This window comes from Camellia sinensis, chromosome 9 (genome assembly GCF_055761805.1).
Source record: "Camellia sinensis isolate YWXY chromosome 9, ASM5576180v1, whole genome shotgun sequence".
In the NCBI taxonomy this organism is placed as follows: Eukaryota; Viridiplantae; Streptophyta; class Magnoliopsida; order Ericales; family Theaceae; genus Camellia; species Camellia sinensis.
In genome coordinates, this window is record NC_138969.1 from 172,088,545 (window position 1) to 172,160,633 (window position 72,089).

The 72,089-nt window shown below is 39.2% G+C and overlaps 1 pseudogene across 1 annotated transcript; it reads right to left on the reverse strand.

The window, feature by feature from the left end:
• Positions 1-451: 451 nt before the first annotated feature.
• Positions 452-33,513, reverse strand: LOC114288844 (alpha-farnesene synthase-like; annotated as a pseudogene). The gene is made up of 7 exons (XR_014340635.1): positions 33,285-33,513; positions 32,342-32,606; positions 31,415-31,792; positions 20,443-20,661; positions 19,571-19,715; positions 11,494-11,745; positions 452-1,050 (listed from the first exon to the last, which is right to left on the reverse strand). The product of XR_014340635.1 is annotated as an alpha-farnesene synthase-like (transcript).
• Positions 33,514-72,089: the final 38,576 nt, after the last annotated feature.

Sequence of the window (72,089 nt, forward strand, 5' to 3'; positions counted from 1 at the left end):
AAAAAAAAAATATTTTTTATTAAAAAAAATTCTTGAGAATTTTTTTTTTTTTTTTTTATAATATTTGGCGGTGGTAGTAGTGAACTGAAGGTGGAGGTGAAGGTGGTGGCATGGTGGTGGGGCAGCGATGGTAGCAGCAGTGACTGTAGTGATGGTGGTGTGATGGTGGAGGTGAGAATGGTGGTGGTAGTGTGGTGACATTAGTAAGACTTTAGTTCGAAAAACGTTTTCCACTTTAAAAATGAAAAATATTTTCTATCTATATAGACTTTTCTGTTGACCATGAAAAATATTTTTTATTGACTTTCGTTTTCCATTATACTAGATACCAGAAAATACAAAAAAAAAAAAAAAAAAAAATTCCATAAAATATTTGTCGCCCAAATAAACAGAGCACAATTTTTACATGTGCATTTTATGATATCAAATTTTCAATTTGCACATAATTAAATTGCAGAAATCGAACACAATGTTTTATTTATTATGGAAACATATAAACATCTAGCATTAATTTTAAAATAAGCAGACACCCTCAAACTATACTATATTCAAAATTACTCAATAATTACTTTAAAATGCTCAAATTATTAGGTGGGACCTGTGGAGGGTCCGATTGGCTGAACTGAACTTCTATAGTCCATACCCAAACCGAAAAGAAGTTGATATTGCTAACTAAACAAGCACTGTTAAACTTCTTCGAATGTTGAGTTGGTACTCTAAAACTACTGAGCAATTACTTTGAAATTCACCGTTTCAATTGAGCTTGAGAGGTTCGATAAGCTTAGAGAGGACTTGGGCTCGTGTCTCACGGTCTTGATTGCCAAAACCATCTCCATGTTGGTAAATAAAATGAGCCACTCTAGCTGTGTTGATAGTGTATTTGACAAAAGGTTGCAAAGAAGGAGATTGGGTGATGAATTCATGGTTAATTTTGTCCCATGTATCCTTTATTGTGGTTCTAATGTGCTCCCTTGCTATCTCCTCTGAGACATTGGCTTCTCTCATGAAACAAAGGATTGACGATGGAGCATCTCCTCTCTCTAGTTCTGCCTGCAGTTAAAATTGATGATGTTCAAAATCATGACACTAATATTCAAAATGTGGGACAAGTTTTGTGTGTGTGTGTGTGCGCGCGCGCGCGCGCTTGTTTAGTGTGAGAATATTGAGAAGTGCAAAATTTGTATGTTTTGGCAAGAAATTGAAAGTTAATTTGCCATGTTGATATATGGGCAGTACCTATTGAATTGTGTGTGTGTTTTTTTCTTCTTCATAATTTCGGAAACAAAACAATTAAAAGTTTAAAACACTACGCCAAAATTGGGCTTTAGCGGCGATTTTTTACCGCCGTTAAAGCCTTTAACGTTAACGGCGATATTAACGGCGGTTTTGTTACCGTCGTTTATGCGCGTGTCGGAAAAAGTACAACCGTCGTAAAAAGGTAAATTACCGTCGTTAAAAGTCGACCAAAAACGGCGGTAACATAGGACCAAAAACGGCGGTTTTTTACCGCCGTAAATAGGTTCAAATTTTTCAAAAAAATAATTCTATCTTCTTGCACTCCCCAAGTCTTGAACCTTCAACCTCTCATCCACCCACACTAACCACTCTACCATAGCCACTCTTCATTAAATATATTCCCTAAATAAATATTTAAACATTACTTTTACTTTATTGTAGATGGTTTCACCGGAGCACGCCAGAGTTTCGCCGGAGCACGCCGGAGTTTCGCCAGCAAAGACCGCCGTCATTAACGGCGGTAATGATTGGGCATTAGCGGCGGTTTTGTTACCGCCGTTAAAAGTGGGCATTAACGGCGGTTTTTTTAACGGCGATAACAAAACCGCCGTTAATGATACCTTCAACGACGGTTTTCGTTACCGCCGTTAATAGTACCTTTAACGACGGTTTTCGTTACCGCCGTTAAAAAAATCGTCGTTAATGCTCTGTTTTGGCGTAGTGAAAGTACCCACCAATTTCATGTGTTTTTTGGGTGCAAAAACAAATTTTTTTTTGTGTTTCCTAAAAACAATTTTTTAAATTTGAAAACAAATTTTCAAATCACACACCATTTCGTATCATTCTCATTTTTAAGTTAAAAAGGCTTTCGAAAACAACTTTTTAGCATTTACTGACAATGTATTGTGTTGACAAAAAATTCATAAAACATTTTCAAATGGCAAAAATATTTTGTTTTCTGATGAAAGTTGCTCGCTTGCCAATTTTATTACAATTTTTTCACAAAAATTTCATCTCAACCAAATGCATAGAAGACATTTTCACTTTCGATATTGCTTTTCAGTCTACTACAATATATAAGAGTTTGAGGGACCAATTTCTTAGTTTTAAAAGTGAAATTTTATTGCAGAAAATATTAAGAGACAAATTTCAGTTGGTGTATGAATCGTGACGAAAAGATCGTTCCAAAAATTTTAAAAATAAATAAATAAATAACAGACCTTTAACAACAAAATTTAGACAAAATTTTGGTTCCAAAAATATAGTAATTCATTGCTAATACTTACCCAAAAAAATAATTCATTACTAATTTCCCAATTTTGACCATAAAAATACAACAACTATACTTTTGACAATTAAGATATATTTTGTCCTTAAAAAAGTGATTTTGTCTCTAGAATTTTTTTTTTTTTGGGTGAATAAAAATAATCCCCTTCCACACAAGGGATTTGAACTCCTGACCATTTGCCACTGTTGTTGTGAAGTAATCTTGATTGTTTGTAAAAAATGGAGGCTGAAATTCAATGCGTTGATTGCTAGCTGTATACGTATTAAATGTTTTCATACTGATAGCTGTATTTGTAATGAATATGTTCACACTGCTAGTTTATCCATATATATAGCTATGTGTGTTGAATAATTTAGAGTGTGAGAGAAAGAAAGGAAGAGTGCTCTGTTTGTATACTTTTTTTCCTCAGAATTATTTTGAGTGAATTTAAATTTCAGATTGGTTGAGTTTTAAACCTCTCATTGTGAATCACCAACAGTGGTTTGCACCCCATTCCCACCAACAGTGGTATCAGAGCCGAAGGTAGCTTGAATTTGCAGACATTCTGCAAAAATTTTCAAGAACAGAGTGTGTTTTCAAAAATTGCCCAGAAATCAAAGTGGTCGAAATCCAGTTTTGATCACATCAACTTGAAGCTCCCGACGAGACGAGAACAACCGTGAAAACAGCGTCGAAAACGGATCTCGGACGACTCCACATGCGTCGCACGCGCCACTGACGCTATTCTCATGGGCTCCCGCGCGCCGCACGCGCTGCCAAAGGAAGAAGACGTGTGATCCCACGTGCAAGCACGCGCCACACACGTGCGCACCAGAGACCTAGCATTATCCCCTGACGTCATCTGAGTCACCGTTGACCAGAGCCGCTGACCGAGCCGTCGTTGATCGGAGCCGTTGACCGAGCTGAGCCTGAGTCGCGCTGCTAACCAAGCCGCGTTGATTGCGCCGTTGACCGAGCCGCTGACATCAGCACACTGAGGATTAATCTAGTGTGACGCGGCTAAGGTGCAGTCGTAGATCTGAACCGTTCAACTTGTTTTGGCTTGATCTGAGCCATTCGGAGTATGTTTCTGGTGATCCAATAGTGCTTTTCAACTATTTGGAGTATTCCGGACACATCTGTATGGTAAGAATTTGCAAATTCCATCCTGAAAATTTACAGCTTTTTAAAGACAACCAATGGCCAACACAAACAACTTCTTTTTGCCCCAGTTTTGAAAACTCAACAAGAAGAACTATGAAATTTGGAGTATTCAAATGCAAGTCCTACTAGCCTCACAAGATTTGTGGGAGTTAGTGGATGTGACGACCGGTTCCTTTCCTCATTTTCTTTTTCTTTTTCTGTTTCATTTCCTTTTATCCTCGTCGGATTTGAAATGTCCGGGAATGATTTTCTAGTTCGTGTTTTGTTTGTTGTTAAGTTTTGGTTGTTCCGGAAGGTGTGCGGGTGAACCCAGGGTGTCTGGGAGCGAAGTGGGAGTTGTGAGCTGCTGGGCCAGGGCTGCACGTGTGGGGCCCTAAGTTGCACGTGTGGAAGTGGGCCGCTCGAGCGGTGGGAGGGGCCGCTTGAGCGGAAAGGCTTGGCACCCAGAAATTTGGCTACTGTTTAGAGTGCACGAGCGGTCAAGGTGGGCTGCTCAAGAGGTGGAGAAGGCCGCACGAGCGGCAGTCGAGCAGTCTAGACCCCTGTTTTTAAATACCCTTTTTGGCCGAAGTGTATCTCATTTGGGGCTTATTTTTCTCACTCAAAAACCTAATTTCTCTCCCCTTTCTCTCTAGAAATCATCTCCAAAACATTAGAAACTCCTTGATTCTTGTAATCCCTTGGGTTTAGATCACCATCCTTATCCTTTAATCTTGAAGATCAAAGCTAGGGCTTCCTTGGTGTAGGAGAAAGTGAAGGAATCCTCCCTCTTGAAGCTAGGGTTTCATCTCTATTTCACCATCAACCTTTGAGGTAGGGTTTTCTTTGAGTTATATGTGCGTTTATGCAAGTTTTTGTTGATTTTTGTGAAACCCTCTATGTATTTCGAAAATGGAGTCTGGGGCTCATGAAATTGTTGATTTTGCTTAAAGAAAAACTCATCTTATCTCCTTTTAAAGAATATTTGAGAAGTGTGGGACCTTGTAGATTGAGATTGATATGTATGGAGAGAGTTCATCAAGAAGATGAAAAATGTTTAGATTTTGTGAAAACCTAGAAATTGGGGCTTTTTGTGACAACATGGAAATCCATGGAGTAAGCATCTTTTCTTATGTATAAATGGGTGTGTGAGTATGGAGTTTACATGTTGGTAAGAAAAATGATAATTTCCTTGATATATGAAAATGAGGAATTTACTTTTAAGATTGTTGCTAGTGGCATGGAAAAATAATTTATTGTGAGACGATAGCTATTGAACACCATTGACTTTGAGAATTGAAAACTTGGAGGTTGATATTGAAAGTCTTACATAATCATGGAATGACTAGAATGTTATGAAATATGTATAATGATGAGCTAATGCTACGTGTTAATTGACACCGGTGGAACATGTGATTAATTGTGTGATGGTATTGGAGGAAGGTAAAGGAAGAAATGCTATGGAATGTCATTGTTGCATCATATCTTCATATAAATTTTGTCATTTCTATACATCATGGCATGAGTTTTGGAAAACATGTACATTGAGAAAGGTTATATTGTAATGAGAATTAAGAGAATGTTAAAGGGGTAAATACGTGGTAAGTCCGGATAGGGGGTGTAGTTGTATTTGATAATATGGCCTGATTGTCCTTGGTGAAAGACCAGAAAACCGCGCGGATAGGTGTCGAGCCTTCCGGTTATCACCGGTAAAAATGACAGTTTGGTAGTACTTGTTAAGCCTACTTGCAGACACCAGCCTAGGGATTACCAGTGATGTATATACCGTCTCCTTATGATTTAAAATTGGAAGTGTGGGAATTAATAAGGTTGCATAAATGTTGACTGAAAGCATGGTGATTTTCAAGAAAAGCATAATATGAGTTTTCCTTCAAATGGCATGGCATAACATATGCATTTACATAAAATATTGTGAATATTGCATAAATGTACATACTTTGTTAAGGATTCTCTACTGGGCCATATGCTCACCCCTATGGGTTTTGGTGCAGGTAAAGATGTGGTGATCTCGCCGAACTGAGGGCGTGGATATTTTGAGAAGAGTACTTAAGTCTTCTATTTTGTGATATTCTTTTGAGCCAAGGGCTAATGTGTATGGGTTGCAGAAACCATTTTGTGTAACCAGGCTTATGCCTTGGAGGAAGTAAGCCCTTAAGGGCATTGTATTGTTTTTTTTTTTTTTGAGAATGGATGCTTTACATGCTATAGATTCATATGTTTTGTATCGATGAATGTATACCCGCATGTAAAACCTTCGTAAAGACTCATTATTAATGATGTAAAGATGGGCAGATTGTTGTTATTGTTGAGTGAATGTTAATTATTTGTGGGTAGTTCATGTCGAATTATTTTGGGGTGTTACAGTGGATCAAGGATATGACGAGCCAGCTACTCTCGAAGATGAAGGAAATTTAAATGATGCTCAAAAGACGGCGTTAAAAGATTCAAGGAAGAGAGATAAAAAGGCCTTGTATATACTCTATCAAGGCATTGACGAGTCAAGTCTTGAGAAGATTTCAGTAGTAACAACCTCTAAAGAGGCATGGAGTATTCTTCGCAATTCACACTGTGGAATTGAGAAGACGATCAGAGTTCGACTTAAGGTGTTACGTGGTGAATTCGAGATGTTGCACATGAATGAGAATGAGTCAATTTCTGAGTACTGCAACAAAACATTGACCATTGTTAATCAGATGAGAAGATATGGAGAGAAGATGTAATCTCTTGAAGTGATAGAGAAGATTCTCCGATCACCCAGTCCCAAGTTTGAGCACGTGGTTGTAGCAATAGAAGAGTCCAAGGATCTTAGTGCCATAACCACCGATGAGTTGATGGGCACACTTGAGATTCGTGAACAAAGGATCAACAAGAAGACTCCCTCAAGTTCTCTAGAGCAAGCTCTTCAATCAAAGCTATCTTTCAGAGATGACAAAAATGAGTAAGTGGGGACATCACAAAGAAGCCGAGGAAGAGGTCGTGGTTACAATAACCGAAGTTCTGGTTTCCGAGGAAGATGTGGAAGAGGTCCAGCCAGAGAAGAAAGAAGTCAACCACACTTTGCTCCAAGAGGAAGAGCAAGAGATAGAGGATGTGGTTACAACAACTGACCAGGATTTGACAAAATTAATGTTCAGTGTTACCAGTGCCATAAGTTCGGGCATTACAGCAATGAATGCCGAAGTAGAGCAACAATAGAAGCTGGAGAGCAAGCAAATTTTGCCGAGGAAGAAACAAACAAAGTTGGACGTATAGTCCTGTTTGTCCATCATGGAGACACTACAAAACCAAAATAATGTTTAGTATCTAGATTCGGAAGCCAGCAATCACATGTGTGGTAAAAGAGAGTTGTTCGTTAAGCTTGACGAGACTATACAAGCACAAGTCTCATTTGGTGATTCTTCAAGGACTCCGGTGAAAGAAAGAGGTAATATTCTGATCAAGCTCAAGAATGGAGATCATGATTACATCTCCAATGTTTATTATGTTCCTACCATGAAGAACAACATTTTGAGTATGGGACAACTCCTAGCTAAAGGATACGACATCAACATGAAAGATTGTCATCTTACCATCAAAGACAATCATGGTAACTTGATCGCTCGGATAAGAATGTCCAAGAATTTGATGTTTGCATTGAACATCCAACATGATGCTGCGAAGTGTTTAAGTGCCATCATCAAAGACAAAGATTGGCTATGGCATTTGAGGTTTGGACATCTCAACTTTGGAAGCTTGAAGTAGTTGTCAAGCAAGAATATAGTGAAAGGGCTCCCTCATATTGCTCATACTAATGAAGTTTGTGAAAGCTGCATTCTTGGCAAGCATCACAGAACTGGCTTTGCCAAAGAAGTGAAGTGGAGAGCAACAAAGCCGCTGGAGCAAGTGCACACTAATGTGTGTGGTCCATTGAAGCCAATGTCAACTGGACAAAATAGATATTTTCTCACTTTCATTGATGATTATAGCCGGAAGACATGGGTGTATTTTCATAAAACAAAGTCGGAGGTGTTCAGTATCTTCAAAGAATTCAAAGCTTTTGTAGAGAGGCAAAGCGGCTACTACATCAAGACGTTGTGATCAGATCAAGGTAGAGAATATACATCAGATGCTTTCGAGAATTTTTGCAAAGAGTATGGAATCAAGCATCAAAAAACACCATCCTATACGCCACAGCTGAATGGTGTTGCTGAAAAGAAGAATCACACGACCTTAGATATGGCAAGAAGCATGTTGAAAGGAAAGGGACTGCCCAAGCAATTTTGGGCTGAAGCCGTATCATGTGCTGTGTATCTACTAAATAGATGCCCAACCAGGAGCCTTCATTCTATGACTCCAGAAGAAGCTTGAAGTTCACATAAGCCAAGTGTCAACCATCTCAGAATATTTGGGTGTGTTACGTACACCAAGATTCCAGAAGCAAGAAGAACCAAGCTCGATGATAAGAGAGAAAAATGTATCCTTGTCGGATATGGAGATAGAACAATGGGATACAAGTTGTATGATCCCATTACCAGAAAGGTAATCATAAGTAGAGATGTGATATTTGAAGAAGAAGAAGCTTGGAATTGGAATCAAGATGAAGTTGTTAAAGGTACGGAACTCATTCTTGAAGATGAAACATCAAAAGCTCCGATTGAAATCACAAGAGAAGTTCAAGATGAGCCACAAACTCTTCTACATAGGATACTGGCACCTAAATCGCCAGTTTCTCACAAAAGTGCTGTATCATCATCATCATCAACATCATCAGATGGTAGTTTTTTTAAAGAACCAAGACCAATGAGAAATTTGCAGGAGATATATGAAGCTACAGAAGAAGCAAATCTGAATTTGTTCTGCCTACTTACAGATAGTGATCCACTTACTTTCTCAAAAGCCATCTAAGAAGATAAATAAAAGAAAGCAATGGATGAAGAAATTCATGCCATTGAGAAAAATGACACATGGAAGCTTACCAGTCTACCGAAGGGGCACAAACCTATTGGAGTGAAATGGGTATACAAGACAAAGAGGAATGCACAAGGCGAAGTGCAACGCTACAAGGCAATATTAGTGGCAAAAGGTTACAAACAGAGAGCTGGAATTGACTATGGAGAGGTGTTTGCTCCAGTTGCCCGGTTAAAGACTATTAGGCTAATGATTTCTTTTGCTGCCCAGCGCAAGTGGCAGATTTATCAACTTGATGTGAAATCTGCATTTCTTAACGGTTTTCTTGAAGAAGAAATCTATATTGAACAACCTTCAAGGTATGTTCAGAATGGGCACAAAGACAAAGTGTACAAATTGAAGAAAGCACTTTATGGATTGAAGCAAGCTCTGTGTGCATGGAATACTAGAATTGATTAGTATTTTCATGACAATGGTTTTGAAAAATGTCAATATGAGCACACAATATACTTGAAGAAGGAAGCTGATGGAAGCATGTTGCTTGCGTGTCTTTATGTTGATGATCTAATTTTCACCAGAAACAATCCAGTCATGTTCAAAGACTTTAAAATAAGCATGGTCCAAGAATTTGAAATGATAGATATTGGATTGATGGCTCATTTTCTCGGCATTGAAGTGGCACAAAGAAAAGATAGAATTTTTATTTCCCAAAGTGGTTATGCCAAGGAAATTCTCAAAAGATATGGAATGGAGAATTGCAATACAGTGAACACTCTTGTAGACAGTGGAGTGGAGCTTAGAAAAGGTACGAAGGCAGGTGATGTGGATCCAACTTATTTCAAGAGCCTAGTTGGAAGTCTTTGCTATCTTACTTGCACCAGGCCAGACATACTCTATGGAGTAGGATTGATTAGCAGATATATGGAAACACCGGATCAGTCACACCTTTATGCAGCAAAGAGGATTCTTCGCTACATCAAAGGTATAGTCGATCATGGTTTATTCTATAAACCAACTGATAACTTCAGTCTTGTTGGCTACTCAGATAGCGACTGGGGACGTGACTTGGATGAATGAAAAAATACTACGGGATTTACTTTCTTTATCGGAGACACAACCTTCACATGGTCGTCCAAGAAGCAAGCCATTGTGACATTATCAACTTGCGAAGCTGAGTGTGTTGCAGCCAACTCAGTCGTGTGCCATGCAATATGGTTATGGAACATGCTGAAGCATTTGGGATTTCCACAAGAAAAACCTACTAAGATCTATGTTGATAATCGCTAAGCAATTGCATTGGCAAAGAACCCAGTTTATCATAAAAGAAGTAAGTATATTGACACCCGCTATCATTTCATCCGAGAGCATGTGAAAAATAAAGAGGTGGAATTATTTCCTTGCAAATCTTAAGAATAGCTTGCAGATATTTTCACGAAGCCATTGAAAAATGATCTGTTCAATAGAATAAAGATAATGCTCGGGATGAAGCCACATGGAGAATCAAAATTAAGGGGGGATGTTGTGAAGTAATCTTGATTGTTTGTCAAAAATGGAGGCTAAAATTCAATGTGTTGGTTGCTAGCCGTATACGCATTAAATGTTTTCATACTAATAGCTGTATTTGCAATAAATATGTTCACACTGCTAGTTTATCTATATATATAGCTATGTATGTTGAAGAATTTAGAGTGTGGGAGAAAGAAAGGAAGAGTGCTTTGTTTGTATGTTTTTTTTTTCCTCAGAATTATTTTGAGTGAATTTAAATTTCAGATTGGTTGAGTTTTAAACCTCTCATTGTGAATCACCAACAGTGGTTTGTACTCCACTCCCACCAACAGTGTGCGCCTTATCCACTGCGCCAGAACCACCCTTAATTTTGTCTCTAGAAATGTGCTCCTGAGACCTTAATTTGTTCATGATCGACCCTGGCCTAAGGTTAGTGAGGCATGTGCCTTAGGTCCTAAAATTTTGGCCTAAAATAGGGATTCTCAAATTTAGTAAAATGTTATAGGTTCATTGTTTTTATTTTTATTTTAGGATCAATTTAAAGGGCCCAAAAAAAAATTTATTGGGTCCATATTTATAAATATGGTTTAACCCATATTTATTTATTATTGTGGTTTGGCCCATATTTATTAAAACGAAAATATATATCAAAAAAAAAAAAAGTGTTTGGGGCCCAAGAAGAACAATACATACAATACATTGCTTAGTGCTCTCTCTCTCTCTCTCCCCCCCACGCAGTGATGAAGAAGAAAACATATACCAAGCACGCATAAAGCAAGGCAGACGCAGAGAGCACTGAGCGAGTCGGCGACTCTCTCTCTCTCTCTCTCTCACACACACACTCGTTCGGCGACTCATTGTCTCTAACATACACACTCTCTCTTATAGTAGATCCTATATCTCATTATCAGATCTTATTAAATAAAATTGCCCTAATTTTTTTCTACATTCTTTCTTTATCAGTTAGTGGAATAATAAATTTGTCATAATTTTTTTTACCTTCTTTATCTATTAGATTTTAGTGGAATAAATAATTTTGTCCTAATTTGTTTACCCAGGTCTTTATCAGTTTTAATTGAATAGTTTTTTCTTAATTTTTTTGCCCTAATTTTGTTTCATTAAATTATTTTTTTATAATTTCTTTGCTATCAGATATGAGATAATCAGTGGATTGTAATTTGTGGATTGAAATGTGATTAGAGTCATGTTTCTTAGGAAGTTTAGTTCTGGAAATGAAAATAGAAAAAAGAAGATGAAAGTAGAACAAAAAAAATTATGTATAGAATTAGGAAGTATACTTATCATTTTATGCACAAATTTTTTTATTAAAAAAATTTATATTAGAGGGGCTCTATTTTCATAATTCGCCTTAAACCTTAACAATCTCAGGGCCGACCTTGAATTTGTTCTAGTATGATGGATAGAATAATTACCGCAGAAGTTCCAAGGTCGTTGCAAAGTCGAATGATCATTGATGTACAATGCACAAGATCATCACTCTTTGCCAAAAGATTTACAAGCTCTTCCCTTGTTGTCTCTTCCATTACAGAGAAAAATGCATGCTGAGAAACATTGGGTCCGGATGACGAAACCCACCCGTTTTCAAGATACTCATCTAGGGTTGGTGTGTAACCCTTGTTGTACCACCTTGCTTCCACAAGTAATGCTTTGCAAAAGTCTACCCACTGTCCAAAAAAAAAAAAAAAAAAAAAATGAAAAAGAAAAAGAAAAAAAGGGTTTTCATTAACAAACTCAAACTCTATTTGCTTCGATGAGAAATATTTTTCCAAAATATGATTTCCACATTTTTTTTTATTTAGTATTTGCGACCTTGAAAATGAGACGACAGTGCATGTTAAAGAAGTGGTGTTGATGGCGGCAATGGCAGAGATGTGGGGTGGTAGTGGTTGCTGCACGATGGTGGCAATGGTAAGTGTAGACACTTTTGAAAGTTTAAAGCCAAAATCTCAAATGAGACTAATTTATTTACTATTTATTATTTTTTTAACATTGTACAATTTTTTATGTGAAACACATTTTTTTTTTAATATATATCTATTCTTGTAATTAAGATGGTTTATACGTACTTTAATTATTATTGGTTTTATTTTGTTAGATTTTAAGATAATAACTTTTTTGAAACATTTACAAAAAAAAGAAAAAATTCAAAGTTTTAACCTTGTAACAAAATAAATCTTATACTTTCAATTTTATCAATTTAAATCCTAATATCTTGATTGTTTTCAATTTAAACCATTCACCTATTTTTTTTCAAATAAATAAATAAATAAAATGGGTATTTTAGTCATTAAACTTAATAAAAGGTATATTTTAGACATTTTATATATAGACAAATGAAAAAACTAGAAATCCCCTAGATGTTGATTTGTGATTATGTATCAATTTTAAGCAGAATATGACAATCCCAATCAAACGATCAAACAATCAAGACAAAGAAACACAACGATTTAACGTGGAAAAAACCACAATTAGACACCTCCAACTGTGATCAAAAAACCACGGGCAACAGCCACAAGAACAATCCACTAAGAAGATTTAAAGGAATTACACAGGTATACTCTCAATTACCTAGCGAATCCACAACGCCTAATTGAACCAACCTCTATGTGCCTCTTCCAACCCCATCTTCACCACGGAATTGTCTTTCTGATGAGCCACTCTGGATTCCACCACAGCTTCAGGCTCGAATTCTTCAGAATACACAACTGAAGAACAACACTCTCTTTTGTAGAACAAAACACAACCTTTGATGTACTCTCTTTAGAACATGAGTTGAATACTCAATAAAACATCAAAGAAAACTCACCAAGTATCCCCAGATATAAACCCTAGAAACCAAAAAGAAGATCTGGAGAAGTTATCCTAAAATCTGACCCAACACGCGAATTTATAGAATCTGTCCCGCGATCTCCGCTCGAGCTCAACACAGCCCGCTCGAGCGGACTGACCAAAAACTGCGTGCGAACAAACTGAGATGCGCTCGAGCGTAGGAGCATCCGCTCGAGCGTAAAATCACACCTTCCAGTATTTTTACAGGCGACTGCAGAGATGCTGAGAACTTCCAATCTCCGCTCGAGCGCCCTTTGTCCCGCTCGAGCGGGAAGGCTAAAACTGGAAAAACTGGAAAAAAATAACATGATCGAACAGGCAACTTTGAATGCATTTTTGCATTTTGCTTCGGGGGCGCTGCCCCTCGACCCCGTCGTGGCGCTGCCCCGGACCCGCCAAGGGGCGCTGCCCCTTGGACCCCCGCGAGCTGACCGGGCAGCTCGATCCCCGTCATAATCAGCGAAGTGGCAATCTTGAAAGTATTAGCATCACAAACTTCTCTGAAAAGCACAATTCGGGTTGGATTCGCATCTAAACACTCATAGCCTCACTGAAATAAAAATGCGAATAAAATTACAACTCAAAGGAGTTTTGTCAAACGGGATTGCCAAGAAATAAAACCTAACAATCTCCCCCTTTGGCAATGCCGTGACAAAACACACCTAACAAATAAAATCCTAAACACCCCAACCCATTACAGCCAACAAAAACCAACTTCTTTCTCAAGGTCTTGATCTGCAAAACAGTTATTAGTGCCACAATCTCCAAAACAACTATTAGTCCCACAAGAGTATAGAAAAAAATAGACATATGACACGATTACTTGAAACATGAGATGGAAAATATGAATAGATGAAAAACTAAGACTCATGAAAAACAACTCTCAAACAACAAAAGCAAGATCAGAGACCACACAAGCAATGATATGACGATGTAAATACCATGAACATACAAGAAGGGCAAAAAGTGCAAGTAACATGCAAAACATATAGCCAATCTCCCTTACCAAAACATATCAAAATGTTCATGCTAAACAACTCCCTTACCAACCCAAATCAAGATGAACCAAACTCCCCCTCACTAAAAGCAACCACAAACACTGAAAAACAGTGAACAAGAAGAGAATGATAAAAATAATATGGTGGAGCAAGCAAGGAATTTCAGACTAGTACCTTAAAACACATAAGATTATCCAAGAAGCACCATTACAAGAAAACACAATGTGCACAGTCTGTAGAAGATTCCTCATGCAAGAAAGTGATGCATTATGTCAAAAGCATAGATCCCATGATAAAAGTGTGTGTGTGACTCTTGGAGTTCGACAAACACTAGATTCAATCCTAGTAGTGATATGAAAGTTGGACCTCCGACAAGAGAATCTTAAGCACACCAAAGGAAAGTCAAACCACTAGGAATCAAGGGATATTTGGTGAGTAAAGACGGAGGCTCCCCCTCAATCAATGAATTTTTTTTTCTTTTTTTTTTTTTTCACACATTTTTTCTTTTCTTTCTAGTGCATATTTTTCCTTTTCCTTTGCCTTTTTCTTTTTCTTTTTCTTTTTTCTTTTTCTTTTGCACAATCATTGGCGGCTGACACGCTCAAGAGTATGGAAACCGAACCAGAGAAGCATGGATATAATAATGATGGCCTGGTTGGTGACTCTGAGGTAGCCTTTTCCTCATGGCTAGACTGCAAAGAATAGAGGGGAAAGCCATGGAGGTGCAAAAAAGATGGTAGGTGGTTAAGAGACTCAACATCACCCATGATATGCTAGTCTAGGTCAAATCCTCTAGAAACACAAAAGATCAATGACAGAAGTCCATAGAACAAAATAATCACTAGGGCGGAAGACTCCAGAATTTGCTAATCCAAGAATGTGTACAGAATGAGATATACTAATCAAAGAACACACACTTCAAAAATGAGTAATGACCACAGAAAGCACACACATATTAACATGTAATGGATTTTCTCATCAATTCCAATATGTACCAAGGACCACTCAAAAATTTCAAGCTTGCAAAATCATACTAAGAAAATCTTTTTGGGATTTTTTCTTTTTTTTTCAAGAATAAAGCAAGACAAAAAAAAATGAACAAGCACACATTTTTTTTTATTTTTTTTATTTTTTTCAATTTTTTTTCTTAACCAAAGCAAGACAAAAAACAAACAAGAACACATTAAAGGACCCGAAAAAAACACACAAAAACCTATAAACTAAAACGACCAAACAAATTAACACAAGTCAACTTTTCTCACCCAAATCTTTTTGGTCTTAACAAAATCAGGTCTAGCGGTCTTGGTAAGTGTCGTGATGTAGTGAACACCCGCATGAATCTTGGTATTCTGCCTAGACATGTAAGTCGAATTTCTACCCTTTTGAGGCACTCTCCCATGCAACTTATAACAATAAGGGCGAATATGACCATGCATACCACAATGATGACAAATAAAAGTAGGGTGTACCTTCTTTTCTTTTACCTTACCAACTCTAGGAAGTTTGAGAAGTCGATCCTTATGTTGAATTTTTTGTTCTGCCTTTCCTTGAGTTCTTGTATCATGAGATGTTAAGGCACTCTGTTTTTGCTTTTTGTTACCACCAAAGCCAATGCCACTCTTGTCACAACTCATTTGTTGAGACCCAATGATATCCTCCAAAGTCTTTGATCCTTTGTTCCAAAGACCAATGGTAGCCATGGCACACTTGAGCTCTTCCTCTTTCTTGATCATTAGTTCTTCCAAAGCAACTTGTGACATCTCGAGAGATTCAATCTTTTCTTCATACATGGCATGGGTTTGCAGCAACTCATTCCTCTCTGTCTCACAAGTCAACAGTTTTGCACAAAGAACTTGTCGATCATCAGCTACCTTAATGGCATTAATCCTGGCCTCGGAAATCTCCTCCTTAAGTTTGACATTCTCACTTTCACATGCTTTGAGTTTCTTTGTGAGTTTGTCATTCAATTTGAACAAGTTGAGAGACTCCTTATACAACTTTTCATATGCTTGCTCAAGCTCTTCATGATCACTCTCCGAGGATTCATCATCAGTGATATTCTCAACTGACATCTTCGGAGAATCTGTTTGTCCTTCAGCTTCAGAAGCCGCCATGAAAGCAAGAAATTGTTTATAACCCTCTTCGCCTTGACCTTCATTGTCACTTTCATCTTCATCAGATTCAGATTCATCATCCCAAGTGATGGCAAGGGCTTTCTTCTTCTTCAAACGAGTGGGGCATTCTTGAGCAAAGTGGCCAAATCCTTGGCATTCATAGCATTGGAGTCTTTCAGAGTTTCCTTGTATCTTTCCTTTCTCCTTCTTGGCTATAGGATTAATTTTGAGTTTATCTTTGCCTTTAGATTTATGAGAATGAGTAGATTCCAAAAGATCAGGATTCTTTTTCAAAAAAGATTTTTTAAATTGTTTAACAAAAGCAGCCATAATCTTGGAATCTATCTCGCAATCCTCATCAGAATTCTCTACCACTTTATGAGCACTACTATAAGCAATATCTTTTTGTTTCTTTTTGAAATTCCTATGTGCCTCATAAGTTTGGAGATTTCCAACCAACTGATCCAGCTTGAGGTTGTCAACATCTTGAGCCTCCTCAATAGCCGTAACTTTTGGTTGGAACCGATCGGGCAAGGATCTCAAAATTTTTCCCACAATTTTGGATTCTGGAATTTTTTCACCTAAATTGAAGCTGGAATTTACAATGTCACTCAACTTCGCATAAAATTCATCAAAGGTCTCACTATCTTTCATAGAAAGGTTTTCGAAACTAGATGTGAGCCTTTGAAGTTTTGAGCGTTTAACAGAAGGAGTGCCCTCATGAATAGTTTGTAAGATATCCCAAGCCTCTTTTGCGACTTCACAATTACAAATACGACAAAATTCTTCAGGTGTGACAGCGCAAAAGAGAGAATTGATAGCTTTACTATTCCAGCTAATATTTTGGTAATCAGTTGTGTCCCACTGATCAATTGGTTTGGGGATTGTAACTCCATCAACAGTAATTGTTGGTTCAGTCCACCCATTCATGACGGATTGCCAAACTTTTTCATCAATAGATTTTAAAAAAGATCTCATCCGGGCTTTCCAAAAAGAATAATTGGATCCGTCAAGTAGGGGTGGTCGAACCATAGAATTTCCTTCACGAATTGTATCCATGATCACAAATCAAACAAGATCTCGTTCTAAAAGAATATATTTTTTTTAAAAAAAAATAGAACGACCCGCTCTGATACCAATTGAAAAAACTAGAAATCCCCTAGATGTTGATTTGTGATTATGTATCAATTTTAAGCAGAATATGACAATCCCAATCAAACGATCAAACAATCAAGACAAAGAAACACAACGATTTAACGTGGAAAAAACCACAATTGGACACCTCCAACTGTGATAAAAAAACCACGGGCAACAGCCACAAGAACAATCCACTAAGAAGATTTAAAGGAATTACACAGGTATACTCTCAATTACCTAGCGAATCCACAACGCCTAATTGAACCAACCTCTATGTGCCTCTTCCAACCCCATCTTCACCACGGAATTGTCTTTCTGATGAGCCACTCTGGATTCCACCACAGCTTCAGGCTCGAATTCTTCAGAATACACAACTGAAGAACAACACTCTCTTTTGTAGAACAAAACACAACCTTTGATGTACTCTCTTTAGAACATGAGTTGAATACTCAATAAAACATCAAAGAAAACTCACCAAGTATCCCCAGATATAAACCCTAGAAACCAAAAAGAAGATCTGGAGAAGTTATCCTAAAATCTGACCCAACACGCGAATTTATAGAATCTGTCCCGCGATCTCCGCTCGAGCTCAACACAGCCCGCTCGAGCGGACTGACCAAAAACTGCGTGCGAACAAACTGAGATGCGCTCGAGCGTAGGAGCATCCGCTCGAGCGTAAAATCACACCTTCCAGTATTTTTACAGGCGACTGCAGAGATGTTGAGAACTTCCAATCTCCGCTCGAGCGCCCTTTGTCCCGCTCGAGCGGGAAGGCTAAAACTGGAAAAACTGGAAAAAAATAACATGATCGAACAGGAAACTTTGAATGCATTTTTGCATTTTGCTTCGGGGGCGCTGCCCCTCGACCCCGCCGTGGCGCTGCCCCGGACCCGCCAAGGGGCGCTGCCCCTTGGACCCCCGCGAGCTGACCTGATCGAACAGGAAACTTTGAATGCATTTTTGCATTTTGCTTCGGGGGCGCTGCCCCTCGACCCCGCCGTGGCGCTGCCCCGGACCCGCCAAGGGGCGCTGCCCCTTGGACCCCCGCGAGCTGACCGGGCAGCTCGATCCCCGTCATAATCAGCGAAGTGGCAATCTTGAAAGTATTAGCATCACAAACTTCTCTGAAAAGCACAATTCGGGTTGGATTCGCATCTAAACACTCATAGCCTCACTGAAATAAAAATGCGAATAAAATTACAACTCAAAGGAGTTTTGTCAAACGGGATTGCCAAGAAATAAAACCTAACAACAAAGATACTAAAATAACTAAAATACCTACATTTAGTTTAATAATTAAAATACTCTTTTTCCATTAGTTTTATTTAATGAAAATAGGTGAATGATTTAGATTGAAAACAAATCAAAAGATTGTAGTTTAAATTGATAAAATTAAAAACTCAGCATTTATTTTGTTATAAGCGTCAAATTATAGTTTTTTTTTTTTTAATTATTTTTTCCTGACTTTTTTCTTGCTCAACCTTGAGTAAAGAATGCGACATATTCATCATTAACTATTTAGGGACAATAGACAATGACAATATTTATTTTTCTAGAAGGGAGATTTGGTTGTGTCGAGCCTTAGGACGAGGAGAGTTCATTATTTTGCTAGTTATTGTGAAGATTCTTTCGTTTGGTTACGAAAAAATTATAAACAAGAGAGTTGATTCAAAATTTTTGCCCCAACTTTGTAGGGCCTTTCACAGGCCTTTGTTAAGAGGTGCATGGACCTTGTGGTTTCTTGCATTTGTAAAAATTCCGTTTATTATTATTATTGTTATTCCTTTTTATCATGACTTTATTTTTTATTTGTAATTGGTTTACAACAACATGTTCTAAATATGGGGCCTTGAAATGAAGAGCCATGAGGCTTAAAGCAAATGTTTGCTTTGAGCTTTAGCAGCTCATGGGTGGTGGGGTGGTGGAAACGTTTTTCTAAGTAACTCAAACTTTGTACATATTTTTCTATGGCATATATTTTTTTTCCAAAAAATATATTTCAAAAAGTAATATGACAGTGGTTGTGATAAATGTAATGGGGGTAAGAATAGGGGTAATAACAGTAGCAATGGTAGGAGAGATGGAGAGACGGTGAAGGTGGCTATAATAATTGTAGGGTGACAATACTCATAGTATACCTTAGCAAGATTTGCACCAGAATATATTTTTCACCTAACTAATAAGTTTATTTTTTTAATGGATACGAAAAATGTTTTTTTTTTTTTTTTTGTTATCTGAAGAAGCATATTTTCTATTAAATGACTTTTGTTTTCTGTCATATCAAATATCAGAAAATATTTTTAAAAGAAATTAAAACATTTTTGTCATTTTTAGAAAATATTTTCTGTTGAAACAAACTTAACATAAATCATGGTGAGTGAATGGAAATCAAAAGAAGAAATGAAAAGAACCACTTTGTGTAGATAAGGTAATACTGAGTTCTGCCAACCCTTTTCTTCCTGAATTTCATAAGCAACTTCATTAGTGGTGTTGTAGAGTGCTTGAAAGCAAATCTTCATGCACTCTGGAAGTTGTTGAATTTCCTTGTCATCCCACCTGATGTCATTATTTTTATTAGAATCTCTTAAACATCAATTAAAAGTAGCCTATGGTTCTTTTATGTGTAATTTTAAAATTTCAAAAAAAAAAAAAAAAAAAAGAAAGAAAAGAAAAGAAAAAAGAACACTATATGACATGTACATGGTGATTTTCTGGCTAAATTTTTAGATGGCTAAGATTATTTGTTCTCGGATCTTTGTGGCATCTTGTTCCAAAACATTCCCAGCTATTAAATTATGTTAGAATTTCAAAATGTAAAAATCTCAGGGCATAATCTAACTGTTGTGAATGTTCTAAGCTAGAATGATAGAGAAATTTAAGATTTTCTAGCTAAATACTTTTTTGAAGGCTAAAGATCATTTGTTTTAGATAGGGACGGAACCAGAATTTTATCACCTCAGAAGCCAAAAGATGAATAATATTTTTTATCATATAGACAAACACACATGTATGTACAATACGATATACAAATTATATATACACATAAAAAAAATTCAAATATCATAGAAACAGAGAGGCCATGACCTCCATAGTCTTTCCTAGTTTCATCCTTGGTTTGTAACCTTTTATTCCAAAACGTTCACGGTTAAAATATAGAAATCTTGAAACGTAAGTTACTGTGAGCGTTCTAAGACAAAATGATAAGAGTGGTCTAAGACAAACGTTTCCATATCTTTTTTGAGTATTTAGAATTACTCTTTGGTGAATATTTGTGAAGACGAACCTTTCAACTGAATTGGTGAAGCATTCTAGTTCTTCCAATGAGCCATAAACATCATAAATATCATCAATTATTATGATGAAATTTATGGCTTTTGTTAGCCATTTTCTAAAACTGTTATGTTGAGGCTCAAAAGCAACTCCCACTGCCCACAAATAACTTTCAACCAGTCGATTCCTTGCAAAGCTCAAGTTTTCTACTAGAGATAGATTCTTCCACCACCTAATGATTGTAGAGGTAGAAGTCAACTGTGGAAAGTCCTTTATAACCTGAAAGCATCCTTCCCAAAACCTTGGTGTTTAGGGGGGGATTTTAATGAAATTAAAGCTATTGGAGAAAGGAAAGGCTGTGTGAGAAGAGATAGGGGGATGCAGGAGTTCAATGAATTTTTAAATAATATTGAATTGGTTGATGTTCCTATGCTTGGTAGGAAATATACATGGAGTAATTCACAGTCAGGTGCATGCTGGAGTAGGATCGATAGGTTCCTATTAAATCCGGAATGGCTTGTGTGGTTTAAATTTAAGGTATGGGGCCTGCCTAGAATACTGTCTGACCACTGCCCAATTTTATTGAAGGAAGATGATAGGGATTGGGGTCCCAAACCATTCAAATTCTTAAATGCCTGGGTGCTACATCCCAGCTTTCTTAAAGAAGTTGAAAAGGTTTGGGTTGGTACACAAGTGGAAGGGTGGGCTGGATTCAGAATTATGGTGAAATTGAGAACACTTAAACAAGCTCTAAAGATTTGGAATGTGGAGGTATTCGGACACGTGGAGTCCAAGCTCAAAGAAGCTGAGGCTGAGCTACACTCGTGGGATCTAATAGCTGAAGAGAGAGATCTTGTAGAAGTTGAAGTTAGACAAAAAACTGAGATCAGAGATGAAGTGTGGAAGCTTAGAAAAAGGCTAGAGTGGCTATGGCTGCAGAAATCCAGACTGAATTGGTCCTTAAAAGGGGACAAAAACACCAGATATTTCCATATTATGGCATCGAGAAGGCATAGTAAGAACGTCCTTGATTCACTGAAGATTAATGGTACCCTATATGAGGATCCTGTGGAGTTAAAACAAGCAGTGGCAGCTCACTTTAAAACTTTGTTCGCGGAAGTTTGGAAGATTAGACCAAGGCTAGGGGGTGAGTTTAGAAGCATTGATCAAAACCAGATTCAATCTTGTTTGGTGAAGGAGTTCTCAAGAACAGAGGTTTGGGCAGCAATAAAGGAATGTGATGGAAATAAGGCCCCGGGGCCAGATGGTTTTAATCTCACTTGCTTCCAAAAGGGATGGAAATTTATGAAGGATGATATTATGAAATTCATGCAAGAGTTTCATGATAATGGTGTATTGGGTAATGGAATCAATTGTTCTTTTGTGACCCTCGTTCCCAAGATAGCGAGCCCAGAAGCAATTACAGACTTTAGACCTATCAGCCTAATCAGTTCAATCTATAAAGTGGTGGCTAAAGTTTTGGCCAACAGGATGAAAGTAGTGGTGCCAAAAATCATTGATAGAGTTCAATCAGCATTCTTAAGTGGTAGGAATATTATGGATGGTGTTCTTGTTGCAAATGAGATTGTGGATTGGTGGAAGAAGACTAACAGAAAGGGGCTAATCATTAAGTTGGATTTCGAAAAAGCCTATGACACTGTCAACTGGAATTTCCTTTTTCAAATGCTAGAGAATTTTGGTTTTGGACCTACCTGGACCAAATGGATAAAGGAATGCATTTCTTCTGCTAGAGTGTCAATTCTTGTTAATGGGTCACCATCAACAGAGTTTTGCCCTCAAAAAGGTTTAAGGCAAGGTGATCCTTTATCCCCTTTCTTGTTTAATGTTGTAGCTGAGGGTCTGAATATACTCATATCAAGAGCTAAAGATATGGGTTTGGTTAGAGGTATATCTGTAGGTGCCAATGGGTTGAATATATCTCATTTACAATTTGCTGATGATACAGTGCTGTTTTGTGAGGCTGAAGGGTCACAAATTTTGGCTATAAAAAGAATCCTTAGGTGTTTTGAAGTAATTTCAGGACTAAGGATCAATTTTTCCAAAAGTGTTGTGTGTGGGGTGGGTGTGGCAGAAGTGGAGGTTGATGAGTTTGCAAGGAAATTGAATTGTTTAAGCACGAAATTACCATTGAAGTATCTAGGATTACCACTGGGAGCCAGCCCTAGCAGGAGGTTGACTTGGAGGCCAGTTGTAGAGAATTTCAAGAAAAAGTTAACTGGGTGGAAGAGAAGAGTGTTATCTTTTGCTGGTAGAGTCACACTCATTAAGTCCGTGTTGTCTGCTTTACCTGTGTATTACATGTCTCTTTTTAAAATACCTGCGTGTGTTGCTAAAGAGTTGGATAGGATTCAAGCATCATTTTTGTGGGGTGACTCTGAGCGTAGTAGGAAGTTGCATTTAGTCAGGTGGAAAGAAGTGTGCATGAGTGTGAAACAAGGAGGGCTGGGGATCAAAAACATCAGCTTAGCCAACGATAGTTTGCTCTTAAAATGGTGGTGGAGATATGGGCAAGAGGATGAGGCACTATGGAAGATGGTTATTTGCGAAAAGTATGGTTCAGATGGGGGTAGATGGTTCCCTGATAAGGAAGCTCATGGTCCTATATCCCAGATTTGGAAAGACATCTTATCAGTGGCGCAGAGAAATGGCAGTATTATCCAATTTTACAAGGATAATGTGGAAATCTTAATAGGTAATGGGCAAAGAATTAGTTTCTGGAGAGACAATTGGTTGGGTTCAACAAATCTTTTAAGCCAATTCCCTAGATTATTCCAGTTGGTTAATGATAAAGAGATTTCCCTGAATGTTCAAGTAGCCAGAAGAGTTAGTCAATCTGGGTGGGCTTTCAACTTCAACAGACCACTTCGGGCTTGGGAAGAAGGAGAGCTGGTCAGGTTAACCACTGCTCTGGGGTCAGGCCCTCTTCTCAGAAGTGATGTAGCTGACAGTTTGGGTTGGAAGGCTGCTCAGCCAGGTACTTTTAAGGTTAATGCTGTTTATGCTTGGGGTATGCTCAATGATGGTCCTACTCACAGATCAGTCGATCTTATCTGGAATAATTTTTCCCCACCGAAAGCAAAATTTTTTTCTTGGCTAGCTTGGAGAGGAAGATTGAAAACCAAAGATTTGCTTCATAGGGTTGGAATTCTAGAGGGGGAAGAAGTCCTTAATTGTATATTCTGTCAGGAGGCCAGAGAATCTCTTGACCATGTTATGCTTCACTGTTCTTTTACTTGGAAAATTTGGTCTGCTATTATCGATTGGTGGGGTATACAATGGGTTATTCCCAAATCCATAGAGGGTCTCTTAATCTGGTGGCTGGGTTGGAAGTTTAGGAAAAAAGTAAATCTGGTGTGGAAGACCCTCCCAGCAGCAGTGTTGTGGTCTGTGTGGAGTTATAGAAATGAGTGTGTGTTTAAGGCAGTCCAACCCAATTTTCAGGCCCTGTGTGAATGTATCAAGGTGAGGTTAGCAATGTGGATGAGATCTCAATTCAGGGATGCTTCATTTTCTGTTAATGATGTCGTGTTTAATTTTTCACAAGTCAGGTGTTGTTTAGGATCTTAGTTGGTGAACTCTATTCTGCTAATAGACGCAGGTTAAGCTCTGCTGGTTGCAAGTGTTGGTGGCTGAAGGGGGTGCCCTGTTCTGTTTGAGCTCTTTCCTCTGATCCCACGCAGGTGTGCTGGTAGTCAGCCTTCTGAATTGGCCATTGTTGCAGCACAATTCTGGTTTGGATGCATAATTATGTGCTGCTAGTTGGCTATAAATTTCTGTTCTTCACTGAAGTTAGCTGGCTGCTAATGGAGCATTCAACAATCATCACCGGTTGCTGTCTGGGCAGTTTTGGACTTGGGTTACACTAGGAGAGTGCAACAGCCTTGGGCTACAAAAGTCTTGATTTGGGTTTGCTACTGGTGTGAATGGGTGGTCTGCTACAAATTGATGCAGTCTTGGGATACAAATTGGCAGATTTGGAATGCTGTGTGATTGGGAGGTTTTTATTTTTTTGTCTCTTTTTCTTTGTTTTGAATTGGTCTCTCGCCAATCTGTGGGTGTAGTGCTAGCAGATGATTGTGCTTCCTCCTTGGTGCCAACCTAGTTGGGATTGTGGAGTGTTTGCTATGATGCTTTTTGCACTTCCCTCCTTTATTGATGTATTTTGTTGCTTGTTTTGGCTCATTTCATCAATAAAGTCTTCCTTTTTTGCTGATCAAAAAAACAGAATAATAAGATGTTTCGTTATTATTAATTCAAAAATTCTACTAATACAGGAATAAAACACAAAAGAAATTACGAAGGAGAAACAAGGTGGCAATACATTTTTAAAATATGATAGTTTAAATAATATTATCTTAATATTGAAAATAATCTAAAAACATGACAATTTTTCTCATATTAATGATTTAGATTTTTTTTTTTTTTTGAAATTTAAATGTTTCAAAAGAGATTTTAAAGTTATAGAAAACACACAATTTTTTTTGATAGGCAATTTAATTTATTTATTTTTTTAATTAGTAGTAAAACATTAAAAAAAAAAACACTACATAATTGATGTACTAAATTATATGAACGTATTACAAAAAATTTCAAATGCATGCATTACTTACAGAATATTATTTATTAGCAATACATGTAATTGTTGTTTCTACATAAAGAAAATTTTCAAAATTAAAACTGAAAAAATTCTACCTAAGATCGACTATGTCACAAAAGAGTGTATCAACATGCCATGAATTAAAAAAAGATATGTTAGCAAAATTTACTGTGAAGATTTAATTATTAATTTTTGAAGAACAATTGAATCTTTTATTATTATATTTATGATCAGATACATTGTATATTTATACAGATACCGTGTAACAAACTTCTAACAAACTATAACAAACTCTAACTAACTTTGAGTTAACAAACTCTAATTACTAACTAACCTGGGTTCAACAAACTAACTGCTTAACTAACTATCTTGAGTTCTTGAGCTTGCTGCAGAGCCATCTGGTGCAGAGAGAGTCTTATGGGACTGCTGCAGAGAGACTGCTGCAGAGAGAGTCTTATCATCCCCCTGCAAGCGGATGGGAGGAGAAGTGACCAGCAGCTTGGACTGAAGGTACTGAAACCGAGCAACAGACAATGGTTTGGTGAAGATATCTGCAATTTGCTCAGCAGAGGGTATGTAGTAAAGAAGAAGCTTCTTGGAAGCAATTTTGTCACGAATAAAGTGACAATCAACTTCGATATGTTTGGACCTTGTGTGAAACACAGGATTGGAGGCTAAGGCAATGGCAGATAAGTTGTCACACCAAAGAATGGGAGTGGTTACAATAGGGAGAGAAAGATCATGAAGAAGCATTTGTAACCAACTAAGTTCAGCCGTAGCATGAGCAAGAGAACGATACTCTGCTTCGGTGCTGGATCGGAACACAGTAGGTTGCTTTTTAGCAGACCAAGAGATGATGTTAGAACCGAGGAAAACACAGTAGCCAGAGGTAGATTTGCGATCAACAGTGTCACCAGCCCAATTTGAATCAGAAAAGGCCTGAAGCTCAAACGAACTAGGATGAAAAGTCAAGCCATGAGAAAGGGAACTTTGAACAAACCGAAGAATGCGTTTAAGCAGAGTAAAGTGAGCATTAGTAGGTGCATGCATGTATTGACAAGCTTGATTGACAGCGAAAGACAGATCTGGACGAGTAAGAGTTAGATACTGTAAAGCACCTACCAAACTTCTGTATAACTGAGGCTGATGAAAAGGAAGATTAGGAGCAGGAGTATCAACAAGTTTCATTGACATAGGAGTAGGACAAGGTAGAAAACAGAGGGGGTTAAGCACAGATCGTTGGACCATGCTACAAAATAAAAGTAAAAAAAATAGGAGCCCCACGTCGGCTTTGTGGATTCTACAAGTTTTATCTCGGTTTCTTCAAGGTGATTGGTAGCTCGGTTTGAGCAGGGTTTTTTATTAGCCAGACCTTGGCAAGCGTCTCGGCATACTGGCTTTGGAAACAATTTTGTTAGACCGGTTCATCGTCTAGGGGCAGCTTTCTGAGGCATTATATTCTTCAAGCATAGCTGAATGCCACAGAGGGGAAGCAAGAGCTTGTTGATGAGAAGAAGGTTCAATATCTGAAAAGGAAAGAGTAGTACAAGCGACAAGACCCTTAGTTTTAGATCTGGTAAGCATGGGATGAGAATTAGTAGAAGAAGGTAAATAAGGTAAATGAATAAAAAGAGAATCAATTGGAATAGGGTGAGAAGATGCAATAGGGTGTGAGGAAGGCTCAGATAAAGGTGGAGCAGAAAGTTGGACAACAGAATAGGGCTGAGAAACTGGAGAAATAACAGCAGCAGTGCTGGGAGGAGAACAAACCAAAGGAGCTGGAGAGGATACATGCAGAGGGGCTGGTGAGGAACATGGTCGAGGAACTGAGGAAGGAACAGCAAGAGGTCTGTGAGAAGAACAGAAAGGAGGAGCTCCAGAGGAAGAAGGCAAAGGGGCTGCTGGTGAACAAGGCGGAAGAGTAGCAATAGCAGATCGGGAAGAAGGTGGAGCAGGAGTAGATGTAGGCCAAAAGAAAGAATGAAGATGAGATAAAGATTGAGTAGGAGCAGATGAATAGGTAGAAAAAGGAAAAACATTTTCATGAAATTCAACATGTCGAGTAATATAGACTTGACCCGTGGTCATGTCCATGCAACGATAGCCTTTATAGGATGAGTGATAGCCAAGAAAAACACATAAAGAGGATCGAGGCTGCAACTTAGAATGAGTGTAAGGTCTTAACCAAGGAAAGCATTGGCAGCCAAAGACCTTCAAAAAAGAATAATCAGGTAAGACATGATAAAGGAGCTCAAAAGGAGATTTGTTAGACAATTTTACACTGGGCATTCTATTAATGAGATGAATGGCAGTAGCAACTGCATCAAACCAGAATGTAGTGGGAACAGAAGAATGGGGAAGCAACGCAATAGTAGTCTCAACAATGTGTCTATGTTTACGTTCAGAGACACCATTTTGTGGGGGAGTATAAGGACACGATAGTTGATGGACTATTCCTTGAGCTTTTAAGAATTTAGTCATGGAAGAGTTCACAAATTCAGTGCCACCATCAGTCCTTAAGACTTGAAGTTTAGTAGAAAATTAAGTCTCAACATAGGCTTTAAATTCTAAAAATTTGGAGAAAACTTCACTTTTGTAACATAGAGGATAAAGCCAAGTAAAGCGACTACAATCATCAATGAAAAACACATAATACTTGTATTCAGATGAAGTAGAATGAAAAGGTCCCCATACATCACTATGAATGAGAGAAAATGGATTATCCACAGTAGAATTTGACAGTTTAAAGGGAAGTCTATGACTCTTAGCCATGCTACAATGTGTACAAGAACTAAGATCAGACTTTGTTTTATTAAAAGAAAAAGGCAAATGCTTCTTTAAAACAGTAAACTTCAATGAAGATGGATGGCCCAATCGTTTGTGCCAAGTATCTGCAGAAACACAGGCAGAGGTCTTTGTTAAGAAGGCAGTAGATGAGGCTGAAGAAGGATGCATAGCAGTAAGATGATGAGAAGAAGACAACAGAGATGGAAAGTGATATAGGCCATTAGCATTATATCCTTTGTGCAAAATGGCCTTGGTGGTCTTGTCCTGAACCACAAAGGAAGAAGCATCAAAAGTAATAGTGCAGTTATTATCTTTAGTGAGTTGATGAATAGAGAGAAGATTGGAAGAGATGGGAGCATGAAGAAGTTTATTTAGTTTGAAAGAAAAATAAGGAGTAGGAAGGAGTCCTTTACCTGTGTGATAAATAGGAATAAAAGTGCCATTTCTAACCATAATTTGATCAGAACCAGTATAGGCTTATGATATGTTGAGATTGGAGAGATCATTAGTAATATGATCAGAGGCAGCCGAATCAAGGTACCAGGGAGCAGTCTCAGATAGAGAAGGAGGAGGAACAGAAGTAACATAGGCTCTTGGTGAAGGATAAACAGAAGAGAGTTCAGAAACAGACTGTGATGAAGAAGTCGGAGCAGAAGCATGTGGAGGAACAGTCTGATGAAAGTTCATATCCAGTCTGTGCCAACAATCAATAGCCGTATGATTACCTTTGCCATAGATTTGACAAAGTTTAGCAGATGAATAGAATCGACCTCTACCTCGAGAATTATGTCGTCCAGTACCACGAAAAGAGCCTCGATAGCCTCCTCTCTGATTTCGAAAAGAAGATCGTCCTCCTCTTGAAGAAAAAGATCCACTGGTGGACACATAGGCAACTGTGTTTTCATGAGATTGTAATTTTTTCTGTTTGAAGTCTATATGAAGAGACTCAGAACACAAAAGAGAATATAAGTCCACCATGGAAATAGGCTCAATTCGAGCACGGACAGCAATTTTAAGAGCATCAAACTCATCCGGCAAGCCATTCAGAGTGATCAGTACCAAATCTTCATCATCCATAGGTGATGAAGCAAGAGCTAATTTATCAGCAAGTTCTTTGATTTGAAGCAAATATTCTTCAATTGATTTGGAGCCTTTGGTTAACTGAGTCAATTGATTCTTGATTTGATGGATGTGAGAACGAGACACCATGGTGAACCGGTTGCAAAGAGCAGTCCAGACCTTGAAACTGTGTTGCAGATGAAGAACAGAGAAAAAAATTGTAGGTGTAAGAGCAGCAGTTATACAACTGAGCAGATGAGCATCAGTCTTGTTCCAAATGACTCGATCTGGATTCAAAACTTCAACACCATTAGAGTTGGTGATCATCAATGAAGGACATGGAACTGATCCAATTGCAAAGTCTAACAGCTCTGTAGCTCGTAGAACATTCTGAAATTGACTTCGCCATATAAGAAAATTGGTAGAATCGAGTTTAACAGTGATAAAAGAATTCAGATCGGAAATCAAGAGATTAAGATTTGCAGGTAAAGAAGAAGAAGATGAAGAAGATGATGAAGCAGCCATATATGGATATATAGATTGAAACTATGCTCGTAGGAGCTGTATGGATGCTCTGATACCATGAAGAACAATTGAATCTTTTATTATTATATTTATGATCAGATACATTGTATATTTATACAGATACCATGTAACAAACTTCTAACAAACTATAACAAACTCTAACTAACTTTGAGTTAACAAACTCTAATTACTAACTAACTTGGGTTCAACAAACTAACTGCTTAACTAACTATCTTGAGTTCTTGAGCTTGCTGCAGAGCCATCTGGTGCAGAGAGAGTCTTATGGGACTGCTGCAGAGAGAGTCTTATCAATTTTGCATCTCCAAAAGCTTTAAAAAAAAAAATTAAAAAAAATGTCAATATTACATTTGATATTATCTCTTTAAGTCTCAAACTATTTTGAACCACCTTTGCTACCTCAAGCCTACCCACTCTCGCAAATGTAAAGTTTTTTGCACGTGTTTAATTGTTGTGGATATAGAACAAATATTAGAGCATCTTCAATGAATCGGATAAAATTGTGTTAAAATATGTGTTAAAAAGTAAAAAGTGAGATAAGTAAGGCCTATTTTTATGTTTTAAATAGTAATTTAGTGAATATATGGCTCTCTGTTTTGGTGTTTTCAATCTAGAAAAAAAAAAAAAATGGAAAAGTTAACGTACGTCTGGGAAATCCCTTCGGTACTATGTTACAAATTTTTGTGAGATATATTATGCAATTTTTGGGACAAATGTTACATAATTTCATAATAGAATTATAACAATTGATGGTTCAGAAATGAAGTTACGTATTTTGTGGTAACATTATGCATATTTGTATTTTTTTTTATCAGCAAAGAAAAATTTCATTTAACAGCATGAAATTAAAGATACAGGAAGATGGCATGCATTGAGAGAGGTTCGAAAAGTATAAAAATACCCCTACTATTGCTACTCGCATTCATTCAACCAACCTCTTAGCCTCTCGATTTTTAAAACAAAAAAAAAGTTAAGAAGGACTTAACTAGAAAAAAAAAATAAAAAAAAAATACAAGAAACCCTAATCAACCCACCAAAACTCCCAAAACAAACTAAGTTAACTAAACCAACACCCAAGTTGCCCGAACCACCCAAACTAAAGTCCAAACACCAACCCACTCTGCCAAGACCCACGCCTCTGCAGCTACAACTCCCAAAGCCCTCACCACCCACGCCTACGCTGCTGCCCACGCCACCCCTAAGCTGCTGCAACTCCCAACTCCCAAAGCCCACACCGCCAGAGCTGCTGCAACGCCTCACCAACCACACCTATGCTGCTAAACCGGCCGAGAAGACTCCATAGCCAACTCCGGGAAAAAACTCGATGCTGCTGCAACTCCGTAACTCACCCACAGATCAACTCCCACCAGGTCTTCTTTTTACTCACACCTCTTCTTCTTACTCACACCCACTGCAAATCCATGCACCGACCAACCGCCGAGACACCTCCAAACATTAGGAAAAAGTTCACCCCTCAAACTCTCACTCGAAGAGGAGCGCTCGAATGAATACCAGATAGATTTGGATCGACTACGACACCCATGTTTATGCATATTTGTATTAGTGTTACATATTTTTTCATCGGAATAATTTTTGAACCACAAAATGTGTACCATAAAAATATGTAATACTACCTAAAAAATATATAACTTCATTTATGAACCATAAATTATCGTACTTCTATGAAAAAATTACATAACATTGGTCATTAAAATAAGTAAAATATATCAAAAAAATATGTAACAAAGGTGCATATGATATATACCCTATAATAGATGCATGTCGAAGGACTTTCCATAAGTGTGTATTCAGTAACATGTGTGTATGTTAAACATAGAAAACAAAATGTGTAAAAATATCTGCCAACTCCCTCTCTCTCCTATCTCTATTTTCCTTCTCTCTCTGCTCTAACTTTATAAAATTTGTGGTTCTAAGCATTTTTGTCAGGAGACATCATCATATATATTTTTGTCATTACCTCGATATCTCCTTGAGATCATTTTGATGTGTGGCTTGAACCATGTTGAAGTTAAGCTTTGCTAACTTGAGTAAAACTGAGTTTGTGTTGTCTTTGTTCTCAAGCTCATGGATGTGCTTCTTCACAACACACCACTGTGCTCTCCATTGCAATGGAAGCTCCAAAGCTTGGGCCAATTGTTTGGCAACTTTGTCCTCTACATTTGAATTGATGATATTCTTAAGAATTCCAGCAGAGAATTCTTTAGCTTCAATCAGTATATTTTCACCCTCTAATGCTAGATGTGAGGCTTCAAGAAGCTCTAGCATTGCCTTAGTATCATCAGAGTTTGTGCTTTCATGAATGTACCCATCTTACTGGTGAAGCCTCTAAATATATCTGAATTAAAAGATATGCGCTTTAGGTCTAGGAGAGTAAAAAATTGGTTAGCACATAAAGTTACTTTGTTTTAGTGGAAATATTGTACAAAACATTTTCTTTGGTTTGCCGGTGACCTTAAAACTAATGTGTTAGTAATTGCATTATTGGAGGAGGTAGTAGGGGTAGTAGAGTGGCAGTGGTGGTGATGACAACGATGATGGTAGGGGGTGGTGGACATTGGTGGTGGTGGTAAAAAAAATGTTTTTCGTCCAAATAATAAATTGTTTTCCGTTAATTTTTGTTTTCCATTATAGTAATCTCCAAAAAATGTGAAAAATATTTTTCAAGAAATATTTCCTCCCAAAACAAACAAAACGTTAACATAATGAAGAACGTGGAAGCTTTCATAAAAAAATGTCTAAAACCATACTACATTCATCCTAGTAGAGAGTGAGACCTCTCAAAATGAATGCAGTACTATCAGTTTGGTAATTCGGTCACTTTTCTCAACAAAAAAAAAAACTTACTATTTTTGTATTATTTTTCCTTTGAAATTTAGTTGTGTACCTTGAGAAACATTGAAGCCATGCTGCCTAAGAATCCTAAAGAATAGAGCATTAGCATAGATACCCTCCTCCGTAATGGGATGGTTGTTCTTAAAAGCTACAATGGTGTCTAGAGCTTCTTTGATTTCCACTTCAAATAGGTTGGCAAGACCTAGTTTTTCTATGCTGTCTATGAACTCTAACTTAGCCACAAGGTCCACTGCCTCAATGAACATGCACATAACATCCTCTTTCAGCTTCTCAACTTGTCTTTTGCATTCTTCTTCCTGCACATTGACAAATAATAAGCATTCTCATTTTATTTATTTTTTTGTAAATAATAATATGTGAAAGGTAAACTTGTGGTCGTTGTAATTATCATCTTGTTAAGTACTTAGATAGAAATCAAGAGCAAAAGTAATTCATTCAAAATGAAATAGACAGTTTCAAATTAGAAAATAGCTACTCAATCACTTTGGGATGAGTAAATAGACTATTTTGTCCACCATTGATTTCATTCAAATTTTAAATAGACATTATCAATTATCAATTAGACTAAGTTGACATAATATAAAAACTTCAATACAATACAATTTCATTTATAAGAACCAAATTGCCACAAAATGCAAACTAGAGGGATTGAACATCATGGTTTTTTTAAAATAACAACTCATTTTTTTTTTTTCGTTGTACCTTAAAACAAATAAATAAATAAAAAGAAAAGCATAACAACTCATTTTAAAAAGAAAAATGACTTAAACCCCCAGTGGGGGTGCTGGGAGCCTTCCTTGATTGGCCAAAAAAATTGTATTTTTTTTTTTTTTGGATTTCAGCCAGTGGCAGGCTACCACGTGGCACTAGCGGGTTACTGGGGGTCGGAAGCACTACTGTTTTAAAAATGCTTGTACATTCTTAAAACTAAAAACTGCATTTAATATATATATATATATATATATAATTCTCACATTGTATTGAATTGTAAGAGACTGCAGAAGATCATATTTCCAAATGTTTGGCTTGTAATTGGCAGACCACCTTTGATGTGTCGTACTGTTAATCACTTCACTCTGAATCTGGGATTGTAGAACATATTTTTGATCTGCTACTATTCCTTTCCTACAATCCATTATAGCCTCTTTGTTTTGGCTGGTCAAAAGCAACTAAATAAATAAATAATTCTTTAAGATTGGTAAAAAAATGGCAAGAATAGATGGGGAAAGTTGTGGGGATCTATGTGATATTGTATAGCCTATTTATAGAGGCAAAGGTCATGAACAAACATGGTCTACCAAACATAGAAATGTAAAAAACACAGAAACTGAGGTTTCGTTTGGGAACAGGCTAATTTAATAATTTTTTGGTTATTTGGCTACACTACAAGAAAAACACATTCGGCGACCAAATTTCCCGACTAAAAAGAATTTGGTCGCTGAAAGTATAGCTTTCAGTGACTAAAAAAGAATTAGTAGCCAATTGTGAAGCTTTTTGGCGACTAAACAAATTTGTAGCCAAAAGTCCACAATTGGCGACTAAAAATAAGTTTGGTCGCCAATTATATGGGTTTTACCGACTAAAACATTTTTAGTAGCCAAAAGTATAGTTTTCGCTGACTAAAAAAAATTTAGTAGCCAAAAAGTCAACAATTGCCAACTAATTATAATTTTGGTCGCCAATTATGTGGGTTTTACCGACTAAAACATTTTTAGTAGCCAAAAGTACAATTTTTGCTGACTAAAAAACATTTAGTAGCCACAAAGTCTACAATTGGCAACTAATTCTCAGTTTGGTCGCCAATTATGTGGGTTTTACCGACTAAAATATTTTTTAGTAGCCAAAAGTAAGTTTTTTGGCGACTAAAAACAAATAAAGCCAAAGCGAAAAGTGGTCTTTTTTAGCGCGAAAGTCTCTTTGCCGACCAAAATTATTTTGGTCGCTAAAAGTTAAACTTTTATTTTTATTTTGCTACTAAATAATTTATTTTTACATAAATTATGTCAATAAAAATAATTATGTATATTACATACATATAAATAATATATGAGAGGGAAAAATATGATCTGGATTGGGCCATGGTAATACCAGGCAAATTGTGGGCCGAACACATTTGGGCCGTGGTATCCCAGGTCTACCCAGAAGTGATTTTTGCTCGGCAATGGCAAGGGCATGTGGAACCGAGCTACTTCACCTTGTCGGTACGGAGGCCAGTCAAGTGAGGGTTCCATGGTTTATGCGTTGCGCGGTTGGAAAGCACGCATCCATAGCTCGGCGTAAAGGCTCATGCCTGAAGCTCGGCAGGAAGGACTTTGGTTGACCGGTATGACTAATCTCAAGCTTGGCTTCGCCGGAACGCAGTAGAGCATGGCTGGAAAGGAGCTCGGTTGTGGGGGGGCACCTGGGCATGAATCGCAGCATGGCCGTTGGCAGCCGAGATGTTGAAGCCCGGCTGCCGAGCTCCCAGAAGAGTGGGCTGGCAGTCGGGTTAGGTGATGTTTAGCAAGATTTGTGCTGACAGATAGGGTAGCAGAACCACGTGTCGAGAGATCACTAAGAGTAGATTTGGGGCGCGGAAGGTATATAAGCAAGTCTGCGCCCCCCATGCTGGACACACAGACATTTGGTAAGAGAAATGCTTACAATTGACTCTCTCCTCGCTCTCTCTATCCTCAGGTGTGTGCTAACTTGATCGTCGGAGGGGTTTTCCGGCCACACACCGCCGGGTAGCTCACTGCTGTTGTGCACGCAGGTGATCGGATAGAAACGGAGCTTGGAAGAAATGAGTGCGGGCTTGCCCGAATATTTGCTCCCCGCATAATTGGCGCCGTCTGTGGGAACTTGACAAACAAAACCTTGTCTTCCATGCTCATCTGATTGCCGGCCATGGCGAACAACGACGAGATTCCGTTGCCTGCCATCGACGGAGTCACCCCGGAGTCAGGCAGACGGAGAGAAGGGCATCCCACAATTGTTCCTCTGATGGCGGACCTAGAGACTTCTCCAGGAGTACATTCAAGAAATGCGCGGGATAAGTGCGGAAGAAGTTATGGTCATTCACGGAGTCCAGACGGTCATCGGTGGCAGAGAGAATCACATGCCAGACGTCTGAAACACAAGTTAAGGGACCAGGACGCTGTTATCCGGCGAATGGCGGCGGAGATGGAGGAGCTGATGCAGCATGTTAAAGGGAAGGGTGTAGCTGGAGTGGGAGACCACAGTGAGCGCACCCAAACCCGCCGTTCAGGCAGTCAGAGTCAGCGACACACCGCGTCCATTTCCATCACCAGAAGTTACAAGGTTGGAGATTCCGACCTGCATGAAGAGAAGTCCAGCGCACAAGACAGCACCTATCGACCCTCATGTCCGGCGACGACGTCGAGGTATTCTTATTCTGCTCGTTCAGAGGATTTGCGGGCAGTCTTAAAGGAACGAGCTCGCTGGCGGGAGACTCAGAGGGTGCCGACGTTCCAGTGGCTATCCTATGGGATTCACGCCAGTGAAGTGGTCGGAATGCCTCCACCCCGCCTGGCTGCGCCTCTCCTTTTAGACACAGACTTGGCGAGGCATAGCGCCACTCCTTTCTCCCTGGAGATAGAAACAACACCGCTTCCGGCAGGGTTCCACCAGCCAAAGTTCACGCTCTATGACGGAAAAACCGATCCTTATATGCATGTGAGCCACTTCCGACAGGTCATGGCCGGACACAGGCGAAATGACGCCCTTATGTGCCTAATCTTCTCGTCAAGCTTGGGCGAGCTGGGCTTAAAATGATTCAAGAGGTTGCCGGAGGGAAGCATTGAAAGGTGGCATCAGTTAGCCGAAGCCTTTGTGACGCGCTTCAAAACCAACACCAAAACACCAAAGGAAGTTGATCACCTCTTGAGTGTCAAGATGGAACCCAGCGACACATTGAAGGCATACAACTCCAGATATTGGGAGACCTTCAATGAGATCTTGGATTGCCCGGTCAACCTTGCAATCACACAATACAAGCGTGGTCTCCCGGTCAAACATAGACTACGGGACTTGCTTACCATATACCAGCCGACGTCCATGGGCCAGCTAATGCAGCGCATCAATGAGCACATCCGAGTGGAGGATGATGCGTAAGCATCTACCGTGAAGGCAACTCCGGTAACAATAGACAAGCGGTCAGCTGGCAAAGTGCACGCGGTCGGGCAGGAGTCCGGCTGATCCAGCGACCGCGCTGAGGAATCGGACCGTGGCATTAATCGCAAAAACCGGGGTAGGGGACGTCGGAATGACCGGGATGACTACCCCCGGGATGACGTAGCCAATGCTAACAGAAGGTTGAAAGCAAGGACAGGCATCACCACGGTCTTTAAGATTCCAATCTATCGCATACTTAGTGAAATCCGTGACGAGGAGTATGTCCGGTTTCCTGCTAAGTTAGGCGACGGACAGAAGGGCTTCAATCCGCGGTACCGTTGCACGTTTCACCGGGAGTGAGGCCATTGGACAGAGGATTGTTTGCCTTTGAGGCAACACTTGGAAGAGCTAGTCGCAGCCAGACACTTGGACCTTTACATTGATGGCGGCGTGAAGGCCTATCAAGCTCCGGTTGACCCGTGGGGACCGGATGACCGAGATGCGCCTCCCCAAGGGGTTATTAATGTCATCCATGGCATAGTGGAACCGGCGCGTGTATGCGAGCTCCGAGGAATGATCAAGAAGGCAGAAGACATGAGGGAAGTTTTGTCGGTTCAGCCTGCGATCAAAAGGGGGAAGACCGAAGAGAAAGACGTGATCAGTTTCTCCTCAAGAGACCTAGAGCGCATTCAGACGCCGCACAACAATGCCCTAGTGGTAACACTCCGCGTCAAAGAATTTGATGTCAAACGGATCTTGATCGATCAGGGAAGCTCGGTCGAGATCATGTACTACGACGCTTTCAAACAGCTCCAGCTCCGAGATACAGATTTGGCCCCGGCAACTTCGCCATTGGTTGGTTTCAACTCACAACCAGAGTGGCCTTTGGGAAAAATTATCCTGCTGGTCAAAGCGGGATCCGTGGTCAAACAGGTGGAGTTCTGGGTGTTATACGTGCCATCCACTTACAATTTGATCCTTGGAAGAGGATGGCTTCACGCTATGCAAGCCGTAGTGTCAACCTACCACCAGGTGGTGAGATTCCCCTCGATTATGGGGACAATCGAGGAGGTTTGGGACGATCAAGTCATGTCGAAGCAATGCTTCGTGGCAGTCAACGGGAGCTGAGCTGCCAAAGGCTTCGTTCAAATGATTGAGGGACCGGAAGACCGGGGAGTCCTTGACGACGTGGGCACCAAGGCCGAGGACAAAGCTGTCGAGGAGTTAGTGGAAGTGCGTATTGATACAGAGCATCCGGACGAGTTCTTCTTGCTCGGCTCAAGCCTTACAACCCAAGAACAGACCGACATGGTTGAGTTTTTGATGGCCAACATCGAAGTTTTTGCATGGTCACCTTACGACATGCCCGGTCTCGATCCGAGTTTTATATGCCATCATCTCAATGTCTTCCCCGGCGCCAAGTCGGTCATTCAGCGAACAAGGAGATCGGCGCTGCATCATGCCGAGGTAGTTGCGGAGGAAGTGAAGAACCTGCTTGTGACGCGAGCAATTCAGGAAGTGCATTACCCTCGGTGGATTTCAAACACAGTCGTGGTGCGCAAGAAGAATGGGAAGTGGCGAGTTTGCGTTGACTACAAGACCGTCAACCGAGCTTGTCCGAAAGACAGCTTCCCTCTGCCTAGAATAGACCAGCTTGTGGACTTAACGGCTGGACATAACAGGCTCAGTTTCTTGGACGCCTACCGCGGCTACCATCAGATTGCCATACATGGGCCCGACCGAGAGATCACCTCGTTTACTACACCAAGGGGACTATTCTGCTACCGAGTCAAGCCTTTTGGTTTGAAGAACGCCGGGGCAACTTTTCAAAGGATGGTGACTAAGATGTTTGCTCCTCTGCTAGGCCGGACAATGGAGGCTTATATTGACGATATGGTGGTTAAGAGCCGGCATCAAGCAGACCATTTGTCCGATTTGGCCGAAATGTTCGCCATTCTCAAAAAGCACAATGGTTGAGTTTTTGATGGCCAACATCGAAGTTTTTGCATGGTCACCTTACGACATGCCCGGTCTCGATCCGAGTTTTATATGCCATCATCTCAATGTCTTCCCCGGCGCCAAGCCGGTCATTCAGCGAACAAGGAGATCGGCGCTGCATCACGCCGAGGTAGTTGCAGAGGAAGTGAAGAACCTGCTTAAGGCGTAAGCAATTCAGGAAGTGCATTACCCTCGGTAGATTTCAAACACAGTCGTGGTGCCCAAGAAGAATGGGAAGTGGCGAGTTTGCGTTGACTACAAGACCGTCAACCGAGCTTGTCCGAAAGACAGCTTCCCTCTGCCTAGAATAGACCAGCTTGTGGACTTAACGGCTGGACATAACAGGCTCAGTTTCTTGGACGCCTACCGCGGCTACGATCAGATTGTCATGCATGGGCCCGACCGAGAGATCACCTCATTTACTACAACAAGGGGACTATTCTGCTACCGAGTCATGCCTTTTGGTTTGAAGAACGCCGGGACAACTTTTCAAAGGATGGTGACCAAGATGTTCGCTCCTCTGCTAGGTCGGACAATGGAGGCTTATATTGACGATATGGTGGTTAAGAGCCGGCATCAAGCAGACCATTTGCCCGATTTGGCCGAAATGTTCGCCATTCTCAAAAAGCACAAGCTACGCCTAAATGCGTCTAAGTGTGCCTTCGGCGTGGGATCCGAAAATTTTTTGGGTTTCCTAGTCACGAACCGAGGTATCGAAGCAGACCCTACACAAATCCGAGCTGTGCAAGAGCTAAAATAGCCTAGCTTGGCTAAGGATGTGCAGCATCTGGCTGGAATGGCCGCCGCGCTTAACCGATTTATAAGCCGGTCATCAGATCGCTGCCACCCTTTTTTTCAAGCCTTGAAATCAAAGTTCTCATGGGATGAAGAGTGTGACCGGGCTTTGGCCGAACTCAACGAGTATTTGTCTTCAGCGCCGTTGTTGGTCACACCGAAACCCGGAGAAGAACTTTACCTTTATCTGGCTATATCGCAGCATGCAGTCAGTGCAGTGCTTGTCCGGTCGGAAGGAATCAAACATTTACCCATCTTCTACGTCAGCAAAACCTTGCTACCGGCAGAGTCGAGGTACTTGCCGCTGGAAAAACTTGCGTTAGCATTGATGATGGCTTCAAGGAAGTTGGCACACTATTTCCATGCCCATACCATCATCGTCTTGATCAAGTTCCCTCTCAAAGCTTTGTTCGAACGGGCAGACTTCTCCGGTTGGATTCTTAAGTGGGCGGTCGAATTGGGACAGTTTGATGTGAAGTTTCAGCCGTGCACAGCCATAAAAGCCCAGACTCTGGCCGATTTCGTTGCTGAATTCTCACCTGGAACTCATCCGGTATGCCCGGTCGATATTGTCGTGGCAGATGAAGAGATGAATGCAAGCTCGATCAAAATACCACAGCTTGGCGGCATTGGCGACGCAGAACTTGCGCGCCCCGCCGAAGCCCCTTCAGTTAATACGATACTATAGCCCGGTGATGCGATGACGGAGTTGGCTATCACTGACCAACCCGCTTTGTCTGATACCACATCACCGAGGAGAGAAGAAATGGAACCGCTCAGCACAGAGCCTGCGGCCGGCATAATACCGCAACCTGGCGATTCGCCTACGGACTTAGGTATTGTGGATCAACTTGCTGAGTCCGGCGCCGAATTACCAAGGGGGGCTGAAGTGGAACCGCTCACCACGGGACCGAAAGCCGAATAGCCGAGTAATTGTGATCCCATCAACCTTCAAGCTTCTCAGGACCCCTCAGAGTGTTGAAAGCTCTTTGTCGGCGAAATGTGGAAACTTTTTGTTGATGGCGCCTCGAACCGTTACGGTGCCGGGCTGGGTATAGTTCTGATTTCGCCATACAGACTGACTATAGAACATTCTATCACTCTTGGCTTCCCAGCATCCAACAATGAGGCCGAGTATGAGGCGCTATTGGCCGGTCTCAAAAGCGCGCTTCAGATGCAAGCATCCGAACTAATGGTTTACAGTGATTCCCAGCTTGTGGTTAACCAATTTTCTGGGGTTTACGAGGCAAAGGATGACAGAATGATGAAGTACCAAGCTCTAGTCAGAGACCACATCAAGCGATTTCAGGCGATCAGGGTCCAACAGATTGGCCGAGAAGAAAACGGTCGAGCAGATGAGTTGGCCGGCCTTGCTTCTATGGTCGACAGCACATCTCCCAACCCTTTTTTGATTGAATTCCTTCCGAGACCCAGCATTGAGGAAGCCGGGCAGACAGAAGTAATCTTCGCCGAGCTATGTCTTTCTTGGATGGACCCCATAATCCTCTTTCTCAGAGAACGGACCCTTCCAGCCGACAAGAAGGAAGCACATAAAGTGCGGGTAAAGTCTGAGCGGTTTTGGCTTTCTCCATCAGGCGCTTTATACAAGAAGTCTCTTCACCGGCCCCTACTTGAAGTGTGTGCACCCTAGCAGCGTGGAAGCCTTCCTTTGCGAAATTCACGAAGGCATCTGTGGCAGTCATATAGGGGGCAGGTCCTTGGCCTACCGAGCTATTTCGCAAGGCTACTGGTGGCCGTGCATGCAAGCCAACGCCCAGAAATATGTCCGCAAGTGTGAGAAATGCTAGAAGTTTGCCCACCACATCCACCAGCCGACCAGGGAACTTCTTCCCCTCACTAGCCCTTGGCCCTTTGCGATGTGGGGGCTAGATATAGTGGGGTCGCTCCCAACAGCACCAGGCAACCGGAAGTTCTTCGTCGCGGCCACATACTACTTCACCAAATGGGTTGAAGCGGAGCCTTTGGCAACAATCAAGGAGAAAGACGTGAAGCAGTTTGTCTGGCAGAATGTGGTCACGCGGTTTGGCGTCCCTAAAATTCTGATCTCTAATAACGACACCCAATTTGACGGCCGCCTATTTAGGGGGTTCTGTGAAGATTTGAAGATCGAATTCCACAACTCTACTCCGGCTTACCCGCAGTCCAACGGTCAAGCCGAGGCTTCGAACAAGACCATTCTTGATGGACTGAAGAAGAGGCTTGAGAAAGCCAAAGGAAAGTGGGCTGAGGAACTCCCCAGTGTCCTTTGGGCATACCGAATAACCCCGCGGCAATCTACCGGAGAAACTCCTTTTGCTTTGGCATATGGCATGGAGGCGGTCATCCCTTTGGAAGTTGGTATGCCCACCCTCAGAAGTGAAAGTTTTGAGCCCGAGTTGAACGCCGAAGCCATTGCCTTGGAATTGGACCTAGAGGAAGAACGCCGAAAAAAGGCTCTTATCCATGTGGCCGCCCACCAACAAGAGCTTTCAAGGAAATACAACAAAGTCGTGCACCCTAGACCGTTCAAAGTGGGTGATTGGGTCTTGCGGAAAGTCATGGGCAATACCCTGGTGCCAGGCGAAGGCAAACTAGGGGCAAATTGGGAAGGACCCTACAAGATAACCGGTCTGGCGGGCAAGGGGGCATATCACTTGGAGGACTTGGATGGTAGAGGAATACCCCGGCCATGGAATGCAGCCAACCTCAAGTTGTATTATTTCTAGCTTTTGCTCTCTTTTTTGTGCAAAGGAATTTTTTGCCTTATACTTTCATGTAATATTCATTTTTGTCAATATATAGAAGTGACTCATCTTTGCCTTAGCATTTTTTGTTGCTTGGAGTTTTGCATATTCTCAACTGAGATGTTTACGCCGGTTGAAGGAGTTGATGTTTTGTTCAACTTAGGTACTCTTAACCGAGATGTTTATTCCGGTTGAAAGAGTTGATGTTTTGTTCAACTTAGGTACTCTCAACCGAGATGTTTACTCCGGATTGAAGGAGTTGATGTTTTGTTCAACTTAGGTACTCTCAACCGAGATGTTTACTTCGGTTGAACGAGTTGATGTTTTGTTCAACTTAGGTACTCTCAACCGAGATGTTTACTCTGGTTGAAAGAGTTAATGTTTTGTTCAACTTAGGTACTCTCAACCGAGATGTTTACTCTGGTTGAAAGAGTTGATGTTTTGTTCAACTTAGGTACTCTCAACCGAGATGTTTACTCTGGTTGAAAGAGTTGATGTTTTGTTCAAATTAGTTCGCCTCAACCGATATGATTATTCTGGTTGAAAAGTTGATGTTTTGCTCAACTTAGGCATTCTCAACCGAGATGTTTATTCTGGTTGAAAGACTTGATGTTTTGCTCAACTCTGGGTGTATTATCGAGATGATTTATTCCGGTTATATGAGTTAATTAATGAAATTTGTCTTGCCGAGATATTTTGTCCGGTTGAAGTTACTCAGCTCTAGGACCGTGCAAACATTTGGTAAAACTAGATCTTTTTCATTAATGAAAAAAGAAGTACAAAAGGAGGGGCAGAGAGCCCGGTTACATGTGCAAAGCAAAAAACAAAGAAAAAAAGAAAACTACACAAGAGAGGAAAGATTAGTGAATTCGTCATCAGCTGCCTCCAGGTTGACCGTTGTTTGCTCTTGGACACCGGTCTCAGTTTCTCCGGGCTGCTCTTGGCTGCTTCCTTCCTCGACATTGGCCTCGGTTTCTTTAGCAAGCTCTTCCTCGGCCTCAGCTTGCAACGCGCTGAAGACGTCGTTGGCATAAGGCACGAGGTACACCGGCAGGAAGGCAGTCGACGGAGAGGTAAATACATCGGTCTCGGGACCTTGACCGAGCTGAGCACAGGCAGACTTCCAGCCCACTTTGAAATAAATGTCTTGAGTTGCGAAGACCTGCTTTTTGTAGCTGTCCTCGGCTTCCTTGAAGCCGGCGTTGTTGGCATTTTTGCACTCCTTCTCCCTTGACTTCTTGAGTGCATCCAGCTCGACCTGGAGCTCATCCCTCTTCTTCTTGGCTTCGTCAAGCTGGCTGAGCAACCTGTTGTTGTCAGCATTGGTGATTTGAAGTGAGGACTTTGCCCGGCCGAGCTCGGTTTGAAGACTTTGGACTTGGCCGGCAGTGTCATTCACCTTCTGCCGCAGTCGATGGATTCGCTCCATGACCAAGTGTTGCTTCTAGATGGCCTGGAAGAAGAAAGTCTGATCAGAGAAAAAACCGTGCAAACACTTCGTAAAAATTTCAGTGAAAGATTGAGACTTACCCTGGCCATGGACTTAACAGACGATTTCGCCAACCGGGTGTCAGGAACGTGGTCGTTGCCGACCACCTCGCTCGGTAGGAGAAGGGCTTTGAAAAGGTCAAAGGCGAGCAGGTGCTCTTTGTCGCCCTTGATGGAAGCAGTAGCCGGTATGTCCTTTCCCCGGTGCTTTAGCTGCGGTCGCCACGGTGGTGTTGGGTCGACAGTGACGGTGGGTTGCTCGGTGGTTAGCTCGGCAACCAGCTCGGCGGATGGGTCGGCGTGAGGCCTTTTGCCAGCCCGGCAAGCTTCTTGTCTGGGTTGCCCAGCACCTGGAGATGCCAAGGTGACCACGGGGCCGCTGGATTGTCCGACAGCTTGAGAGTGGGTGGTGATGCTCGGTATCTCGGCTGAGGTTGCTGTGAGGAGGTTCTTGATGCGGCTTCATTTTTCCATCTCTTGTTCTTCGGTCAGCCGGATTAGCGTGGAGCTAAGTATCTGTAGGTTGGAGTGTAGCCGAGCAACTCGTTACAATTCCGGTGGCTGTAAGGGAGCACGGTCCGGATGGCTTCTACGTTGGGATATTGGTAGTTGGATTGCAAGGCTTGAATTGCTGCAAAAGAAACAGGAAAAATGGTTAAGTACAGAATGTTGAAGGCAGGAAATTAACCGAGCAAATTAGCGCGGCTTACATGTGGAACCAAAGTTCTTGCTGATGAACCAGCCCGGTACGTCGGCTGTTTCATAATTGCCAGACACCCAGAAGAAGTCGTTATCATGTAAGTCCTTGTCCGGGGTGCCGGTCACTATTTTCTCTTTGCCCGGTCTTATTTTTAAATAATAGGCCAGGCCGTCGCCGGTGTGCCCAAGGGTGTATTGTCGTAGTATCTCGGCTAAACCTAAGTTTGTTCCTAGCCAGTTGTTTAGCTCATGCACGCCATTGATTATTCGCTAAGTATTGGTCGAAACTTGGGTGGGTGCTAGCCCGGTGCGGCGCAGAAATTTGGTCATCAAAGGGTTGACCGGGAAGTGGAGGCCTCCTTCAATTACTAACAGCATGGTGAAGGGGCATTGGTCAAGCCTACCCCAGGGGGTTGTTTCCATCTCGGCGAACTCCAAATGGACATCTGCCGGGATACCGTATTCTTCCATGAAGGCGGCCAAGGCAGCAGGTGTGTCCACAAGGAAGCAGAATTTCCCCATGTGTGACCGACTAATTTAGCTCGGCTGAGGTGGTTTGGCACAGGTTGGGAATTAATGGCTGCTCGGTCCTTGAGAGCCTTAGAATTGGTCTTTGGTCCCCTTGGACTCTGCAGGAAAACGGAGGGTAATTGTAAGTGGGAGTGCGGTCGCGCATAACGAGCTAGACTTGAGCTCGGTCATGGATTGTGCCAAACCACCTCTGTCGTAAAGGTTAGCCAAGGAACTCGGTCGCCCAAACGAACCAGAGATTAGCCCGGTCAAGCGGCCAAGTCCTTTTTGCTACCCCGGTTTCTCCTAAGATTGGGACAAACTAGAGATTTGCTCGGTCTGAGTGATTTTTTGGATCGGATAAAGATCTGGAGCCCGGTCCGCCCCAGATCTTCATTGTTCATCAGGGAAATTGAAGAACAGCGAAGAAACTAAGGGGCATTGAAAGTTTTTGGTGGGGGAGGCCCTAAAACCTACGGATTTTGTGCTATAAAGAAAAAAAAATACGAAATGAAAACAGTAATAACAAGGGCTGGGGGACTTACCAGTGAAAGGTAGAGGTTCCTTCTTCGAACGCGAGTTCAGGGATGGCGAGAGAGAAAGGGAAAGAGTTCAGAGACGCTTGAAATGGAGGAATGTCAGTGAGAATGAATCAAAGAGGGATGGGGCATGTTTATTGAGGAAGAAAAACCATCCAAATTCGAATTTCAGGGGACGGCTGGGTTGGCTGCTCGAGGACCAATGAGAGATTGACACGTGACCCCATTAATGGCAGTGTCAGAGTTGAAGAGTCAGGAAGGTCAGACGAAGTGTCGACCGAGCAAGACAAGGAACCGAGCGCGGAAATTAGCCCGGTTTGCCTCTTGCAAATTATCGACCAATGAAGAGTTTATCCCAGTCAGAACAGGTAATCCCAGTCACGCTGGCACGGACGGAATTAAGGGGCAATTGAGAGGGAAAAATATGGTCTGGATTGGGCCATGGTAATACCAGGCAAATTGTGGGCCGAACACATTTGGGCCGTGGTATCCCAGGTCCACCCAGAAGTGATTTTTGCTCGGCAATGGCAAGGACATGTGGAACCGAGCTACTTCACCTTGTCGGCACGGAGGCTGGTCAAGTGAGGGTTCCACGGTTTATGCGTTGCACGGTTGGAAAGCACGCATCCATAGCTCGGCGTAAAGGCTCATGCCTGAAGCTCGGCAGGAAGGACTTTGGTTGACCGGTATGACTAATCTCAAGCTTGGCTTCGCCGGAACGCAGTAGAGCATGGCTGGAAAGGAGCTCGGTTGTGGGGGGCACTTGGGCATGAATCGCAACATGGCCGTTGACAGCCGAGATGCTGAAGCCCGGCTGCCGAGCTCCCAGAAGAGTGGGCTGGCGTCGGGTTAGGTGATGTTCAGCAAGTTTTGTGCTAATAGATAGGGTAGTAGAACCACGTGTCGAGAGATCACTGGGAGTAGATTTGGGGCGCAGAAGGTATATAAGCAAGTCTGCGGCCCCCATGCTGGACACACAGACATTTGGCAAGAGAAATACTTACACTCGACTCTCTCCTCACTCTCTCTATCCTCAGGTGTGTGCTAACTTGACCGTCGGAGGGGTTTTCCGGCCACACACCGTTGGGTAGCTCACTGCTGTTGTGCACACAGGTGATCGGATAGAAACGGAGCTTGGAAGAAAGGAGTGCGGGCTTGCCCGAATATTTGCCGACTAAAACATTTTTAGTAGCCAAAAGTACAATTTTTGCTGACTAAAAAACATTTAGTAGCCACAAAGTCTACAATTGGCGACTAATTCTCAGTTTGGTCGCCAATTATGTGGGTTTTACCGACTAAAACATTTTTTTAGTAGCCAAAAGTAAGTTTTTTGGCGACTAGAAACAAATAAAGCCAAAGCGAAAAATGGTCTTTTTTAGTGCGAAAGTCTTTTCGCCGACCAAAATTATTTTGGTCGCTAAAAGTTAAACTTTTATTTTTATTTTGCTACTAAATAATTTATTTTTACATAAATTATGTCAATAAAAATAATTATGTATATTACGTATATATAAATAATACATATTACATATATAATCATGTGGTGTTACGCTGGCATAGTGAGAAGTGTGTGGTGCATAAGGCTTATGCTGTGGATGGTCAGTGGTTTGAGTCTTTATAAGAGCGGATGCAAAGCATAACAATGAATTATTTTTCTTCACGGATGAAGCTTTTGGCGACTAAAGATTTTGGTCGGCGATTCCTTCACTATTGGCGACTAAAACATTGGTCGGTGAATGTATGATTTAAAAAAAATATAATTGACTATTGGCGACCAAAATTTTGGTCACTAAAGACTTGCTTTTTGCCGACCAAAGGCTTTTTAGTCAGCAAAACCTTTCCCGACAGGTTTTTGGCGACAAATATAGTGACAAAAATTTTTTGTCGCAGAATGGCTTTGGCGACCAAAAACAGACAATTGGCGACCAATATTTTAGTAGCTAAAAACAATTAGTATGTTTGGGATGACTTTTTGACTTTTTATGAAAATATGTGCAAAAAGTTAAGAGAAAAGAGAATCTTTGACTTTTTGGTATGAGTTGTTGGCTTTTTGAAATTTTTAGTGACTTTTTGACTTTTTGGCTAAACGGGTTGCTTCCCAAACGAGGCCTAAATATAAAATAAGACACATATATTTCATAAAGGGTGGGTCCTACATATAGGACCCACAACATGTGAATTTTACCCCACGTAAGACATAGAAAAATGTTTAGGAGCTCTAAAATATAAGTTCTAAATGAGCTCTAGGGATGGGTCCTATCTGTTGATGTGATTTTTTTTTTTTTTTTTTTTTTTTTGAGAAATGTTTGAGAGCTGTAAATTAGCTCTAAGAGTTTTAATGGGATAAGGGGTCACTGTTGTGCTCAAAGCACAACAATAATTGTGGTGCCTCCATTTTAAGTGTATTATGGCCTTATTTTTATGATCCAAACTGTTCAATTGTAGGGTTTGTTGAGTACTTCATGCCTATCAAAAATCATATTAATCGGATATCAACAAATATATGATCGATAACCAACAAAATAAATAATTAGTTTTTCTTTTGAGAAATAGTAAAAAATATATGCTATTCGATCATATAGTTGTTGATATTCGATTAATATGATTTTTGGTAGGCATGAAGTAATCAACAAACCCTACAAAATAAACGGTTTGGATCATAAAAATAAGATCGTAATACATCTCAAATAGAGGCACTACAGTCACTGCTGTGCTTTGAGCACAACAGGGACCCCTTTTCCGCTTTAATGTGTGTGTGGGTCCCACATAATATGATGTTTTGGCTTTTTTTTTTTTTGGATTTTCCAGCTCATTAGAGCTGGTTTAGAGCTCAAAATTTAGGGGATGTATCGTTGTTGTTGTTGTTTTATTTTTTATTATTATTTTTTTTTTTGGGAAATTTGCACATCATTTGAGTTCAATTAGAGCTCAAAAATTAAGGAATGTATCATTACTGATAAGACATATGTATCACATTCTGTATTTAATATCCGTATACCTAGACTTATTGCTATAAAAAAATAAATTCTGGTCCTCTGTCCATATTTTGGGCAAAAATGCTAGAGGCTCCAAATATTCTACCAAAAGTTTTACTAAATGTCTCACATCCCACACCCATGTGAGACATTTAGTAAAACTTTTAGTAGAATTTTTGGGACCTCTAGCATTACTCTATTTTGGGTGTAGGTATCGGATAGATGTATTAATGGCAGTTACAAATGGTTAGGGTGGAGTTAAATCGCTTAGATGAAGCCCACTTGACCCATCATGTGATCAATGAGCCAAAAAATAAAAACGAAACAATAATTAAAAAAAAAAAAAATACAAGAGGTCATTAGTTTTTTTAAGGGTAAATTAGGAATACACCTCTTAAAATTTGTTTAAAATACGAACTGACTCGTGTAGTTTTGAAAATTACATCTCGTCTCTTCAAGTCAATTAATATTTTTTAATAATATTAAAATTTTATTATTGTATAGGAGAGGAATTAATAATCTTATTTTTTTCAATTAATTCTATTAAATAGTTTTTTTTTTAAAAAAGAAGATATTTGTAATTTTTCAAATTATAAGGTTGTATTTTAAATAAATCTCATGAGGTGTATTTGTAATTTATCATTTTTTATTAATAAACCTATGTATGTTGCTATTAGCACTTCGCTTATTATTTTGGACCCCAATTTTTTGAATTTTTTTATTACAATAATAACTTCAAATGAAACTACTAAAGTGAATATCAATTATTTTAGGACATCTTATCTCACAATTAAGTGTACACACCTACTAAATCATAAGATAGGATTTATGAGAGCATCTATCTCCATCACCACTCATACACTTCAAAACCCTCAAAACCTACACACCCTCAAAATCTTGAGAATCCTCCAGCAGTGATATTCTGGAAGCAACGGTGGCAACAGTGGTAACCATTCGATTAAATACTTCTCCGGCAATGACAATAAATGTAAGTTTTTTCACAACCACAATTTCATGAAACGAGGAGTACAACAATGTAAGCTCAAAAGAAGTTCATAGCTTGGATGGTGTTCGTAGTTTGAAGGAGGTTGGGCTTGTAATAATAAGTTTCTTCAAAAACACTAAAAAAATTAGTGAAAACTATTCCGGTTTTTTTTTTTCTTCGGTGCTGAACTCCTGGACATATGACAAAAAAATGGCAACACAAACCCAAATACTACTTATTTGTTCGAGAACACATGTCCAAACATATGTTAATTACTCAGCAACACATGTCCAAGTAAGGAAATTTGATACACTTTGAAGGGTAAAAGAGAGTTAATTTGGGCTATGAACGGTATCTTCAGCTCTGGAATTGAAATCCCTAATTACAGAAGGAATAATGTTAGGAATTATAAAAAAAAAAATTATGAAATGCTTCATGAATATTCTTCACCCTTAGATTACACATATAATAAAATACCACACACCTATCAAATAATGAAAATAATTGTGACGACCTCGTCACGTACAATATTTTACATTTAATTAATCAAGGTGTCATGCTTCAAGTCTGGTGTTTTGTTTGGTCTTATCAAGTAGCTCTTTAGGTTCAAGACAGTTGGGTTATAGATCTATTTTTGTCTGGCTACTGTGCTACAATGACTGAAGGGCTGCTACTTTCTTGTTGATGTCTGTATTGGTTCATGGGTGTGCTGTACATGTGGCTCTTGGTGTTTGGGAGCATGGCCACTGTCTGGAGGTTTGCTTTTTGCTTTTTGAAATGTTGGCTTATTTGATTGAAGTTTAAGGCAGCAGGGTATGTGCTAGTGTCTGTTAGGGGGCCAACCCCTAATTTACACCAATGGTTGTTCTGTCTGGGTGATGATCTGTTGGGAATAAGCTGTCTTCTGATATATATCAATAAGCTGCCTTCTGTTGGGAATAAGCTGCCATCTGGGTGTTGATCTGTGGCTGATCTGTAATATGCTAATTGAAGCTAATGTTTAGGAGAGCAGGATTGAGGCTGGTGTTTGCTGGTTGGTTCCTAGTCTCCTGTATGGTTTTGGAGGTTTGTTTCCTGTATGAGTTTGATTGGTGGCTGCAAATAGGTGTCTGAGTGGGAAGCTGGTCTGCTCATAAAAGGCCTCAGAAAGCAAGTCTACTACTTGTTTCCCCTTTCCTTCTTTTTGATTCTTTTGATTGGTCCCTCACCAATCATGGGTTAAGTGCTAGCAAAGGATTGTGCTTCATAATCGGTGCCAACCCAGTTGGGATTAGTTAGGTTAGTTATGATGCTATTTGCACTTTCCTTCTTTGTTAATGTAAGTTTTCGCATGGTTATTACTTTCTTCATCAATAAAGTTTTTTTTGCTGATAAAAAAAAAACAGGTGATTTGGATTTTAATTAGTTATTATTTTGCATTAATTGTGGAATTGATGAACATTATTCGGTCTGATGGGTTTGGATCGTGACAATAATCTTTATGAAATATTTCATGATATTTTGTTCATAATTTCTAACATTACTCTTATAGAAGAGAGTATAGAACCACCGAAGTAGAAATAGAAGGATAAGAAGAATTGTGAAACGATAATCAGTTACATGCAAATAGTTTTAGTTTACCAGAAGGATGAATCACAAAGAGAAACTTGTTTTTCTTCCATCTTGAGAGAGAGAGTGTGATCGACGGGGTTTTGGGGAGATTTTTGTCTTAACTTTTAGGGTTTTTATAGTTAATGATTTTTAGAGATGTGGGAGTGTGCATTTTAGTGGACATAAATTTGTTGTAAGAATAATTTTAATATTATTTGAAGGATGAAAGAAATTTTATAGATTTTAAAATTTATAAATAGAAATCTAAAGCAATTGGTATCTAAAATAATTACACTGTTAATAACAACACTCTATATATTTATATATACATATATGTAACCACATACCGTATGCACCCAAGCAAAGTAAAACCCACTCATCCCAACTAGTTGTAGCACCTTCATGTTTTCTCTCTTGTTCTAGTATTTTGTTGATGTATGATGTAAGATTGACCTTAATTCTTATCAATAAAGTGTATTATTTTTGCTGATCAAAAAAATATACCGTGTTGCAACATATGTAACATAATCACAACCTTTCATAACAAATATTATAACAAGTCATAATATTTTTTTTATCAAAATAATTCATAACATGTATCACCGCAAATAATTTGTAAATAATCACAATAATTCATAAATTTGACTTTGTGAATGCATTATAAATTTATCATTCGTAAATTTTCTCACAAAGTGAAGCTACATACTACAAATATTTTTAACTTTCATCACAAAAAAATTATAATTTTTTTACAATATACCTTTTAAGGGTGTGAATCATAGAATACTTTTCTACATTACCTACGTTACAACATATTTTAAAAATAATTATATACATAAATGCATACAAATAATTTAATTAAAATTTATAAAATATTATTTTTAAAAACAATTATTTCGTGCATCGCACAAGTCATTTATTAGTAAGTATAAAATGTAATTAATAATTTTTAGCCTCACAAAGTGAGAAAAATAAATTTTAAATAAAAAATTTACAAAATATAGAAAAATGTCTCATTTAAAGAGGATGTTCAAATAGTACGATATTGTCTTATGCAAATATTTCAAGAATACCATATGACATAATTTATGATCTTTTTTTTTTCTTATTTTTTTTAAAATGATATACACAAAAAAAATTTATAAAATAAATGATTCGAATAATAGAAACTAAACCTATAATAATCCTTACAGGCCTAAACAACACCATCAGACCTGGATTGGAGACAATGCAAACCCCTGAAAAAAATTACAAATTGTTATGGTATTTGTTATGAAATATTGACATTTTGTTCATATGTTGCGATATGGTGCATATGGTATATTGTGCTCACCATAGTAGTACCAAAAATATAACTTAAAAAAATATAATATAATAATTTATGTGTTTATATATGTATATTAATAAAAAAAAATAAAGAAATTCTTTCAGATTTTTTAGAGGGTTTATTACAAATACACTCCCTAAGATTTTACTTAAAATATAAATTACCCCCTATAGTTTGAAAAATTAAAAATGCCCCCATGTCAAAAAAATTTTATTTAATAGAATTAACTGAAAAAATAAAATTTCTAAGTACTCTCCTATACAATAATAAAATTATCTGAATTATTAACTGAAATAAAATTTTGATATCATTACCAATTGTTAACTGACTTGATGATTTATTAATAAAATTGATCAATTGTTATGAAATTTGAAATGTCAAGAAGTAAGATATAGTTTTCAAAACTATATGGGACAATTCGTATTTTAAGTAAAATTTAAGGAGTTAATTTATTCTCTTCTAAATTATTGTTTCATTTTTATTGTTTCATTTTTTTTAATCTAATGATGAGTCAGGCCCTCAGAACTGGAGATCACAAAGGAGTGTTTGATGTAACTGTTAAAATAAATTATAAATTATAACTTAATAGATTATAAATTAATAGATTATAGATTATGACTTTAATCAGAAATTATTAATTTATTTGGTGTAGCTACTAGATTGTTGAGTAATATTTGGTAAACATGTGATATAGTTTTTTGATATATAAATTCCTTTTTTATTCCTATTAATTGTAAATTGAATTAACCTTTATAAATTGTAAATTACATTAACATTTATTTTATTTTATTTTTGTTATTGACTACTAATCCACATTTGCTACGAAAAAAAATAAAAATTTAAGGGTATAATCATATATAAGTTGTTACAATCAGAAGTTGATAATCAAAAACAAGAATGGGCAACTTCTTAGAATCAAGTTTTTTTGAATTAAAATTATAAAATATTTTAAATAAATTTAACTAAACAGTTTAAAATAACTTTATCAAATATAAAATCATAAGTTGGCTCACAAAAGCAACACCAAACAACTCCAAAGGGAGAGAAGAGCAGTAAATGGTTTGGATTGAAAACAAATAAAAAAAATTAAGATTTAAATTAATAAAATTAAAAATTCAAGATTTATTATATTATAGCGAACAAATTATAAATATATATTTTTAATTTTTCCTAATTTTTTAAAATATTTATTTACATAACCCTTCTTATTGATTCTGCACATGATCACTGTAAAATTTTCAAAAAATTAAATAACTATTAGCAGTGGTAGAGCTAGAAAATCAAATTAGAGGGGCTATTTACTAATTATAATATTGAAAATTTTTACAAAAATATTTCACACAATTTTTTACGATTGATTTCGAGAAACATTAAAAAAATAATGTTATTTATAACTAGTGCATCATGGATAGTATAAAAAAATATAGCTATAAGTCTTAAAATAAATTATATAATGATAAATTATTTTTTTATACAAAATTAAATTAAAAATTTAATATAATGGTAATACCACGTCATCATTAGTATGCGATATCAGCAACTAATAGTAAATAAACACATAGAGAGCGAACTTCACATATCAAATGTAACTAACAATCTAATAAATTTTATATTTTTATAGTGAGATTACTTATAATTACATGTCAATAATAATGACATCACCGTTACATTCAAAATTTTTCATAAAATTTTCATAGATAATATAGTTTATAATAGTCTCTTCATTTTCAATCAAAATAATCATTATTGTTCTTATAATTTTTAAAATGTCATTGACATTTCACTCTAATAATATTTTTATAATTTTTTTATTTAAAATATTTTCTTTATATTAAAAAAAAAAAAACCCAAAATTCAGAAAGAGTCCGTGACCTTCCTGGTCCTCACTTCCCTCTGCGACTGATTATTAGTAGAGTAAGGAGTTTTCCTAGGACCACCCAACACACTCTGCATTATTCAATAGACTTCCACAGTGAATTGTACCTCTCAACCTAGTCCATACCACCATAGCATGGTTATAACGTCAAACCCTACATCCCATCATCTACTCTCATTACCAGAATAATTATTTAGTACTTGATATTTTCAAAATATTATGTTTCTAATAATATAGAATTTTATGTTTTTATGGTCTATTTATGTAAGAAAATAACAAAATACTATTAATAAGACATATAGTCACATAATGCTCCAAATCACGTGACAATTTTTGGCCTAAGCAGCCAATAAAAATTAATTAATTAATTTTTTTCCTTAAAATTTATATAAAGTATTGTGTAAAAGGCATAGATTGATGGGTAATTAAGCAGGTCCAATGTGTAACTTATGTGTTGTGTAACTTAACTTGGATGATAGGCAACACGCCCAAACACGTGTAGCACAACTCGCCTGGAATGATAGGGTGACGGCAAGATGGGTGTCGAATCACGTTAGCAACGTCACTTGTCTAGGTATCCATGTAAGTACCCGTCACTTGTTTAGGTATCCACGTAAGTACCCGTAACAACCATTTTATTGTCAATCTGTACTCTCTAATCGATCTCCTAGACTATTTTGTTGTTCGTGAGGATGGTCCTTTTTAAGATGGTCCTAAAACGTATTCATTCATCACATGTCTCAGTAATTTTGAAATGAAAACAAAACTACAAAATTTTGGCAAAAAATATGACATCCTACCTGGTACATAATAAAATTAGTACTATAAATACAAGAAGGCACATGGTGCAAAGGACTCTTACACCCAATGTGGGCCATGAAAAAAACGAATAAATGAAAGGTCAATTTGTATCATTTATGAAGTAGCCAACTCCTTATTAGTATAAGGTTTTTTCTTAAAAGAAGAATAAAATTGTGAGGGTACGTCCAAAACGGATAATATATTATGCTAATGGAAGGTTAGTTTCTTCATTTAGCACCGTCTGTAGGAACTCCCTTCTCAAAAAGTCAGTCAATTGAGGGCCTATGTGGGAGCCCAATAGGTGTCCATCCCATATCGCTCTATAAAAAAATTACACTTCATTACATAAGTTGACTAACTTCTTCAAATTAATACAAGACATTTTCCGAAAAGAATAACAAAACCATAAGAATACACTCAAAAAAGATAATATTAGACTAATGGGGGTTAGCTGCTTCAATTTACTTATTCCTTTCTTAGGCCAAAGGCCTAGGGCAATGAGCCCTTTAGTTTATAATGTCAACACTAGGAACCCAATGTCATGGTCTCTTTTATGTGCACACCAAGTTATCAAGTAGAATGAAGCTTTAGCACCACAAATGAAGGTATAGGTTATTTATTTATTTATTTTTTAATTTTTAATTTTTTTTAAATCATATCATTTTTGGAATCAAAACTAAAATCAAACTGTAAAAATTGATTTAGTTTCACAGTTCTACACTAAAAAAATTATCAGTATATTTCGATTATCTAGTTCAATAAAAATTAATTCTATATTCTTCAAACTAATTTTTATAATACGTGTCTTCATATTATATAATAATTACTATTAAAATGAAAATTTTAATAATATAACAAGTGTAAAAATTATACAAATAGTGAAACAACTAGGAAAAATTTAAACTAATTACACTCTCATGCAAGTGGAAGGTGGAGCAAGTAAAATTTGCCTCCCATGCCACAGCTTTAAATTGCACCAATTACATATACTCACTTACACTTCTATAATAGTATAGTTATTTTTGATTATTTTTATTTAAAATTACTTTTTCCTGAAAAAGCTTTACTCATATTTTTTTGAACAGAAAAAGTATTTTGTAAATAAAAGGAACAAAAATCATATCAATCTTTAGAACAATTCTCAAATTGCCACACAAAAAAAAAATATATATATATATATATAAATAAAAAAAAAAAATCAGACAAAACCACACAATTCAATGCAAAAGTCAAGAGAGAGTTTTCCAAAACGATGCTGATCTCTATCTTGTCACTCCTCCGTAGGTAGCTCAAACATTAAATTATGGATAAATTACAAATACACCTTTTGAGTTTTGTTTAAAATACGAATTGCTTCTTGTAATTTAGAAAATTACAAATATTTTTTTGTCAAAATTTTTTATTTAAAAAAATTAATTAAAAAAGTGAAATTTCTAATTGTTTACCTATACAATAATAAAATTATTTAAATTATTAATTGAAATAAAATTTTAACATTATTAAAAACTGTTAATTAACTTGATTTATTAATGAAATGATCTATTTGTTATGAAATTAGAAACCTTAGACGGTATAATGCAATTTCTAGAACTATAAAGGTAATTTGTAATTTAAATAAACCTCAGGAGTGTGTTTGTAATTTACCCTTAAATCATTCAATGTGTTGCCTAGGACCCACCAAAACATTTGAAAAATTTTTATTTTTAAATTTAAAGGCATTAATTTTTTTAAAGATGACATAAATTAACACCTAATACTTATATTTAGGTCTCGTTTGGCAAGTGCCCATTTTAGCTAAAAAGTCAAAAAATTACTAAAAAAATCAAAAGCCAACAACCCATATAAGAAAGTCAAAGATTCCATTTTCTCTCTACTTTTTGCACATCTTTTCTTAAAAAGTCAAAAAATTATCCCAAATATATTAGTTTTTTTTGCATCACATTTTAGTTAAAAAGTCAAAAAATTATTAAAAAATCTGTTCCCAAACGAGGCCTTAGCTTAAGATTCTAAAATTTTTTGAATCGCTACTGATTTCCTCCCTATTAAGTATCTAAACATTGATTATCATATATGGCTAACCAGCACTACATTGATGTTTCTCTAATAAAATTTATTTATTTATATATATATTAATTATTATTATTTTCTTTTTTGTAATTTGTGTAAGTAATCGATCCTTTGTCTGAGCCATACAAAAGAAAGACTTGATCAATTTCATCATGCAAATTATGATTAAATATATAAATTGTACTAAAATCTCAACAACTCATAACTTTGCTCTCGGTGATCCATGCCCTCGGTGATCCATTTTGAAAAAATGTATTTTGCTATTCAACAATTTTCGCCGTTTTTGGGTTGGATTCATCAGTTCCTTCCTTGGTTTTGGTACTTGTTTTTGCTTTTGGTTTCGTATTCCGTTTTGGGTTTAAGCTTGAAACCAACAAGGACTATTTGATACTAGTTTTTGTTTTTACTTTCGCATTCTATGTTAGGTTTAATTTTTTTAGTCTTTTTGGAATAAGTTAATTTAGTTTGATTTTTTAATTTTTTTAAACTATTTTAACTTGACTAAAAAAATTGTGTTTGAGATAATTTTTATTTTTACTTTTTTTTTAATTAATTTGATAACTGTGAAAGAAAAAATGAAATAATTATAGTTTGAATGTGACATTTTATCTTATTGACCAAATTAACATGTTTTATTTTTATTGGCTAATTTAAGCCAAAATAGCTCATATCAAAGGAAACTTTAAACTTCAAATCTAAACTTGATTAGACTCGTTGAACCGATTATGATTTCATTTTGATGATCCAAATCATTTATTTTGTAAAGTTTGTCATCTATATGAAAATTTAGGTCAAATTCAATAATTGTAACTGAGGGGGAGATTTATAGCTTAGTTATGGGCCAAGCTAGTTTGGGCTGGAATCAAGATCTACACTCGGTCAAACGTGAGGTGCGCGCTGGACCGGGGAGTAGGTCCAGTCAAGTTGGGGACAACTTCAAGCTACTAGCCCAGTTGAGGTGTGCGCTCGACTAAGCTGGACGAAGTTTGTCCTTGTAAGGCCAGATTCGATTGAACAAGGGCTTGCCGTGGATTACGGAGCTCGGTTGGGCCCACAAACGAGTTTTGTTTGATGGGACTGATCAAGTTGCACGGCTTCAAAAGGGAGATTGTGGCACCGCGCTCGGTATAGCTCGGTGAGGAATGCTTCGTGGTGTAATTTGACTGCTTAAAGGAGATTTTGCCGTTCGTACGTGTCAATGCCGTTAAGCGGTATTGACATTTGGTGTTTGGCAGTGTTAGCACTAACATGTGGAGGAATGTGAGAGGGGAACATATCCACATGTCATAAGGAGGACAACAGAGAGGAGCGCGTATAAACTATATAAACGGTGCTATGTATCCATGTGCAGGTTTGGAACATCTGGTTATCAAAGCTACCTACCTTTTTGTCTTTTTTTCTCTCATTCTCTCTATGAGTGTGCTAACTTGACCGTTGGAGGGTTTTTCCAACAGCACACCATCGGGTAGCTCACCATCTTTCTGTTTTCAGGTTAAGTGACGTTACTTGAAGCTTGGATACGAGGAGTATGGAGAGCGTCGAATATTTGCACCTCGTACAATTGACGCCATCTGTGGAAATCTCTGACAGACAAAATCTTGTCCTTCAAGCTTTTCCCACCACTTTTCATGGCTCACAACGACAAAGCTCCGCTGTCTGTCGTTGATGACATCACCCTGGAGTGAATCCAGAGGAGAGACGGTGCCATGACCCGAACCCGCCCCTATGGGTTAAGGACATAACTGGCTAGTAATCAAGGGATTACCTACGACCTCAAACCAAACAAGACATATCTCATTAGAGTAAAGGGGCCAAACGGAAGCAAATTTAAAACTTTGTCCATAGAGCTGTACTTATATGCACAACATAACATTTCACATAAGTATTCATTAATAACTCACATCAAAAGGGAAGTTAACATATAAGCTTTACATAACAGGATTATTCAAGTCATGGTCAGCCAATCAAAACTATATACAACCGTAATTCAAAGTTCTCGCCAACATGACAAAATATAACGAAATAGCAAAAGGCCGAAAACAAGTCTCGTGCGTGAGACGTATGGGCTGACTCTTCAAAACCTTGACTGTTTCACACAAACTTCACTGAGGCTGGGTTTGGACCTCCCTTGGCTCACCTACAGATACATGAATGAGCGTGAGCGAAAGCCCAGTGAATAATATCAAATAAAGAAGGTACACGAACGGTATTTACAATAACATACATCAGACGCCCTTGGGCCTAATTCATATTTCTATCTAGTATATATATATAGGTCAAGTGACTGTGGTCCCAAACACATCAAACGGCCTCGGGCCTAATTCATTCATATCCGACGGCCTTTGGCCCAATTGTTCCTGTCTGACGGCCTTTGGGCCAATCATTCGTGTCAAACGGCCTTTGGCCCATTCATTCATGTCAAACGGCCTTTGGCCCATTCATTCATGCCAAACGGCTTTCGGCCCATTTATTCATTCATGTCAAACGGTCTTCGGCCTAATCTTTCGTATCAAACGGCCTTCGGCCTAATCATTCATGTCAAACGGTCTTTGGCCTAGCATTCATGCATATCAAACGGCCTCCGACCCAATCAATTCTACCCAACGGCCTTTGGCCCAACCATATGGCATAGCAAACATTTGTCCACAATTCAAATTAACAACTTATAAGACTTATATGGGAATAAACAATTGGACAAATAACATACTTCAAAATATCTTTACTAAGATATTACTCACAGTGTTCTGCCGGCGGATTTGCCCTGGAACTCGACCCTACACATTTCATGAACACAATGGGTGACAAACAATTCAATCCGTTCTTAATTCAAACATCCCTCTTAGGCTTCTTTCTTATCCTTTTAACTTATTTATGATGCTCAATGCATGCCTAAGAGTGCTGAGAAATGAAAGAGAACGAAAAATGAAACACAGAACTCCTTTACAAAATTTCTGAAATAGGGGTCCCTGCTAGAGCGGTGGGTTCCGTTGCTTGAGCGGACCCTCATGGTCAGCAAAAGTACTAGTTGCCTCATTTTTACACTCGAGCATGAACTCGGACACTCGAGCTGAAGGTCACACTACATGGCTCCCCGCTCGAGCGTGAATATCCTCGCTCGAGCGGACATCAATGTCTACAAAAGTTCTGGGAGCTCGCATTTCAAGCTTGAGCGGCGTTTTCCCCGCTCAAGCGGACGTGCCAAATTCTGGGTTTTCCAGAACTGTTCTTGAAGTTCAATTTTGATGTTCAAAGGTTCCAAACTCATGATTTCGGTTCAAAAACGTGTAAACACATTGTATTACATGAGAATATAAGAGTATGACACCAAATTGTTCAAAATCATCATCTAATTCTCAAATAACCCTCATTTCTTTTGTATGATCAAAATTCATGCATTCAAACTTCATACCAAATTCATATCTCTATCAATTCAACATGCATGTTATTCTTTGACCCCAATTCCATTTCAAATAGCACCAATGATGCTTATAACCATGAAACTCAACAAAACTATGCTTGCATGCTTTGGAGCTCAATCTTTCATAAATCACATATTACATGCTAGATTATGTAATTTTATAGCAATTCTCTTCATGCATGAACACATGGACTTCAATCTCAACTTAATCAATTCAATTCACAAAATCACAACTCAAACTCATGAATTAAGGGTTGATAACTCACCTAGGAGCTCAAATCTTCCAAATTATGGTTAATTCTTGAGTTTATCTTCAAGATTCCCAAGTTTCTTGATCAAACCTTCAATTGCCTACACACTCTCTCTCTAAATTCTGTTCTCTCACTTTCTAGAGAGCTAATTTTCAGCCAAATGAATTAAAAGAGAGGAATTGAGTGTGAATGAGCCTATTTATAGGCTCTCTTAATCAAATTACTTAAATTAAGTAATGGTGCTTTAATTGGTCATTCTGAATCTGATTATTTTGATCAGAATCAATTTTCAATTAAATTTCACCATAGGCTCTAAAAATTATGCCAATCACAATGGCGTAGTCAATTTTGGCTTCTATGGCTGATAATGCCTTCAATTTAAATTCTAGAGCAGTTAAATCAAACAGATTTTCCTACGGTGAACAGATAGAAATTCAAAACCACATACATTCATATAAATGACACTCAAAATCATATCAAACACATAATCACAATCACAATTAAGATTAATTAGCATAATACGGACCAGGGTTATCACAGTCTTCCCCCCTTTAGGAAGTTTTGTCCTCCAAACTTATTTTACCTTCGTCGAGAAACAAATATGGATAGTGTAGTCGCATTTCATCCTCTTTTTTCCATGTAGCGTTCGTTCCATAGTGTTCTTTCCATTCCACTTTCACCATCGGGATGGACTTGCTTCTCAACTGTGTAACTTGCTGGTCAATGATTCATTCCAGCCATTCTATGTACTCCATATTTTCATCAAGAGCTATCCGGTGATAATCAATCACATGAAACGGATCTCAAAGATAACCCCTCAACATTGATACATGAAACACATTATGGATTTGTTCGAATCCCGGTGGCAAAGCGATCCGATAAGAAATCGGACCAAGCCTTTCCAGAATTTGAAACAACCCAATGTAACGGGGCGACAACTTACCTTTCTTACCGAATCTTACTTGGCCCTTCATCGGAGTCACACGAATAAACACATGGCCACCAACCTCATACTCAAGAGGTCTTCTTCGAACATCTGCATAATTCTTTTGTCGACTCTGGGCCGTCTTGAGCCTTTGTTGAATAATCTTGATCTTTTCAGAAGTGTCTTGCCCAATTTCAGGCCCAAGCAAGGCCCTATCCCCAACTTCTGTCCAACAAATTTGTGATCTACACCTTCTACCATACAAAGCCTCGTATAGGGCCATACCAATGCTGGAGTGGAAGCTATTATTATATGCAAACTCTGCTAGTGGCAAATAATTTTCCCAACTCCCTTGAAAATCTAAAGCACACATCCAAAGCATATCTTCCAAGGTCTGAATTGTCCGTTCTGATTGCCCGTCAGTTTGCGGGTGGAATGCGGTACTAAACCTCAATTCTGTTCTCATAGTTTTTTGCAAACTTTTCCATAATCTAGACACAAATTTCGGATCTCTATCCGAGACAATGGATATCGGGACTCCGTGTAAACGGACAATCTCATCAACATATATAGTAGCCAATCTATAAGCATCAAATGTAGTTCTGACAAGTAGAAAATGTGCAGATTTAGTCAGTCTATCAACTACAACCCAGATAGAATCCATACCTCAAGGTGTTCGGGGTAGACCAATAACAAAGTCCATAGTCACATGCTCCCACTTCCATTCAAGAATAGGGCCGCCCGGTTTTTGATGTTCAGCATTTACTTGCTGACATTGAAGACATTTGGACACATACTCTACAATTTCTTTCTTCATTTTAGGCCACCAATAGCTTTGTTTCAAATCCCGATACATTTTGTTATTACCCGGATGCATAGCAAATACTGATTTATGGGCTTCATCTAGGATTCTCTTCTTTAGTTCTGGAACATTTGGGACACGCATTCGGTTTCGAAATTTCAGCACTTCATTTTCAAGGCTGAACTCTGCCTTCGGACTTGTCTCAAATTCATCGATAACTTTCTTGAGGAATTCATCCTCTTTTTGCCTTTGTTTAATTTCAGAGATTATTGCTGGTTCAACTGAAATGGTGGCTATCAATCTACCCTGTTCACACGATACCACTTCTATCTCGAACTTCTCAAAATCTTGCAAGATCTCCTTCGGTTCAGTAAGTAAACAAGCCAAACTCCCCATTGATTTCCTGCTCAAGGCATCAACAATTGTATTGGCTTTCCCAGGGTGATACTGAATCTCGAGGTCATAGTCCTTTATCAATTCAAGCCATCTTCTCTGTCGCATATTCAGCTCATTCTGTGTAAAGAAGTATTTCAGGCTCTTGTGATCTGTGTAGACTTCACATTTTGCCCCATACAAATAGTGCCGCCAGATTTTCAAAGAAAAAACAACTGCGGCCAATTCTAAATCATGTGTTGGGTAGTTCTTCTCACGTGGCCTCAACTGCCGAGAGGCGAAGGCAATTACCCTTTTGTTCTGCATTAGTATACAACCCAAACCTTTATAAGATGCATCACTGAAAATTACAAAGTTTTCTGTACCTGTGGGCAATGTCCATACTGGTGCAGTGGTCAGTCTCGTTTTCAGTTCATGAAAGGCAAATTCTCTTTCATTATTCCATTCAAATGGTTGCCCTTTGCATATTAGTTGGGTAAGAGGTACAGCTATTCTCGAAAAGTCTTTCACAAATCTCCTATAATACCCGGCTAAGCCCATGAAACTGCGGACCTCCGTTACATTTGTCGGTGTAGGCCAATTCACAATTGCCTCTATTTTCTATGGGTCCACTGAAATCCCCTCTTTGTTGATAACATGCCCTAAGAAAATAACTTCATCCGACCAAAACTCACATTTCTTTAGTTTAGCAAATAATTTCTTTTCTCTAAGTGTTTGCAGGACAATCCTCAAATAATATTCATGTTCAAGTCTATTCTTGGAGTATATCAAAGTGTCATCAATAAAAACCACAACAAATTTATCAAGGTGGGTTTTAAAAATTTGGTTCATTAAGTCCATAAACGCTGCCGGAGCATTAGTTACCCCAAATGGCATAACAAGAAATTCATAATGACCATACCTTGTTTGAAATGCGGTTTTCTCAACATCTTCTGCTTTCACTTTCAACTGATGATACCCGGATCTCAAATCAATTTTGAAAAACACTTGTGATTCCTGTAACTGGTCAAACAGGTCATCAATACGAGGTAGGGGATATTTGTTCTTTATTGTTACCTTGTTCAATTCTCAATAGTCGATACACAAACGCAAGGTTCCATCTTTCTTTTTCACAAACAACACTAGTGCACCCTATGGTGAAGTGCTAGGCTGGATAAACCCTTTGTCAAGCAAGTCTTGCAACTGTTTTTTCAGTTCTTTCATTTTAGCAGTAGCCATTCTGTAGGGAGTTTTAGAAATAGGCTGGGTGCCTGGCATAATTTTAATCGTAAACTCTATCTCCCTGTCCGCCAGTTCCCCTGGTAATTCATTTGGAAACACATCTGAAAATTCTCTAACAATAGGGATACTGTTCAATTCAACATTCACAGATTGTTCAGATAGCACACAACACAAATAACCTTGGCACCCTTTCCTGATTAATTTACTTGCTTTCATTGCAGATATCAAATAAGGTGGAGGTACTACTCCGTTACCCACAAACACAATTTCTTCCTGTTCCGGTGGTTTAAACACAACCCGTTTCAGTACATAATCAATGGTGACACAATAATTAGTTAACCAATCTATGCCTAGAATTATATCAAAGTGCCTAAAGTTCAAGGGCAAAAAATCCACATACAGAATAGCATTCCTAATTCGCATGTCACAAAATGATATACAGATACACACAATATAGATTCCCTGGATGGAGCAGATACACATAGCAGATATGGTAATAATTCTAGAGGTCTACTCAGTCTAGATACAAATGCACATGTTATGAAAGAGTGTGTTGATCCGGAGTCAATTAACACAAAAGCATCCTAATTACATATAGAAATAGTACCTGAGACAACTGCGTTAGCATTCCTTGTATCGCTCGAAACAAGCGCGAAAACTCTCTCTTGCCTCACAGTATCTCCGGTGGTAGTAAATCTCATAGTATTTCCCGGTTTTGGGATGGATGCTGTTGAGCTAACAGCTAATTTTTCACTATTCTGGTTACAATCTCTGGCCATGTGCTCTTGTTTAACACATTTAAAACAGGCTCTCGACACACGGTAACAAACCCCACGATGCCTTTTACTACAAATATTGCACATAGGAGATGCATCTCGAGAAAAATTCGAAGTACTTGAGGAGCCCGTGTTTTGCTTCTTTGAAAATTTCTTCTTCGAAAAAAAGCCCTGTCTTTTGCCATCCTTCCAGTCAGTTGTTGATCTGGTTTGTCTAGCTATATTAGCTTATGATATTATGGCCCAATCTAGCACCCCAATATAGGTTTCCAGCTTCAGGACATTTACCCTTTCTAAAATATCACTTCAAAGCCCACCTTCAAAATGTCTCGCTTTCTTGTAGTCGGTATTGACCACATGTGGTGCAAACCTGGCCAACTCAGTGAATTTGACCTCATACCCAGCTACTGTCATGCTGTCTTGTTTAAGTTCCATGAACTCCGATACTTTCCTGTCGCGGACACATTGAGGGAAGTACTTATCATAGAAAACTTCCAGGAATTTCACCCAGCCAATGTCTATATGATTTTCACGCATTAACATCCACCATCTTCTTGCTTCGTCTTCTAGCATAGAAGTGGCCAGAAGTACTTTCTGTGTCTCTGAACAAGGAAACACCTGAAACAACTTTTCAATGCCGAGAACCCACGCCTTGGCCTTTAACGGATCTAATCCCCCATGGAACTGTGGTGGTTTCATTTTCTTAAACTCTTTGGTGAGAGCTATTATTTGGTCATCATTCTGTAAGTCTGGCATGGGTGGTGCCGGAGGTGGAGGTTGTGGTTGCTGTCACTGTTGTTGTTGCCTCAATGTTTCTGCCATTTCCTGAATCAATCTTTCCATCCTATCCATTCTGGCAGTAGAGGACTCTTCTATTTCATCATCTCTTATTCTCACCATCTGATTAGACTTGCATTATTCTCTATACAAAAGTTTCACAAGTATGCATATACTAAAGAGCATACATATTCACATAATTCGCAATGCAAGTAAATCACAAACATATAGCACATAATCATTTATTTCAGAGCATTTAAACATAGTCTCAATGTTTACAAATCCCTACTTATCACATGAATGCATCCTAGATCTTTTCTAGATGCTTATTGCTCTTTTGGACAAGTGTGTGAGTTATCAATTCGTGCTCTGACACCACTCTGTCATGACCCGAACCCGTCCCTATGGGTTAAGGACATAACTGGCCAGTAATCAAGGGATTACCTACGGCTTCAAACCAAACAAGACATATCTCATCAGAGTAAAGGGGCCAAATGGAAGCAAATTTAAAACTTTGTCCATAGAGCTGTGCCTATATGCACATCATAACATTTCACATAAGTATTCGTTAATAACTCACATCGAAAGGGAAGTTAATATATAAGGTTTACATAACAGGATTATTCAAGTCATAGTTAGCCAATCAAAACTATATCCAACCATAATCCAAAGTTCTCGCCAACATGACAAAATATAACGAAATAGCAAAAGGGCGAAAACAAGTCTCGTGCGTGAGACGTATGGGCTGACTCTTCAAAACCTTGACTGTTTCACACAAACTTCACTGAGGCTGGGTTTAGACCTCCCTTGGCTCACCTACAGATACATGAATGAGGGTGAGCGAAAGCCCAGTGAACAATATCAAATAAAGAAGGTACACAAACGGTATTTACAACAACATACATCAGACGCCCTTGGGCCCAATTCATATTTCTATCTAGTATATATATATATATAGGTCAAGTGACTGCGGTCCCAAACACATCAAACGGCCTCGGGCCTAATTCATTCATATTCGACGGCCTTTGGCCCAATCATTCCTGTCCGACGGCCTTTGGCCCAATCATTCGTGTCAAACGGCCTTTGGCCCATTCATTCGTGTCAAACGGCCTTCGGCCCATTTATTCATTTGTGTCAAATGGCCTTCGGCCCATTTATTCACTCATGTCAAACGGCTTTCAGCCCAATCTTTCATATCAAACGGCCTTCGGCCCAATCATTCATGTCAAACGGCCTTTGGCCCAGCATTCATGCATGTCAAACGGCCTCCGGCCCAATCAATTGTACCCAACGACCTTTGGCCTAACCATATGGAATAGCAAACATTTGTCCACAATTCAAATTAACAACTTATAAGACTTATATGGGAATAAGCAATTGGACAAATAACATACTTCAAAATATCTTTACTAAGATATTACTCACAGTGTTCTGCCGGCGGATTTGCCCTGGAACTCGACCCTACACATTTCATGAACACAATGGGTCACAAACAATTCAATCCGTTCTTAATTCAAACATCCCTCTTAGGCTTCTTTCTTATCCTTTTAACTCATTTATGATGCTCAATGCATGCCTAAGAGTGCTTAGAAATGAAAGAGAATGGAAAATGAAACACATAACTCCTTTACAAAATTTCTTAAACAGGGGTCCTCGCTCAAGCGTGGGTTCTGCCGCTCGAGCGGACCCTCATGGTCTGCAAAAGTACTAGTTGCCTCATTTTTATGCTCGAGCGTGAATTCGGATGCTCGAGCTGAAGGTCACACTACATGGCTCCCTGCTCGAGTGTGAGTATCCCTGCTTGAGCGGACATCAATGTTTGCAAAAGTTCTGGGAGCTCGCATTTCACGCTTGAGCGAACATGCCAAATTTTGGGTTTTGCAGAACTGTTCTTGAAGTTCAATTTTGATGGTCAAAGGTTCCAAACTCATGATTTCGGTTCAAAAACGTGTAAACACATTATATTACATGAGAATATAAAAGTATGACACCAAATTGTTCAAAATCATCATCTAATTCTCAAATAACCCTCATTTCTTTTGTATGATCAAAATTCATGCATTCAAACTTCATACCAAATTTATATCTCTATCAATTCAACATGCATGTTAGTCTTTGACCCCAATTCCATTTCAAATAGCACTAATGATGCTTATAACCATGAAACTCAACAAAACCATGCTTGCATGTATGCTTCGGAGCTCAGTCTTTCATAAATCACGTATTACATGCTAGATTATGTAATGTCATAGAAATTCTCTTCATGCATGAACACAAGGACTTCAATCTCAACTTAATCAATTCAATTCACAAAATCACAACTCAAACTCATGAATTAAGGGTTAATTACTCACCTAGGAGCTCAAATCTTCCAAATTATGGTTAATTCTTGAGTTTATCTTCAAGATTCCCAAGTTTCTTGATCAAACCTTCAATTGCCTACACACTCTCTCTCTAAATTTGGTTCTCTCACTTTCTAGAGAGCTAATTTCAGCCAAATGAATTAAAAGAGAGGAATTGAGTGTGAATGAGCCTATTTATAGGCTCAATCAAATTACTTAAATTAAGTCATGGTGCTTTAATTGGTCATTCTGAATTTGATTATTTTGATCTGAATAAATTTTCAAATAAATTTTACCATAGGCTCTAAAAATTATGCCAATCATAATGGCGTAGTCAATTTTGGCTTCTGTGGCCGATAAGGCCTTCAATTTAAATTCTAGAGCAGTTAAATCAAACAGATTTTCCTACGGTGAACAGATAGAAATTCAAAACCACATACATTCATATAAATGGCACTCAAAATCATATCAAACACATAATCACAATCACAATTAAGATTAATTAGCATAATACGGACCAAGGTTATCACAGACGGCCCTCCAACCGTTCTGACCATGGTTGGCCTGGAGACTTCCTCTAGAGGGCTCCCTAGAGATGCGCGAGATATGCGCACAATGAGCACTAACCACATACAAAGTCCAAATGGACATCGGCGGCCAAGAGAGTCACATGCCCAGCGCTTGGAACACAAGCTGAAAGACCAAGACGTCATCATTCGGAGGATGGCGGCGGAGATGGAGGCGCTAAAGCAGCAAGTCAAAGGGAAAAGTGTTGCTCGAGTGAGTAACCACAGTGAGCGCACCCAATCCCATCGCTCAGGCAACCATAACCAACGAAGGACACATTCTCTTTCCATTACCAAAAGCTATAGGGTTGGAGACTTTGACTCGCCAGTGGAGAAGTCATGCGCGTGAGATAGCAGCTACCGTCCCTCACGTCCGTCGATAACGTCGAGATACTCTTACTTTGCCTGTTCGGAGGGCTTAAGGGACATCTTGCAAGAACAAGCGCGCCGGCAGAACGCGCAAAGGGTGCCGGCATTGCAGTAGTTGTCCCACGGAGGTTGCGTCGGTGAAAAAGTCGTAATGTCACCACCACGCCCAACTGTACATGTCCCTTTGGACAAAAACTTGGCGAGCCTGAGCGCCACCCCTTTCTCCCTTGAGATAGAAACCACGTCGCTTCATGCGGGCTTCCACCAGCTCAAGTTTATGGTCTATGACGGAAAGACCGACCCGTACATGTATGTGAGCCACTTCCGACAGGTCATGGTTGGCTATAAGCGAAATGACGCACTTACGTGCCTTATTTTCCCGTCAAGTTTGGGTGAGTTGGGCCTAAAATGGTTTGAGAGATTGCCGGAGGAAAGTATTGTAAGGTGCCAGTAGTTGGCGGAAGCGTTCGTGACTCTATTCAAAACCAACACCCGAACACCCAAAAAGGTCGAGCACCTTCTGAGCATCAAGATGGAACCTAGCGACTCACTCACGACGTACAACGCCAAGTATTGGGAAACCTTCAATGAGATTCTTGATTGCTCAGCCAACCTAGCGATCACACAGTACAAGCGCGGTCTCCCAGTCGGACATAGGTTGCAAGACTCGCTCACCATGAATAAGCCAGCAACCATGGAGCTGTTGATGCAGCGCATTAACGAGCACATCCGAGTTGAAGATAATGCCGTTGCAGCTACCATGAAGGTGAATCTGGTGGCAGCAGACAAAAAGATGGCCGGAAAGGTTTACGTAGTCGGACAAGTGGCAAACTGTCCAAATAACTGCGAAAAAAAATCAAATTGCGATACTAACTGCAACAATCAGGGTAAGGGTCATCGCAACGACCAAGCTGATTACCCCCATAATGCCGCGAAAGATGCAAAGAGAAAGTTGAATGCATGAACTGACATTACCACGGTTTTCAAAATCCCGATCTATTGCATACTTAGTGTGATTCGTGATGAGGCATACGTTCGGTGGCCAGCTAAGTTAGGCGATGTGCAATAAGGCTTTAATTCGACGTATCATTGTACCTACCATGACAAGTACGGGTACCGCACAAAAGAATGTGCCCCTTTGAAGCAGCATTTGGAAGAGTTGGTGGCGGCCGACCACCTGGACTGTTACATTGATGGACGCGTCAAGGTCTCGGCCCATGCTCAAGTCGAGCCAAACGGCTTGGCCACTTTGGAAGCAACCCCCCCAAGCTGTAATTAATATGATCCATGTGATCGTCGAGCTGGTGCGGATATGTGAGCTCTGGGGGATGATCAAGAATACGGAGCATATGAGGGAGGTCCTGTTTGTCTAACTTACCATCAAGAAGGACAAAACTGAGGTGAAGGATGTAATTAGCTTTTCTAGCTGAGATCTTGACTGCATTCAAACGCCACATAATGATAAGTTGGTGGTCACACTTCATGTGAAGGACTTTGACATTAGGCGCATTTTGATCGACCAGGGTAGTTCGATCGAAATAATGTATTATAACACCTTCAAGCAACTCAAGCTCAAAGACAAAGACTTGACCCTAGTGACCTCGCCACTGGTCGGTTTCAATTCGCAACCACAGTGGCCGCTAGTTAAGATCATTCTACCAGTCAAAGTGGGGTTTATCGTCAAGCAAGTGGAATTTTGGGTATTGAAGGTGCCCTCCACATATAATTTGATCCTAGGTAGAGGATGGTTTCATGCCATACAGGTGGTGGTATCGACTTACCACCATGTCATGAGGTTTCCCTCCCCTACCGGGATAATTGAAGAAGTTTGGGGTGATCAAGTTATGGCCAAGCAATGTTTCGTGGCCATAAACGGAAGTCGGGCTGCCAAAGGCTTCATACAAATGATTGAAGGACCGGAAGATCAAAGTGTCCTGGACGATGTAGGCACTAAGGCCGAAGAGAAGGCTGTTGAAGACTTAGTGGAGGTAATGATAAATGAGAATGATCCTGAGAAGTTCTTTATGTTGGGATCCAGCCTGACCGCCCAACAACGGTTGGAGATGGTTAATTTCTTAGTGACAAACATCAAAGTGTTTGCATGGATGCCTTACGACATGCCTAGCGTCGATTCAAGCTTCATTTTCCCTCAACTCATTGTTTTCCCCGATCTCCGGTCGGTCATTTAAAGAACACGGAGATCGATGCTTCATCACGTCGAGGTGGTGGCGGAGGAGGTGAAGAACCTGCTTGAAGCAAGAGCTATTCGGGAGGTGCACTACCCTCCATGGGTCTCCAACATGGTAGTTGTGCCAAAGAAGTATAGGAAATGACGAGTTTGTGTAGATTATAAGACGGTTAACCGAGCTCGCCTAAAAGACAGCTTTCCCTTACCCGGATTGACCAATTAGTAGACCTCACAATCGGTGGCTGAGTTTTCTGGACACCTACCATGGCTACTACCAAATCGCGATGCATGAGCCTGACCAAGAAGTTACTTCATTCATGGCCCCAAGGGGGTTGTTTTGCTATGGAGTTATGCCCTTCGGGCTAAAGAATGCCGGAGTAACTTTTCAAAGGATGGTCACGAAGATATCCGCTCCCTTGCTTGGCCGAACGATGGAAGCCTATATTAACGACATGGTCGTGAAGAGTAACTGTGAGACTGACCATTTATCCTACTAGGTAGAGATGTTCGCTATTCTCAAGCAACACAAGTTGCGTCTGAACACATCGAAGTGCGCCTTCGGCATGCGGTCGGGGAAGTTCTTGGGTTCTTTGGTCACCAACCGTGGGATTGAAGCGGATCTATCTTAAATCAAAGCCATATAAGAATTGAAACAGCCCAACTCAGCAAAGGACATACAACATCTTTCCAGGATGGCAACAGCGATTAATCGATTTATAAGTCGGTCATCAGATCGTAACCACCTTTTCTTCTGAGCCTTGAAGTCAAAGTTTTAATGGGACGAAGAATGCAACAAGGCGTTGGCCAAACTCAAGACATACCTATCTTCCGCTCCACTTCTTGTCACACCAAAGTGGGGCGAAGAGCTCTACCTTTATCTGGCCGTTTCCCAACATGCGGTCAGCGCGGTATTGGTAAAAGCAGAAGGCATATAACACCAGTCGATCTTCTACGTAAGAAAAACCCTGCTCCCGGCGTCAGTCAAGATACCTGCTGCTCGAGAAACTCACCTTAGCACTAATGATGGCCTCAAGGAAGTTGGCACATTATTTTCATGCTCACATGATTGTGGTGCTGACCGAGTTTCCTTTGAAAGTCTTATTCGAGCGAGCAAACTTCTCCGATTGAATCTTAAAGTGGATGGTCGAGTTGGGGTAGTTTGACATCAAGTTTCAGTCAAGGACCGCCATCATGGTCCAAGTTTTGGCCGACTTCGTTGTAGAATTTTCGTCGGGAACTCACCC